Genomic DNA, 61,276 nt, shown 5'->3' with positions numbered 1-61,276 from the left:
CACGACCAACATGACCACGCCAACGGCGGCGCCGCCATGTGCTCGTGGTGGCGGTCGACGCCGAGGCTGGCCTGGCGGCGCGGCGGCCGGTGGCGGCTGGCTGACCTCCGCGGCCGCCCCGAGCGCGCCACGACGCCGCCACGACGCCGCCCGCCCGCCACGCCGCCGACGCCCTCAACCCTGTACCACTTTAGTCCGACTCGGCATCTCCTCGCGGCCTAAACGCCGCGGCCGCGCCGCAGGCAGCCCAAGGCAGCCGCAGGCACCGCGAAACACCGACGACTCGGACGGCGCGCCGCCCGCGCGCAAGGAGAAGTGCGTGTGTGTGAACCGCTCCCCTCGAGGGACGCCGCTGGGTCGTTCTGCGCCGTGTTCCTGGAGTGTGTGTGCGTCTGTGTGTGTGTTAGTGCGCGCCGCTACGCGCCGCTCCACAGGTTGGCTCGTCGCGGACCCCTCGCTGCGGAGCGCTCTGATTGGCGCGTTGCTATCGCGTTAGTGCAGCCATGGGAGGCGGTGTACGCCCTGCCCGGCGTGCCGGCCTGCCCTGCGGCGCCGTGTTCCCCACACCGTACTGCCGTACACCGCCGTACGCTGCCGTGCTTCGCCGTGCACTGCGCACGCGGACGCGGTAATCTTCCCATGTACTCCGGCCACGCCACCGTTACGCCAGAGTGTCTCCATACTAGGGGGAAATCGAAGCTCTGCGTGCGCGCGCGCTTGTGTGTGTGTGTGTGTGTGTGTGTGTGTGTGTGTGTGTGTGTGTGTGTGTGTGTGTGTGTGTGTGTGAAGGGGAAGGGAGAAGGGGATGGAGCGCCCGCCCGCCACACAAAAAAAAACAACAAAATAAATACAAGAGTCGGGGTGGTTCAATTTGAATCTGAATGAGAACGTGAATGCGATTTAATTCTGCCACCACCGCTGGCGGGGCGGGGCGGGGCGTGGTGGCGGACGAATTACGCGGTCAATGCAGGATGTCTATTTCTGAATCGGAAGCTCGCGCAGAACAAGAAAAAAAGAGAGAGCAGTGTGTCGGTTGGAACGGGGAAAGCGGCAGGGAATTTTTCTTGTTCGAAGCCTTTCTTTTTTCTCTCTCCTCCGCTCGTGACCGCAGGAGCCACAGCTACACTGCTACAGCACCGGCAGCGCGGCAGCGCGTCGCCGAGCCCAGCCGAGCCCCCGGCACCGTGTGTCAACCCCGGCGAGTGTAAACACACCAGAAATACCCCACGCCCCGCCACGCCCCGCCCCATCCCCCTGTCACCGCCCGCCTCAGTAGCCACTGCTTGCTCGTGGACGTCGTGGACGTCGTGGTCCCGGTGGTCGCGGTGGTCGTGCAGACTGATTCCGAGAGTCGTTTTCGTCGCTGCGTCTCTCTCGCACCTACGCGGGTCGCCCTGTGAGTGTGAGAGAGACAGAGCGACGAAAACGGCTCTCGGAATCAGTCTGCTCGAGGCACGGGGACGGCACTGCATTGTAGTCGCCATCAACCACCGCGCCGTTCATTAAGATTTTAAGAAAATTTAAACAAGTGCTTCGGCCATTAATTGACTGGATCGATGAGGGTGCCTGCTTCCAAAACACTCCGGTTATTAAATTCATCATCCGCTCGGTTTAATCGGTTTCCAAAGCAAAGTCCCTTTACATTTCCGGGATTCTTCTTTGTTGTGACCTGGCTTCGGCTCGAGACGAGACTGGGACGCCACCACGTCGCCGCCCGTGCGGTCCAAATGAGTGTTGGGAGAGTGGCTCCTCCAGGGAAGGCGCTCTGGCCGCCCGTGGCGCTCGCAGGGCACGCCAGGCCAGGGGAAACGGGCGGTCATTTAGGACCCCAAGGTTTCACCCGGCCAAAACAAAACAAAACAAAAAGATAGTGGCGAAGATAGTGGCAGGACAAACGGGTGAAACGAAAAGAAAGGCGTGGTTTGTTTTGTGGACATCGCGAGCGAAGTGTTGCGCAGTGTCGTTACGAAGGCGTTGCTCCGCACCGCGGCGAATAAGGGCCCGCTCCTGCTTCCCCGAGTGAGGCTAACTGTGGCCGTCCCAACTCCCCAGGTCAAGGTCGCGAGGGGTCGCACAGTGGGCCAGAAGACCGGTGGAGGCGGACACAATTCTGGACGCGTTTTGAGGTCCAGAGTCGCTAAACAGGACTCGAACCGAACGTGTGACCCCACCAATGGATTTGCTCTCCGAACGAGGAATCCTTTGGTGGGGTCACACGTTCGGTTCGAGTCCTGTTTAGCGACTCCGAAGCTCAAAACGCGTCCAGAATTGTGTCCGCCTCCGCCGGTATTCTGACCCACTGCGGTTCGCTGCCTCTCGACCATCAAGACTTCGGGGTTGTTGTTGCCGCCGATGAGTACGCAGCAGCAGCTTGATATCAGAATCCAATTTCCGACTTTTGGTAATCCATGCATGAGGCTCGCTGTAACCCCGTTCAGGGATGCGGCCGGAATTCCGTTACTGAGGTCCGTCTTGAACTGCCAAGCGGGGCGGGGCGGGGCGGCGGTATAGCCTCTCTGGCCTCGTTATTGGAAATGTTTCCAACTCGCTGGAAATGTTGTTATTATTCCGATGTGTTGTTGTGGCAGCGCCCCCGGCGTGGCGAGGTGGAGCGTGGCAGGGCGGTGCAGGGCGTGCTGGTCGGCTGATTTAACTTGTTGGCGTTTTGCGCGACTGTTCGCCATATGGGCGACCCTGACGCAACCGTCTAAAAGTAGCAGGCGGTGCCCTGGCGGTGCCTGCTAGCCTGCTTGGTGCATCTCGACGCAAGAATGGCGGTCGGCTGCTACACTGCCACAGGCTGGCCACAAGGCTTCCCCTGACCTGCATGATGGCGTGCGTGTTGTATCCCAGGAGCGCGGGCGCAGAACGGACAAAAAGGAGGAGGAGGGGGTTGTTGTGTATGAGAGAGACTGAATGAAAAAAAAAAAAAAAAGGAGAGACGGAGGGAGACGAGGAAGATAAATGATGTTGTGTCTTCAGGAATATGCCCGTGGCAGGGCCTGTTGCCCCAACGTTCAAGGCTTCTGCCCCCAAACCAGGTAAAACAGACTAACAGCAAGGACCGCCAAGGTCGACGCAGCGCGCTGCTGTGCGGGTCACTTGTTTCGAATTTCCCGCTCTGCGTGTGTTTTGTTGTTGTTGTTGTTGTTGTTGTTATTGTTGCTGCTTTCCCCCAACGGGACGAGCGCCTTTCCCTGCGCCCCTCGCACAGTGGGCCAGCAACCGGCGCAGGCGGCCAAAATTCGAGACGCGTTTTGAGCTCCAGAGTCGCTAAATGAGACTCGAATCGAACGTGTGACCCCACCAATGGATTGCTCTCCGAACGAGGAATCCATTGGTGGGGTCACACGCTCGGTTTGAGCCCCATTTAGCGACTCTGGAGCTCAAAACGCGTCTCGAATTTTGGGCGCCTGCGCCGGTTTCTGGCCCACTGTGCCTCGGCGCGGGCCGCTGCGTCGGACCGACACAATCCCTTTGTCAAAAATAAACTGGAAATCCTTTGGAAAATCCTTTGGAAAATCCTTCAGAAAATCCCTTGTAAAATCCCGCCAAGCGCGTTCCGAAGGTCCGTCGGGACTTTCCGAAGGCTTCGCCTGTCAAAGAGATTTTCCTCTGTGCTCTATATCTGCTGCGGAAACTCATCACAGAGGCATTGATGGCGTTGACGAATTTTCCGAAGGCCGGAGGCAACATTCTCCCGCAACGAGATCGAGTTTTCCGGGTGTTCCCAAGATTTTCCTTTTAACGGTGCCCCATTTCGGAGCTCGTTCCCATGCAGCCGAATATTTTGTGATTTCACGGAGGATCGAGTTCCAGGCACGGCCAGAGGGGACTCTGCATGTTGTGTGCGCGTGTGTGTGTCTGACAGAGGGAGAGAGAGGCGTTGTGTGTGTGTATGTGTGTGTGTGTGTGTGTGTGTGTGTGCGTGTGTGTGTGAGTTGTGTGTCGAGCGTAGCGACGTCCCTATGGAAGCGCGGAAGAAAAATGCGCGTAGTGACACGTGCTGTTGGGTATCGATCTAAAGAAACAACAACAAAATGTCATTATTTTTTAGATTTTTTTTTGTATTTTCGTCGCATGTGAGCCTTAGGCGGAAAGCCTATACTCTGCAAAGTAAAACACTTCCTATTGGGCAGTGTCCGTGCGGTGGACCTGCTTGACATGCGGCGTGGCCCCCAGGGCAGAAAGGCAAAAAAAAAAAAAAAAAAAAAATGCTGGCTCTACCGAACCAATCATTGTCACGCTGCCACACATGGAGTCAAAAAGTCGAAAAAGGCCGTCACGTCAGAAATAAGGAGGCTTTCTGTCGATTTGGTTATTTTGCGGTGTAGCGACACGCCACGTGCGGCCCGGCAAATAACCGGCTAATTTTAGGGAAAGGGCGAGAGTCTGTGGGCAAGCAGCGCGAAGGGGATAGAGGATGGGAAACGCAGAAAGAGGGAGAGAGAAACAGATAGCGGAATAGAAGAAGAGACTCACAAATACACGCACCTCTCCGCGCGTAATACACAGCCAGCAATCCTTTTTTTTTCTTCATAATATTAATGATAGATTTTTATTTTTAATGGGCCATGTTTGTAGGCCTTGGTAGTGTGCGCGCGCCATGGCGCCATCACGCTGTCGGGACTGGCCGGCAAATAATATTTCAGTGGTCTTCTTTATAAGCCGCCTGGGGGAGGGGGGAGTTTAATCAAGCGGACTGTGTTCCCTGGCGTTAATTGCTGGTGTTGCATTGCTGAGCTTGTGCGTCAATTTGTGTTTTTCGGTTCCGAGCTACAGTGCAGTGGTTTCCCCATAGTGATCCTTCACTTAAACACGGAATTTAACGCAAAAGCGACACGCTACACCTTGGAATTCGTTCGCCAAGCGCCAGCAGCATGCAACATGCAAAACTTACAACTTTATTTTTTTAAACTTGTCTTTTGTTACGTCATCGACCATCCTCGTGTTAGGTTAAGTGTGTGACCCCTTTGGATTTCCCTGCTGATTTTCGTTTTGTTCTGTTGCTTACTAATGCTGGAGGAGTCTGAATAATGTACCTGGTTCCCGTGCTTCTGCGCATGATACAACACATCGTGTGGATCACCGCGGGCTGTTGTCTGTTGCTGTTGTTTCTGTGTTTGTGGGGAAGGGGAGCAAAGCGAGCAGGGCGAACGGGGCCCTCGGCAGCCCTGCACAGTGGGCCAGCAACCGGCGCAGGCGGCCAAAATTCGAGACGCGTTTTGAGCTCCAGAGTCGCTAAATGGGACTCGAATCGAACGTGTGACCCCACCAATGGATTGCTCTCCGAACGAGGAATCCATTGGTGGGGTCACACGCTCGGTTTGAGCCCCATTTAGCGACTCTGGAGCTCAAAACGCGTCCAGAGTTTTGGCCGCTTCCACCGGCCTTCTGGCCCACTGTGCTGGGCCCCGCAGTGCGGTGGGGTGTTTGACGTCGCCTCCGCGAGGCTGCCGTCGCGCTCCCCTGGGAAGCATGAACCAGCAGACTGATTCCGAGAGTCGTTTCCGTCGCTCTGCCTCCCTCGCACTCAGGGCGCGTCTCGTAAGGGTGCGGGAGAGACAGAGCGACGAAAGCGACTCTCGGAACCAGTCTGCAGGCGTCCGCCTACACGGCAAGCCTGTGTTCTCCGTGAGGGCTGTCGGTGTCCAAAGAATTCGCCCGCACAGTGGGCCAGAAAACCGGTGGGGCGGCCAAAACTCTAGACGCGTTTTAAGCTCCAGAGTCGCTAGATGGGACTCGAACCGAACGTGTGACCCCACCAATGGATCGCTCTCCGAACGAGGAATCCATTGGTGGGGTCACACGTGCGGTCCAAGTCCTGTTTAGTGACTCTGGAGCTCAAAACGCGTCTAGAGTTTTGGCCGCCTCACTGGCCATCTGGCCCACTGTGGCCTGTGGAAGAGTGAGAGGACAAATTGTGTGGCGGTGTTGCAGGAGTGTGGTCGCCGGGCGGGCCCGAGGACCATGACGGTGACCTCCAGGACCTCCAGGACGTCCAGGACCGGTCCTCGCCGACGCCGTCCGCGCCCAGCCCCGTGGCCGCCGTGTGGACGCCGCGGTCGGCCGGCGCCTCGCCCCTCGTGGAGCGGAAGGCCTTCAGGCCCGTCAACTTCACGTCGCCCCAGCTCGCTAGAAAGGCGAGGCCCCCTGTGAGTGCCGCGTCACGCCCGGGCCCGGGTTCGATCCCCGGCAAAGCCCCCGCCTCACCCTCCACGTCGCGTAGTCAAATTCACTCCGTTCTCGGCACGACTCCTCCAATGCGAATCCGTTTAAAATCACATCATGCAACCCATCAGCAAGGTGCAGCTGAATTTCTTGAAATTCCTGCAATGCCTGCGTCATTTTCTCCAGAAAATGGTAAAACTCCTCGGTAAAGCGTGTCTCGGAGTGCCGCGTGCCGCGGGGGTTCGAAACAATACAACGCGGGGAACGGCAAGAAAATATCCTCCCCCCCCCCTTTTCCCTAAAGGCCCCAGGATGTACCGAGCGTCGTCCTGCCCGACAAATCCCTTGTTTGCTTTCCTGTGTGGGTCGATACGGGAAATGAATCCGAACGCGGATGACAGTGCCGGCGCTGCAGAGCGCTGCCGAGACGCGAACCCGCGACGGGTTGGAGGCGCCCAGGTCGCAGGCGGCCTCGCTGGGGCCGGCGCTCTGGATATCCAAATCAAATCTGGCGTGCCACTCACGTGTCGCAGACTCCCTGCACGCGCAGCGCCTTTCCCTTATCCGGGCGGAACGGCACTTTATCCAGTTTTTTTCCCTGTCCACAGTAGTGGGCCAGAAGACCGGCGCTGGCGGCTAAAAGTCTAGACGCGTTTTGAGCTCCTGAGTCGCCAAGCAGGACTCGAACCGAACGTGTGACCCCACCAACGGATTCCCCGTTCGGAGAGCAATCCATTGGTGGGGTCACACGTTGGGATCGAGTCCCATTCAGTGAATCTGCACTCCCAATTTTCTACTGAGAAATGCCGTGCTGTCATAATACTAAGCTAATTCTCAGTACTCTACGACACAAATCTATCATAATACAAAGAAATTTGTTTGTAATACTAAGAAACTGGTCATAAGTTACTGAGAACCCCTCACCATACGTTACTACCTTCGCTGTGCTGTCATAATACTAAGCTTTTTGTTCGTATTACGAAGAAAAAGCTCAGTAGGATCTTGGGAGTGTGGAGCTCAAAACGCGTCTAGACTTTTGGCCGCCTCCACCGGTCTGCTGGCCCACTGTGTTCTGACCGACGACGCGGTGCTGCAGGTCGACGCGGACGACGGTGGCCCCAACGGCGTGGCCGCGATCGGCCGGGACGGCTCGGCGCCCCACCTGCCCAGGGCGCCCAACCCCACCGTGACGCTGCTGCAGAAGGCGCGAGGTACAAAAAGACGTCGTCACGTTCTCCGTTTTAATTATGTCTTGGTGGGCGTGCTTGCTGGAACCCTTGTTCTTTTTCATTTCGCTCCAGAGGGGCAGATACCTCGGGGGGCGCAGTACCTCGACGCCGAGGCGGAGCAGCGGCAGAGCGCCCATGGACGTGAGTATGCAGCGGACGGACGGACAGACAGACAGACAGACAGACAGACAGGCAGACAGACAGGCACAGACAGACAGACAGACAGACAGACAGACAGACAGACAGACAGACAGACAGACAGACGGACAGACGGACAGACGCGCACATGGGCTGGACATAATCCCGCCACTGTCATTTGCTCAAAGGGATGGGGTATGCCGACGAAGCCGCCACGCCACAGCGCTTTCGTCGCTCCGTCTCTCTCGCACTCGTTGGGCGTCGCACAGGGCCGCGAGAGAGACGGAGCATCCTGCAGATTGTGCCTCGCGAAGCTACAACAACGTCGTCTTGTCGGTGGCGTCTCCTCGCCCCGCGGTTTTGATCCTCCTCTTTCTGTTTCCGGTGCCCAGTGGACCGGACGGACTACGCCGCGCACCGGGCCGAGCACCGGGCCGAGCACCGGGCCGCACCGGAACCGGAGCAGGACGGCATCCGCCTGCTGAGCGTCAGCCCGAGCGGGCCGAGCGGGCCGAGCGGCAGGAAGGTGCAGGGGGTGGGCCCCACCACCAGGGAGGGGCTGCCCACCGCACTGCGATCGGTGAGTCGCGCATTTTCAATCTACCAAAGACCAGACAGGCTAACCTGAAAATGAGTCAGTGTTTGTTGGGCATGTGAGTGCGTGTTCCGAAAAGATGAAACCATTTGTTTTCGCGTGGCCGAGCTGGCCTGAATCCCAAAAAGATAAAACTACTGTTTTTGGCATGCAACTTGCGGCATTAACCTATCGCAGTCTCACTTCTTAAAATGAATGAAAAAAATTGTGAGTCGCCACTTTGTTTGCTTATACGCATAGTTTCCAACGGACAAACCATAACGAGATGAAATAATTAAACGAGTGCCTTGAATGTGTGTCTTCTCTTTGTCTCTGCTTCAATCTGCGACGCAACGCACAGTGGGCCAGACGACCTGTGGAGGCGGCCAAAATCCCAGACGCGTTCTGAGCTCAAGAGGCGCTAAATGGGACTCGAACCGAACGTGTGACCCCACCAATGGATTGCTCTCCGAACGAGGAATCCATTGGTGGTGTCACACGTTTGGTTCGAGTCCTGTTTAGCGACTCTAGAGCTCAAAACGCGTCTAGAGTTTCGGCCGCCTCCACCGGTCTTCTGGCCCACTGTTCGACGCCACCGTCAACCCGGAGGCCTCCCCGGAGGCCAGGCGGATGTGCGGCTTGTGCAGTAATGACTTTCCGAATGCGTCCCCGGGGCCCGGTGGGGCCGCGCTGGCCGGGTCCGCCGGGTCCGCTCCAGTCGGCCTCGTTAACAAGTGTTTTATATAAGGCGACCCTGTTTTCCTCTCGGCTGCCGCTTGCCGCCGAAATGAGCTGTGTGCTGTTTTAGTTGCTGTTGTTGTTGTTGTTGTTATTCGTCTTGTTTCCCCGCACGCGGCACAAGGACGAGGACGAGGATGATGGGGATGACGACGAGGTGAGGGAGGCGGAAGTTTGATTGAATTAAGGCTGCCTTGGCCTAAACCGCGCTGATGGTGACGATGATGAGCAGAGGGAAGGAAAGGGAGGGGGGAGGCACGTGGACTTCTGAATCTATTATAATAATAATAATAATAATAATTATTATTATTATTATTATTATTATTACCCGTCGTGGGTGTCGTTGTGACGAGACGGCCCTTTTTAATTGGACTGCGAAGGAGGCTTAGCGTTGCTCTTTGCAGCGAAACGGCGGGAAACCGGAAAACGTGCATCGCGGAGCCTCGGGGCGGGGGTTCGAATACCGACGGCGCCAGCTGTTGGCTATCTTTTCCTGGTTTGCTTCTCCTCATTTTACTCTGCGGAAACTTATCGTTGTGTGTGTTTTGTTTCCCCCATCCGCAGGAGCTGCGCGACGAGAACAAGGACAGGTGGTACAAGAGAATGTACGACCAGCTCCACAAGATCAAGCAAGACGGTGAGTGTTGCAGGGGCGGATGGCTCCGTAGTTGGTAAGAAGGGTGCAAGGACGCAGCGCACAGTGGGCCAGAAGACCGGTGCAGGCGGCATAAACTCAAGACGCGTTTTGAGCGCCAGAGTCGCTTAATGGGACTCGAACCGAATCTTTGAACCCACCAATGGATTGCTCTCCGAACGAGGATTCCATTGGTGGGGTCACACGTTCGGTTCGAGTTCCATGTAGTGACTCGGGAGCTGAGAGTTTTGGCCGCCTCAACCGGTCTTCTGGCCCACTGTGCGGCGATCGTTTCACTTTCGAATCAACCGCCCGCGAACGGGTTCGGAGTCGTTCCCATTTCGAGCCAAACTCGGGTCCGGGAACGCTCGCTGGTCAATCCAATCCGCCCCCTTGGCGTGCTGGAGGGAAACAAAAAGCGCGTTCGCCACTTTTCAAAAAATTTGTTTACTCCACGTAACTTTCCCAGGTTAATTCATTCCCCCCCCCCCCCCCCCCCCCGCTCTATCCACGTTCGCTCCCGAGGGACGCCTCCGATTGGCTGGACTGGCGCGCTTTCAAGGCCGCTTCCGCCCGGCTCCCCGGGCGCCATTCGCTACACTGAGAATCCAAACGCTATGAGTATAGCGTCAATTGGTGCAATGCAAAATCATTGCACATGAAGTGCAATGCCTCCCCTTTCCCATGCAAAAGCATAGGGCATTTTCGGAAAGCATTGCACCTATGGTGCGATATGGCTCTGGCATTGCACGTGTGGTGCGATATCTCAGCGCATTGCACCATACGTGCTATACTCATAGCGTTTGGATTCTCAGTGTATTCACGTTCGGATTGGAGGCGAGTGATGCGCACAGTGGAGTTGCCGGAAGACCGGTGGAGGCGGTCAAAATCCCGGACGCGTTTTGAGCTCCGGAGTCGCTAAATGGGCTCTGACCGTACGTGTGACCCCACCAATGGATTCCTCGTTCTGAGAGCAATCCGTTGGTGGGGTCACACGTTTGGTTCGAGTCCCATTTAGCGACTCTGGAGCTCAAAACGCGTCTGGAGTTTTGGCCGCCACGCCACCACCGGTCTTCTGGCCCACTGTGCGTCGACCTGCCTGCGGCTGCCTGCTTCTCCAACTTGCCGAACAAAAACGAGCCGCAAAACGAGTGCGGAAGCGGAATTGCCGTCAGGCAAAAACGACGCGTCGGTGTCAAAAAAGTTGCTAACCTCAGCCCTCCTCCTTGAAAACCGGGCTTTTGCCTAATAGGCAGGCTGAGGTTGGCAGCCCTTGCGACGCCCAGGAGCTCGGTGGGAATTTTGGCCTGCTCCGAGGCAACACTGCGCACTGCCCTGTGGGTCAGCGGCTTCCTGAACTCCGTTTCCCCCCCCCTTTTCGGCGACACTCTGCCGAAACTCCTTGATTGGTCCGTAAAGTGGCTTTCAGGCGAATTGCAAATCCGCTCGCCGGCTCGTCTCGCCCAGCAAATATGCGGGGATGTGGTTATTGACATTGCCGAGCTGCTGAATAACCATCCCGCGGGTCACTCTCCGCCTCTCTCGCACTCGTGGGGCGTTCCGCGGGGGTGCGAGAGAGACAGAGCGACGACTCGACCTTCCGAACCGCTCGGCCGCGTTTGTGTCACGGAGTGTCGCACTCGTGTAGGGATGAAAATGCCCGGAAAGTTTCCGGAAACATTGGAAAAAAACAGTGTTTTTTTCCGTTTTTTTCCCTGGCCTCGGAAAAATTGGAAAGATTCAGCCTGAAAAGTAGGCAAAAAGTCGGGCATTTCGCCTGAAAGTAGGCTAAAAGCATACCTTTAACCCTACTGTGAACACGATTCTGAGTGCACTCAAACTACTTATACCCTGTTATGACTCCTTCTCGTGCGTTTTTTGAGCTTGCTGTTGTTAATCTCGGGTTGTCAGTATAGGTAAAGTTGTAAAAAAGCACAAAAGTGGTAGGTTTCATGTTCATAGTGCTTAAAAACTAATTTTTCCTATTTTTCCTTTTTTTCCAAATTTTCTGGGTTTTTTTCCAACTTTTCCGGTTTTTTTCCGACCCTTTGAAAGTTTCCGGAAAATTTGCATCTCTACACTCGTGTCGCGCGGCGGGGCGGCGGAGCCACCTGGTTCTGCTGGCCCTGTCCAACACACTGGCGTGCACTTCGAGCAGCAAGGAGGACAGGGAGCAACAGAGTGCCTCAGAGACTCGGCCACTGAATGCGCTCGGCCCTCCCGGCTTACGTCCGACCGCCTTGAGCTCTGCAGGCAGAGGACGGCCGGACTGCTAGGTAGTCTGAACGTCGATAGCTTCCACCCAGCAGACTGATTCCGAGGGTTCGTCGCTCTGTCTCTCTCGCACTCGTGGGGCGTTCCACGCAAGCGCGAGAGAGACAGAGCGACAGTCTGCAGTCATTAGGGACCGGCTGCAGGAAGCCACCCTCCCACAGTGGGCCAGAAGACCGGTGGAGGCGGCCAAAACTCTAGACGCGTTTTGAGCTCCAGAGTCGCTAAATGGGACTCGAACCGAGCGTGTGACCCCACCAATGGATTCCTCGTTCGGAGAGCAATCCATTGGTGGGGTCACACGCTCGGTTCGAGTCCAATTTAGCGACTCTGGAGCTCAAAACGCGGCCACATCCACCGGTCTTCTGGCCCACTGTGCCTTCCCCTTTCCGAGCCCTTTGCCCTTGGGGCAGCCGTTGGGTCAGGCAGCCGTTGGGTCAGCCCTTGGGGCAGCCTTGCGAGAACAAGCCCTCGACCATCGACCCCGAGACAAAAATGTTGACAGCAGTTTGTGATTTGCCTGATGTGTTTCCAGACGACTGTGTGACGGTGCGGTACAGACCGAGCCACAGAGGTGATTCATCAACTTGACTTGCTTTCAGTAGACAAATAAATTACTCACCACTAGTTGTTGTTTGACTGCTCTAGGCCGTAGCGTAGCTTTCTACTAATGCAGCCACAGCCATAGACTAGACGCACTAGTTACTGCCTCCTCTAATTCGCACTTAACACAAGTAGATATGCAATCCAACTCTGGCCACTCAGCTGGTCGCACTGCCGAGAACGGAGGGGTGCCTCTTCCCAGCTGGAGGACCTGCTGACTGATTCCGAGAGTCGTTTCCGTCGCTCTGTCTCTCTCGCACGCATGGGCCGTCCCCTATAGGTGTGAGAGAGACAGAGCGGCGAAATTGACTCTCGGAATCCGTCTGCTGGTGAACGGAACCAAGTGGACATAACTTTGGACACGATCTAACTCTGTAGATCTCTATGAGAGGACTCGATCCAGCCCATGATAGTACAAACCCAAGAAGTACTCGTTATAGACCAATCGTATCGTCTTTATGTGCTTGGTACCGGTCTTTAAAAAAAAATAGTCGTAAGTTATGTCCGCTTAAATTGGTTCATCGTTCCATAACGCACAGAATAACGCTGCCTCGTTTTCTTTTCACCACACGGCGAAAACAGTGTCCGGGTGTCTCAAGCTCATCCTACAAAGAGAGGTCCATTTTCCAGGGTGAGCTTGGGAACCTCAGTCACTTTTTTCCGTCGTGCACTTGCTGTTCATCATGCTGCTCATCTGTTAATTGCTTCCACGACGATGCCTTAGTGGACCGATTTTCGGTGCAGTGGCGGTCCGCTTCGGTCCGCTCCTCGCTGCCTTTGTGTCCCAGTGTGCCAGTCTCACAGCAGCCCCTTGGTGTTGGTGGTGTTCCAGACCAGCGCATCGCGACGTCGGGGCGCCGGCGGGAGGGAGTGTCCACCCAGTTCAAATGGCCCGGAGGTACGGGGTGTCTGCGCTGTGAGCGCGGCCGGCGCACAGTGGGCCAGAAGACCGGTGGAGGCGGCCAAAGGTCTACATGCGTTTTGAGCTCCAGAGTCGCTAAGTGGCACTCGAATCGAACGTGTGACCCCACCAACGGATTGCTCTCCGATCGAGGAGTCCATTGGTGGGGTCACACGTTTGGTTCGGGTCCCATTCGGCGACTCTGGAGCTCAAAACCCGTCTAGGAGTTTTGGCCGCCTCTACCGGTTTTGGCCGCCTCTACCGGTCCTCTGGCCCACTGTACGGCGTGCCGGCGTGCTGTGAGCGCAGCGCACATTGTTTGTGCCGAGTTTCAGTGATGTGCCTGAAAGCTTTGATGAGTTTCTTTCGAGTTGGCCGCCGCCGCCGCCGTCTTTCCGCTCTTCTTGCGCGGGACTTTAAGTCGCATGGGCGCGCCGAGGGGTGGTGTGCTGCTTCGGGGGGTTCTTTGTGTGCTCGGCGCGCGCTGCGTTGCTGCAGCAGGACGGTCGCCTCCGTCCAGGACCACAACAGCAGCAAAACCAAACTCACGCTTTTTCTATCTTCTATTTTTTTTTTCTCTTGTTTTCTCTAATCCGCGTGACTTGCCGAGTGTTTGATTCTTAATCCTCGCTGCGTCGCTAGTCTCTCGACGGGGTCCTGGCCGTCCTGGCTGCGGACCGTGGACCAGGCGGACGGGGCGCAAACAGGAGCCAGGGTGTTGTGAGCGCAGGGAGGCTGGGCGGCGCGGGGCGGGGTGCACCAGACGCGGGCATAGCCTCGCCCGCCGCTCTGCTAAGTCAATACAATTCTGTTCATTAATCTGCACCCGCCCGTCTGCGCGCGCTCACAGGCTCACCGACGCGCACACACACTAACAGTGCAGTTACGCCCGAATCAACAGCATCGCGCGTCTAAAACCTCCCATTTGTTTCAAAAACAAAATCGCGCGTGAGTGTTTTTGTTTCTTTTTCTAACAATTGGTTGTCCTGATGACGCGTTGGCTGGGAGCCTTATTGAAACGCACAGTGCGTATACGACCGCCAGGGCCTGATTCCAGAGGATCGTCCCGTCGCTCGGTCTCTCTCGCACTCGTGGGGATGGTGCACGTCGCGCAGGGGTGCGAGAGAGACGGGAGATAGCTGCCGACGGCGGGGCGCTGATTGGCAACTCGAGCTGCAGACTCGATTACATCGGAAGCACGGCCCGCGGCCCGGTCCGGTCGCCGGGGTGGCGTCCAGTGGGTCCACTGTAGCGTCCATCCGCGTTGCGAGTGTGGCTGCGCGGGGCAGCAGGGCTGCGCCTCGGGCGTGGCGGGGAAGGGGAGGGGGATGTTGGTTAGGTCATGACAGTCATGTGACGGGCGGGGCGGAGCGGGGCGGGGTGGGTGTGGCCGCGGGCCGAAAGCGGTCGGAAACGCGTCGCGTGGTTCGTCAAGAACCCCCTCCTCGACCCTCACACGACTCGCTTTTCGCATCACTGCGCTGTCTCTCTCGCACTCGCGGGGCGCGGCGCGGGGGGTGCGAGAGAGACAGTGCGAGCCAGCAGCCCGCGGGGGCCACGTTGACGTGCTCCGCGACGTGCTCGGCGTGCCGATGGCGCGGCGCGTGCTGTGGCGAGCGCACAGTGGAGCGAAACGCCAAAAAATGCGACATCGTGCGACATAGAATCATTTTCCGATCTGTCAGCTTTTTTCACGGCATATGGTCATTTCATGATGTTATTGGCTGAGCGATAGCGAAGCCCGTTACTCAGGTGGGGTTGAAAAGTTTTGTCTGTCTGTCTGTGTGTGTGTGTGTGTGTGTGTCTGTCTGTCAGCACTACTCCTCCTGAACGGCTCGGCCGATCTGGCTGAGATTTTGCACACTTTTTAGGTATGTCCTTGGCTCGGCACACGCGAAATTTCACTATCCTAGCTCAACTGGTTCAGTTTTTATAGCCGAAAAACACCTAAAAAACGGCGAAAAATCGAGTTTTCTGCAGGCAGATCACTTCTGCCTTGAAGGAGGGGGGTCTGGGGGGCGGAGCCCCCCAGCCCCGACAAGTTAAAATGTTACAAGGGATCTAGAATGAAGGGGGGTCTGGGGGGCGGAGCCCCTCAGAATGCACCAAGTTAGGAGTAACCGACGATGGACAAGCCATTGCCTGCCGAAGGCAGGCTAGCGCCGCACAGTGATGCAAAACGGTAAAAAGTCGCGCAAAAAGCACTTTTCGTTGATTTAGTCCATCCCTAAAGGGACTGACGTTTTTGAGCGCAGAAAAGATCGAACTACATGGTGGCGGAACTCTTTTCTGCCACAAAATGGGTAGGCCTATCTTTTTATGGCGCTGAAATAGAGCAATTTGATGCAAAAACCAAATAGAGCGACATGCGGTGCAAAAACTGTTCGTTGTGGCGGCATTTGCAGAACAAAGTGTAACATGTTGTATGTTTTTGGAAAGCTGAGGGTTCAAGAAATCCGCTACAATTGCTACAATTAACGGCAAAGCTCTCAGTCACTAAATATTCGCCGTAAAATAATAGCCAAATTTGCCATTTTTGTTGATTTTGAAGTGGAATAAGTCGAGTTGCGAACACTTGCGAACCGGTCAGTCACAGCCACATGGTAGTACCTGGGGCCAACTTTAAGGTCTGTATGGTGTCAGGTTGCGAAAAGTTGCGCTTTTCGAAAGAATCGACTCCGAAGTCGCGGCTTTGTCACAAATGACTGGTCAACTTCCATTTCCCGAACTTAACCATAATCGTTTCTCCTTAAGTTCCAGCTTTAGTTCCGACCCTGTGGTGGTTGTACACGTTCAATCTCTTCAGAAAAGAAGTCAGCGACCCTAAACACTTCTTTCCACAAAATTTGGCAGTGATAAAGCACAGCGTAACAGTGTTACCCCCTAAACTACTAAAGCTCCGCCCCTGCTGTGGTAGTCGCACATGTCCATCCTTTCAGAAATAATGTCGGCGACCCTTAAAACATCTTTGCACAAAATTTGGCAGTGATCAAGCGCAGCGTTACAGTGTTACCCCCTTCAACATTCCTAGATCCGCCCCTGTAGTGGTCGCATACGTTGAATTTCTTCAGGAATGAGGTCAGCGACCCTCAAAACCCCACAGCCTGAAAATTGGCAGTGATCATGGCACTCTATAATTTTGCGCGACTTTTTTCGGTTTTGCATCACTGTGCGCCGCAGGCCAAGGTAGGTACGCCAGGCGCGGATTGGAGGAACAGGCAGCGAGACATCGCGAAGCCTGTTACGACGAGACGCGGTCTGGCGTAAACCTACCTGGTCTAGTAAAAGAAATGATTTCCCAGTATTGGCTACGCTTGTAGAGCTAAAAATCGCGAAAAACATGAAAATTTTGTACCAAAATCTGCCATTTTTTACACGTTTTTTGCCCGTAAAACTGACATTTTTTCGATTCTGCAACTTTTCTCAACAGATTCTGAAAGCTAAGGACAAGGCCTACAACTTTTGTTATGGTCGCAACGCTGTAGCGAGGTCGGCCATTCGACTTTTTAGGCCTCAAAGGTTTTTCCTTTAGTAAATTTCATTGGAAATTTATTCCTATTTTGACAAATTTAGGTATTTTTGTGCCCTTGAGGTCTGTGTTGCCTCGTAACATCTATTTCTGGTTCTTATAAACTCGATTGGATGAATTGAAACTGGTTGGGATGTAAAGCGGACTGCAGGGGCACAAAAATACCTAAATTTGTCAAAATCGGAATAAATTTCAAATGAAATTTATTCAAGGAAAAACCTTTGAGGCCAAAAAGTCGAATGGCCGACCTCGCTACAGCGTTGCGACCATAACAAAAGTTGTAGGCCTTGTCCTTAGCTTTCAGAATCTGTTGAGAAAAGTTGCAGAATCGAAAAAATGTCAGTTTTACGGGCAAAAAACGTGTAAAAAATGGCAGATTTTGGTACAAAATTTTCATGTTTTTCGCGATTTTTAGCTCTACAAGCCTAGCCAATACTAGGAAATTATTTTTTTTACTAGATAACATCATGAAATGACCATATGCCGTGAAAAAAGCTGACAGATCGGAAAATGATTCTATGTCGCACGATGTCGCATTTCTTGGCGTTTCGCTCCACTGTGGAGCGGCGCGCTGATTGGCGGAGGCATCAAGACGCGCAGTGGGCCGGAAGACCGGTGGAAACGGCCAAAACCCTAGACGCGTTTTGAGCTCCAGAGTCGCTAAACAGGACTCGAACCAAACGTGTGACCCCACCAATGGATTCCTCGTTCGGAGAGCAATCCATTGGTGGGGTCACTCGCTCTTTTCTGATCCCATTCAGCGATTCTGGAGCTCAAAACGCGTCCACCGCCTCCACCGGTCTTCCGGCCCGCTGTGCGTCCCGCAGGCAGGTTGCTGTCCCCCTCGCACGCGTGGGGCGTTCCGCAGGGGGGCGAGAGAGAGAGAGAGAGAGAGAGAGAGAGAGAGAGAGAGAGAGAGAGAGAGAGAGAGAGAGAGAGAGAGAGAGAGTTTAGTTTAAAAATGGGTTTTATTGGGGGGATTGAAAAGTACAGTAGGGCCAGGGGGGTGTGAATTTTGTCACAATGAGAGAGAGAGAGAGAGAGGGGGGGGGAGTGCTTTCCGCGGATTTCCCCGCGACTTGTTGACCTGAAAGGCGGCGCAGAGTGGTCAGGTGCACGGAGCCACGGTGCCCCGCGACGGTACGGCGCGGTCTCGGCGGTCATGGCGTCAAGGCGGCGCGGCGCGGCGCGGCGGGCCTAGTGGCCTGGGCCGTCCCGCGCAACTTTGCTCCGGGGCCGCCGTTGGGCGCCGTGCCGCCCCGTCCCGACTGGACAACTTCGCCCGGGGGAAAGTTAGCCCGCCTGGCCATTCGTTAGGGCCGCGGCACCACGCGGCACGGCGCCGCACGGCCGCGCTGTTTCAAGGCAGTGGCGGCGCAAGGCGCTCTTGGCGGACGGCAAAATAAAATCTGAGAAGCGGCCGCCGGCGAAGCGGGAGCCAAGCGCAGCGGGCGAAAAAGGTACTGCTGGGCTGCGCGAGGGAGTAGGGGTGTTCAGTGAGTACCAGAAGTCGCAGCAAGTCACGGGGGCTGTTCAGTTAGTCTCAGTAAGTCATTGGCTGTGCTGTTCCGAGTGCTGTTCAGAGAGGATCAGATATTCATGGGGCTGTTCAGTTCCCAGTTTGTCGTGGGTCTGTTCAGTTAGTCTCAGTAAGCCATTGGCTGCTGTCCAGTTAGAGTCGCATCGGGTTAGAGAGTCATGGGGCCGTTCAGTTAATCCTTGTTACGTAGTCCAGCTGGTCATCGGGCTTCCGTTCCCAGTTTGTCCCACGTTGTCATGGGGCTGTCCAGTTACAGTTGCTTCCTCGACTTGTTCAGTCAGTCCCAGCCAGGAGTGCGTTGAGCGCGCGTGCCTCAGCCGATAAGCCGAACCCCCAATCTGCAAAATGCGGCAAAAAGTGGCTTCCGGGATTGTCATTATACGCAGCGATTCGGAGCGATACGCAGCGCTGGTCCAGTCCGTCCGCTTTTGTGCAGCCTTTGTGCAGCCTTTGTGTGGCGGGTTCCGGGTCGGGCGCCGTCCAGTTTCATTCCCTAAAAAGGGGGAAGGGGACCGGACTACGCCGCGGTGCCGTGCCTTCGGGTCGCCTTCGGGTCGCCTTCGGGTCGCCTTCGGGTGACATCATCGGCCCGGGCGTCGGGGGGACGAGGCCCTGGTCGTGATTCGGACCCCGCGCCCCTAATGGGATTGACAGCGTGGATGCTTTTGAAGCCGCCCGCCCCGCCCCGCCACGCCCCGCCACGCCCCGCCACGCCCCGCCCCGCCACGCCCCGCCCCGCCCCTCCACGCCCTGCCCCGCCACGCCCCGCCACGCCACGCCACGCCCCGCCCCGGACGGGGGAAGTCCACCAAAGTCACGTCGCCGTCGACGACTGGAGGATTAAATATTGACAGCAGCATCTCGTCTCGTCCTTTGCCTCAGAGTTCATGAATGGTGACGTTAGGCGACGGAAAGTGAGACAAAGGGTTCTCTCTCAAAAACTTGTTTCAATATTTTGAGGCCGGCGGGAGTATTTTCTTAGCCCGAAGAACTTGACGGAGGACGCCAAAGACGGCGTCTTGATTAATCTTCGACGGCTCGACAAAAATTGGATCAGGCATCTTTGTTCCCTTACCCTTTTTCGGCGGTACCAGTGGTTTTCGAAGTTAAACCCGCAGGAACTTTTCCCGGCTCTGTCGGCGTGCCAGCCTGCTATCCGCGATGCTGCATTCCCTCTCTCTCTTTCTCTACACACACAAACACACACACACACACACACACACACACCTACACACGCACACACCTACACACACACACACACACACACACACACCTACACACACACACACCTACACACACACCTACACACACACACCTACACACACACACACCTACACACACACACACACACACACACACACAATCATTCTCTCTCCCTCTCTCTTCCACACACACGCACACATCCTTTCCTCGCACACAGCTTTTCGGAAACGACGAGAACCAGATCGCGCGTCAACTCTGTGCGTGCGTGTGTGTGTGTGTGCACGCGCTTGCGTCTGTGTACATATATGTATGTGTGAGCGAGAGATTCGAGACTGTGTGTGTATGTGTGCATTGGTCGTTATTGGTCGAGTGCCTATGGCAGATCCCTGCTGGGCCTCATAGCGTATCAGCGCAGCGCGCGCGCGCACACACACACACACACACACACACACACTCACACTCACACACGGAGAATCAGTGAACCGCGCCGGCGGCCCCGCCCCGCACGGCGCTACATCGCACGCCTTGTGTGACGCGGCAAAGCTCCCTCCAGCAAGCTATGCATACATCCATAAATACATGGGAGAGCCTGGTCTGGCGGGGGCGGGGCAGGGCGGGGCGGGGCGGGGCGGGGCGGGGCGGGGCGGGGCGGGGCGGGGTGAGGTGGGGCGGAGTGGAGTGCGGCGTGTCGATTCGAAACGTTTGTCGGATTGGATTTGCGCCGGCGAAAATGCGCGCGAAAACGCTTGGTGGCGCGATTCCGGCGCGCGGCGCAGACAGGAGGGGCCCGAGGCGTCCCAGGGGAGGGGTAAAGGGGGGGGGGGCTTCCCTTGTCATTAACGGCACGCTAATCCCATCCACCGGCCCGCCGCCCTGCCGCCCTACAGCGCGTCGACGGGCAGCACCGCGAGCTTCTCCTGCGTCGACCGACCGTGTTCCACTCAGCTCCACGCCGCCATGCCGCCGCCTTGGGGTTTCCTTCCGAGTTTTGAGGCGTGTGTCGCTTTCGGCTGCGTCCACGCTGCCGATCTTTCCCGATGTTTGCATGCACACAGGCAGAGGGAGATTGGCACGCTGCCGTTGGCTGTTGCAGGGAGGACGTCGGGCTACCAGTCGGAGCCGGAACTGGGCCACTCGGACGCGTCCAAGTACTACACGCTGGACCGACGGCGCGGGCCGCCGCGGCAGCAGCAGCAGTACGAGACGACGCCGCGGCCGCCGCAGCAGCGCCAGCATGAGGCCACGCCGCCGCCCCCTCCGCCGCCGGCATCCGTGGACGCGGCCGTCCCAACCGTCACCACGCCCAGAAGCAGGTAAGCGCCGCGTCCGGCCCCGCGCCCCCCTGGCCGTCCTGGCCGCCCTGGCCAGCCTGCTGGCCGTCCAGGACACCCTGGCCCCCCTGGCCGCGTGCATGGACACCACTCAGTCCACGGCGCGCCGCACGGTGGGCAGCACGGTGGGCAGCACGGTGGGCAGCACGGTGGGCAGCACGCGTGTCGCCGTCGCGAAGCCCCTCGCGAGCACGCCGTCGTCGCCCCCCAGCAGCCCGGCGCGGAGCATGGCCGCCGTGGCGGTCAAGGAGTCCGTCGTCGTGGTGTCCGCGTCGCGCGTCGCGCGCGCCCCCCGCCGCCGCGGCTTCACGCTCTCCGTGTCGTGCTGTTGCTGCTGCTCGTGAGGTGCGCGTCCAGACCCTCGTGTTCATGTCGGAGCCCCGCAGCCCCGGCCGGACGGTTGTGTGTGAAGCCAGCAGACTGCGGTGCAGTTAGACGTCAGGGCGCGCCCTGGAGGCGGCGGCCTTGGCGACGGCGAGCACGGCGAGCACGACGAGCGGCCCTCGCGGCCACGCCCCACCCGTAAGTGCCTCGGGACGCCGCCCCGCCCCGCCCCGCAGTTACGTGGTTCCTGGACTAAGTATTTAAGAGTGGAGCGCGGCAGGAATCCGACTCGCCGGCTTTCGCGCTTAGCGGCTGGAATGCGAGGGTCCGCAGGGCCAACGCCGCCAACGCAGGACCGCGGCGTCTCCCTCGCACTCGGAGCCTTCGCCGCGCGGGCGCGAGAGAGACGGAGCGAGGCGCCCCGACGGCAGGCCCTCTGGGCAGCCCCGCCAGCGGCTCGGAATCGGCCTGCAACAGGGCGATGGCGATGCGAGGGGCGATGCGATTCGTCGCAATATAAAGGCGGAGGAATTCGGAACGCCGCGAGCCGCGAGGACGGCGCCGAGCCCAGCGCAGCCTTTTGTAGCGTCTGCGTTTTGTTGTTTTGTTTCTCGGCGCGTGCTCCCTCCGTCTCTGTCTCTCTCTCTGTCTGTCTCTGTCTCTCTCTCTCTCTGTATCTCTCTCTCTCTCTCTCTCTCTCTCTCTCTCTCTCTCTCCTCTCTCTCTCTCTCTCTCTCTCTCTCTCTCTCTCTCTCTCTCTCTCTCTCTCTCTCTCTCTCTCGACGGAGGTGAAAGGGAGGTAGGCGGTTCGCCCAAAGGGTTGGGACGCGCGGGGCGTAGTACTAAGTGAGCCCGCCAAGGACGGCCAGGACGGCGGCGAGGCGCAGGGTTTGCTGACCAAGACGCAGTCCTTCCCCGTCCCGCCGTCACTGCGAAATCCCGCCGTTTACCATGATGGCCCTGCCGCGCGGCCCGGGTTCGATTCCCCGCGCCGGCGGACAGCTGTCCTCGTTTTGATGGGAAGCATTTGGCTTACTGACTCGGAGAGGAGGTGTAAGGTCACTTTTCCGTCGCCTCCCTGGTCCAGCGGGGGAAGTGCCAGTGGTACTGCCATCGAGGGAAATCCCGACGATGTTTTAGCGGTGTGGGTGCGCGGTGTGGGCCGCGGGGCGGATGGACGAACGGTGGGGTAGTTCTCTCCCCGCGCGGATCCGAGCACCGCCACACCGCTCGCGAGGCACTGCCGTGGGGTCGGCCGGCCGGGCTCCGGGGTCGGTTCGGGCTGTGGGAACGCAGGTCGCGGCTGCAGAACAGGCGAACTTGGCGCTCGTCGCCTTGAAGCTCGAAAGTATTCTGGCTTTCGGGATTTTCGGCTCAGAGCTTTATGAACTCACAAGGCTCACTGAATATCCGATTAGACTCCCCCCTCCCCCTCCCTCTTTTCTCCTCAGCCAAGGTTTGCTCGAAATCACATGGCAGAGAGTGACTCGGACCGGTCCTTTCACTTCCGCCACACTGCGAGGATGGCAGGGCGCTATTGGCAGTGTACACCCCGCACACAATGTGGTCACACGCAGACCAGCAGCTAACTTCGCTAACTTTGCGGCAAAACCCCGTCTGTGTGCGGGGGCGCGACTTCGTGTGTGCGTGTGTGTGTCTGTGTGTGTGTGTGTGCGTGTGAGTGTCTGTGTGTGTGTGTGTGTGTGTGTGTGTGTGTGCGCGCGTGTGTGCGCGTGTGAGTGTCTGTGAGTGTGTGTGTGTGTGTGTCTGTGTGAGTGAGTGAGTGTGTGAGAAGCGCACGTCCGACCCCGTACATCATCAGGGCCTCTCTGCTCCTCGTGCCCCGCGACTCCGAGAGGGATGGCGCGACCCTTAGGGCGGGCAGCCTTCCCCAAAGCCTCCCCCATTGATTTCTCCATTGTGTGCGTCCGCGCGTCGCCCGCGTCGCCCGACGCAGCTCGGCCGGCCCATTGGCCACACTCCTGTTGGGGTGTTGTCTCCGTCCCACTCGAGGAGAAGGCGGCAGGATCTTGATGCCTCCTTTTAGGACTGTTTTTTGGCGAATGTCACTCGCTGTTGGGATCCGTCCAAACGCCCGCCGCACAGTGGGCCAGAAGACCGGCGTCGTCGGTGGCCGAAAACTACTCTATATACGCGTTTTGAGCTCCACAGTCGTTAAACAGGACTCGAACAGAACGTGTGACCCCACCAATGGATTCCTCGTTCGGAGAGCAATCCATTGGTGGGGTCACACGTTGGGTTCGAGTCCCATTTAGCGACTCTGGAGCTCAACTCGCGTCTACAGTTTTGGCCGCCGGTCTTCTGGCAAATCCACTGGGCGCTGCGAACCCGCTGCACTCCGCCCAAAGCGCAAACATTTTTTTCGTATTTTTACTGTGCGCTGGAAAAGAGACACAACTGCTCGCACAACTGTCGAACCTTTTGATATTTTCGCCCTTTTTTTAAGGGTCGCGTCCCTTTTGGGCCCGTCCTCCGCGAGCGCTCAATCAAAAGAACTCGGTAGCCGTGCCGGCGGGGCCGGGGCAGTGCCGGGGCAGTGCCGGGGCTTAGCCTACAGTCCGGGCGACACGCAGCACATCCAGAGTAATCCTTCGCTCGAACATTCATATCAATGAAGGAAGCCCACGCATATATACATTTCCGCTTTAATTTGATTGAGTGACGAGGTTCGTTTCTTTCTTCTTCCCCCTTATTTTCCCATGAAAAAATTGCGGCACGGCGAATAATTTGCTCGAAAAAGATAGTCTATTCGACTTTGTTTTAAAGTGAGAACGTATAGTAAACATTAAAGACATTTTTCGGAATGTGCAATATAAATACGTTTAAAAGTTAGAGTAAAATTATTACATGCGTTATGTTATAGTTGATTGATTAGTTCGCTTAAAAATGACGCATGTGCCACGCACCACAGAGCACAATGGTAGACCGGTCGGTGGAGGCGGCCATAATTCCAGACGCGTTTTGAGCTCCAGAGTCGCTAAACAGGACTCGAACCGAGCGTGTGACCCCACCAATGGAAACCTCGATCGGAGAGCAATCCATTGGTGGGGTCACACGTGCGGTTCGAGTCCCATTTAGCGACCTGGAGCTCAACACGCGTTTAGAGTTTCGGCCGCCTCCACCGGTCTTCTGGCAAATCCACTGTGCTCGGTGGCTCTGGCTCGCATTTGCCTCGATGCCGCCCCGCATTTGCCGGCCTCTAGCCTAGCCTCTAGCGCACATGGCCCTCCGAGCCGAGTGGAGCCGAGTGGAGCCGAGCGGAGCGGTGCCCGGGGACCGAGCCGAGCCGCGGCCGGTGCGGCGGGGCCGAGCCGAGCCGGCCTCTGCGGCGCCACGGTTCGCCGAGCAGCACTGCAAGGCTATGGAGGGCGTGCCCACCTTCCGGGCGGATTCACCCCCCCCCCCTTCCCCCTCCCCTCCCCCTCCCCGTCGACGCCTGCCGCCGCCTGCTGCCCTAGGATCCCACCGGGATGATGATATTGTAAATCTAATAATAGCGCCGGCCTCTGCGCCCGTGTATTTCACGTCTGCTTGCCTCGCCGGACTGCCGACGCCGCTCCCGCCGCTCCGTCTCTCTCGCTCTGGCGGGGCGTACCGCGGGGCGTACCGCGGGGCGTACCGCGGGGCGTACCGCGGGGCGTACCGCGGGGGTGCGACGGAGACGGAGCGCCGCCCGGTGCAAGCTGTGCATGCGGCAGGCGCGGACGGCCGACGAGGCCAGCGCCGCCAGGCCGCCAACAAAGATGCAGTAAAAACGGACTCGCCGAAAACAGGGCGGCAACTTTTCGGAATAAATTTGCCTGCGGAAACTAGAGCCGCTCCTCCCGCTCGGCCGCGTCGCCGCTCCGCCGCGCCCCAGCCAGTTGGTACTATTTCAGCGGGATTCCTCATTCCGTCTTCTTCTTGCCGGGACGCGAATCGATTCCGTCTGTTTGAAAAGACCGCCAAATAGCGCGCAAGAGAGAGAGAGAGAGAGAGAGAGACCGAGAGAGAGAGAGAGAGAGAGAGAGAGAGAGAGAGAGAGAGAGAGAGAGAGAGAGAGAGAGGGAGGGAGGGAGTAAGCGAGAGGAAGATGGGCCGCGTAATTTCGCAGCTCGCGGCAACATGATGATCCAGATTCCGCGCTGCACCAAAGCAGCGCCGCTCGGATTGATGTTTGTCTACCCGGAAGGGGGAGGAGGGGGTGGAGAATAAGCCGCGAAGGAGGCCCGCCACCACGGAGACACGGAGTGCCGCCGCACAGTGGGCCCGAAGACCGGTGGAGGCGGCCAAAACTCTAGACGCGTTTTGAGCTCCAGAGTCGTTGAATGGGACTCGAATTGAACGAGTGACCCCACCCGTGGGTTGGTCTCCGAACGAGGAATCCATTGGTAGGGTCACGCGTTCGGTTCCAGTCCAATTTAGCGACTCTGGAGCTCAAAACGTGACCTTGATTTTGAAACCGATAGGCAACCGTAAGGCAACCGGAAGGCAATCGAAATTAGGCAATCGAAAGGCAATCGAAATTTAGACAGTCGAAAGGCAACCGAAAGGCAACTAAAAGGCAAACGAAAGGCAATCAAAATTTAGACAATCGAAAGGCAATCGAAAGGCAACCGAAAGGCAACCGTAAGGCGATCGAAAGGTGATCGAAAGGCGATCGAAAGGCAACCGAAAGGCAATGCAAAAGGTGCGGGCATTGGCATTAGTGCGGTCGCGCGTCCGCCCACCTTCGCCGCGCGCCTCGTGATAAGATAAAAGGCGTATCTCTCGTCCTTCCCCCCCCCCCTCCTCCTTCCTCACCGCCACCGCCACGGGGACGGCCCTGGCGGCCCCGGCGGTGCGGCCATGGCCCTGCCGGCGACGCCCATGCGGCGCGGCGATCGAGCGCTTCGCCGAGCTTCTCCGAGCTTGGCGGCGTCGCGAAGCCCTTGGCGGCGCTATTCGCCAAGTCGCGCCAAGTAGTGTCAGGGCGAGCCGAGCAGCCGCACTGCCCCGCCACTGTAGAGTGCCACAGTGTAGTGCCAGCCTGACAGCGACCGCGCCGCGCGGCAAACGGTGAGTCTGCGCGGGTACCCGCGGGTCGCGCCCTGGGAAAAGAGAGACTTTAGGTATTCGGGCCACTTGGCTCAAAATGTTATAAGAGTGCAGACACCCTGGGAATGTGACAACTGTGACGGTCTCATTTCGTTCCGGTTAAAATCTAGAGCAAAACAAAGTACTTGCACGAGGAAGAAAAAGTTCGATTTCAAAAAATGACCGCGTTTCTCGCGTATTGTGTAACCCCCCCCCCCCTGCGTTCCCGAAATAGTGCAATCAATCCCCTCGGCACTTCCGGGACGCTCGTCATGACGGAGGACGGAGTTCCGACGGAGTTCCGCATGGCGAGGCCGTCGGCGCCATCGGGCTCTCTGGGCGGCCGGCACACTGCATCACATCACACTGCACTGGGAGTGGCTGCACCGTGTCTGAACGGTGTGACAATGCGCGACGTCCCCCCTGCCCGACGTGTGTGTGTGTGTGTGTGTGTGTGTGCGTGTGTGTGTGTGTGTGTGTCCTCCCCCTTCCCTTCCTGCCTTGCTGGTGCCTGAGAGAGTAATCAACACTGATGGAGTGGAAACGGTTGGAGTGGTGGTCAAAGAACATCGGATGTGATTACTCTATGGTCCAGGCTGGGATGTTGGTCCCCCGTCCCGGCCCTCCCCCTAGGTGCGCGGCCGGATGCCTGAGGCGGGGACCGGGGGGGGGGGGGGGGAGGAGGAGGAGGAGGAACTTCGCCGGTGTGATAATTAAATGGACACCGCGGAACGCGCGATCCCCGCCGGCTGTTAACCAACTGTCAACTCCGGTTACAGCCGGCCGGGCCTGCCCGCGCCGCCTCGTCGCTCTGTCTCTCTCGCGCCCCTACGGGACGCCCCATGAGTGCGAGGGAGAGGGAGTCAGGGCGACGACGGGACGGACTTTCCACCGCACGCGCGTGTGTGTGTGTGTCGGTGTGTGTGAACAGCACCGATTTCCGCGACCTTTGTAAGCCGGTTCAATCGCGTGTTGCAGAGCGGTGTCCGAGTCGCTCAAGTATGCTGCCGAGGTGTACAAGAACCAGCCGGGCCGCATCGAGAACTACGAGCCCGGCAAGTCGTCCATCGCCGAGAAAGAAGCCAAGCAGGTGGGTTTTTCCCTCAGATTTCCCAAAGCCCCAAGCTTTCCCGCGTTCCTCGCGCGCGGCTTGTTCCGCTTCCTTCCTTTTCACGGCGGTAAAATATAAATGGAAAGGCTGCCAAATGGAAGGGAAATATTGTTGTACTGCGCGCGTCTGCCGTGCGCTGCGGTTTGTGTTGGCAGCGCCAGCAGCGCCAAGGTGAGGAGGCCTTTCTCCATGTTTGCGTTATAGTCGGTGTTCTACCCGCGCCGTGGTCCTTGCCTCGGTTCTTGGAGTCGATTCTTCAAATTTTATCCAAGTTTGATCCAAATTTTATCAAATTTTGATCCAGATTTTATCAAATTTTGATCCAAATTTTATCAAAGTTTGATCCAAATTTTAACATAGTTTGACCTAAATTTCAACATAGCTTAATCCAAATTTGACCCAAAATAATTTGGCCCAAATTTCATCATAATTTGGCCCAAATTTCATTAAAAGATAAACCCGAATTTCATTAAAATTTGGCTCAAATTTCCCAATGTCCCCTTGACAGTAGAAAGTTAATCAGTCAGTATCAGTGTGAGCATGACTGTTATCCGAACTTCACGCGTCGTGCCGTGCCCGGTAGTCGCTGTTTAGATGTCCCCCTCAGCGGGTTGCAGCTGAGAGATTGTAAACCTGTGCTTTACGTGTATAAGCGTGTGTCAACCGCATGCACCAAATGTATCGATATGTATGCATACACGTCGTGCCGCATGTTTATCGCAGAGCTCATGTTGTATCTGTGTCGTCTGCTTCTCTGTTGTAGTGGTGGGACGAGGTGCTGGACATCTTCGATGGGGTAGGTTGGAGTGTGTGCTGCCGTGGTTGTTGTGTGGTCTCACCCTCCACGTCGGCCCCGAACGGTGTTCTCATTCCCGAAGCCTTTTCTCTTTGTTTGTTTTGCTCAAGAGGGCCCCCAAACATTTGGCAACTATGTATAAATATTTTTTAAATCAAAAACTTCGAAATTTTCAAATTTTTTTTTTAAATAAAAGCTTAAAAAATCAAAAGAAAGATTTTTAATTAATCTAAATCTTTTAAAAATTTGAAAACGTTTTCAAATTTTGAATTTTAAATTTCAATTTTTAATGTCCAATTTTTTAATTTTCGGTTTGCGAAAAAAATTTAAAACACGAACTGTAACGAGTGTGACGGGGTCCCTCTCGAGCCCTCCCCCTCTAATGACTGGTTTGTGTCTTGGCCGTGTGTGCTTGTGTGTGCCGTTGCGCCGCGCCGTGCCTCGCGTCGTAGTGGTTGGACGACCAGTGGTCACCTCCGCGCTGTCGCCGCAGGCTCGCCTTCCTACAAAGTGTAAGCAGCAGCAGCATGCCGCTCTGGAACCCTTTGTGGGCCTTCCTCTGGACCCCTCCCCCCCCCTCCCCCTTCCCCTGGCGTAGTCCTCTGGAATCCCCGCTGCGGGCAACAGGCAGACGCTGCCGCCGCTGCCGCCAATGTGACTAATGCTGATATTAACGGCCCGCTGCTGTTGGCGGAGGCCGGCTGGGGCACGGCAGCTAGGGCAGAGCGAGGTGCCACGCCGTCCCAAATCTAATATTGCCAGGCGGCCTCTGCCAGCCTCTAGCCCGGTCTCTGCCCCGGCTTCTGTCTGGCCTCTGCCCGGCCTCTGCCCGGCCTCTGCCCGGCCTCTGCCCGGCCTGTGCCTCCTCTGGCCTGTCGGCGAGTCACGCGGTCGGGGGGAATAATTAATAATTGGGGTCCGGGGAATCTGCATGCTGGCCCCGACTGCAGTTGTTGTTGCTGCTTCTGCTGTTGTTGTTTTTGTTGTTGTTGTTGGGAATGGCGCACGAAGCTGCTGCCGCCGGTCGATTCCCAAATGAGCGGGCCGAATCTCCGGAAAATCGGCACGGAAAACGAAAACAACAACAACTGTTCTGTATGGGACTGCTCCATTTTCCCGCTCTTTTATCTCTACCTCTCTTTCTTGAAACAGCTAAATTCTCTGTTGTTCTGTGAAGCATGCGTGAACTGCCTGAAACTTTTTTGCACGAAGCCGCAAGCGCGCGCCCTGGAGCTCCAGGCTAGCCGTCTGGTCTGCGCGGTCCAGGCGGGGCTCGGCGGGGCGGGGCCGAGCTAGAGAGACTGGAACGTCTCTCCAGCGGGTCCAACCTCTCGAGCGGTCCCCGCAAGTGCCGTGGGCATTACGGCATTATTCAAATTAATCGCTGCACTGTAAGTGGCCTATTAAAACTTGTCGCTCGAACCACGGCCCGCCGCGGCGGGGTTTCGAATCGTCAACCCCCCGGCGGTCGGTCGTGGTCGTGGGTCTCGTTAAGATGCTTCACTCTTTCGAACAGCTTAAGGGATCTTTTAAACGCGGCACGGAAAGAAAAGGTTGGCGTGCTCTGCTGAATCGCGCCGCCACGCGAAGCGCGAAGCGGCCTTGAGTTACGCTCTGGATTTGTTTTGTGCGCACGGTTTCTGCTTGGTCACGTTGTGTTGCCCTGTACTGGCTTGCTGTCAAGTTCCAGCAAGCGGCCGAAAAGAGAGAGAGTGCGAGAGAGAAACAACTCACCCCGGTCTTCTTCCTGCCGACAGATGGAGAAACGAAACAAGGAAAACCTGCAAGCTTTCAAGCCAACTTTTATGACCTAGTGAGTTTCTTTATTTTTTATTTACTCTGACCTCTTGCAACTTGGGATTTTTGGAAAGAGGGGAAACTTGCCGCGAAATAAGAATTTACAAAATAAACCGAGGTTATGTCGCTGTGTTGCGCAGTGCGCCAACGTCCCCCCACTTTTTCATCAAGCTAATTTATTTACGCGCGAATCCTTATGAAAATTTGTCGCATTGAAGCGGACTTGTTTGACGTTGACCTTGCCCCCGCAGCGCGCTCAAGGAGTCCGGCTACGAGAGTGACACCCAGCTTGTGGTGCGGCGGCGCGAGGACGGCCCCGGCACCGAGCCCCTGTCCCCGGCGCAGCAGCGCACCGCCTACAAGGAGATCCAGAAGGGGGGCGACGTCCCCCTGCACGGCCTGCGAAAGACGGCGCCCGAGAAGCCCAAAGGTGAGTCCCGGACACCGAGGCGGCGTTGTCCGAGGCGACGCCGGGGCCGTCTTTGACGGCGTCCTCGGAGGACGTCTTTGACGGCATCCTCGGGGGCGTCTTTGACGGCGTCCTCGGAGGACGTCTTTGACGGCGTCCTCGGGGGCGTCTTTGACGGCGTCCTCGGAGGACGTCTTTGACGGCGTCCTCGGAGGACGTCTTTGACGGCGTCCTCGGAGGACGTCTTTGACGGCGTCCTCGGAGGACGTCTTTGACGGCGTCCTCGTGGGCGTCTTCGACGGCGTTCTCGGGGGCGTCTTTGACGGCGTCCTGGCGGCCGTTCTCGGTGCTGTCATTACCGCGAAGGCTGTCGTCTCGACGACGCGGCCACGCGGCCTGCAAACAGGCGAAGTTTTCTCATCATTTTAGCCGTCCGTCTGGTCCAGCGCAGCGCACGCTCCAAGGGACGCACCCTGGCGCCACCAGCCGCCAGCCGCGGTGTCGGCGCACGGGGCACGTCACAGAGACTCGCATGGAACTGGGTTTTGGTGGTTTTGGTGGAGGTGTTGCCTGTCAAAGCTTTTATTTCGCCCCCTCGAAACTTGCCGCGTCGCGGCGCACCGCTCTCTCTCGCTCCTTCTGGGACCCGCGACTAACGCCGCCGCCGCACGGGGCCCCGTCGCACGCTCGGCTCGGCAGCCAGACTTCACTCAGCCAACAACTTCAACTTTTAGCCCTTCTGCGAGCCCTCCGCCGCGGCGGCCAAGCGCACAGCGCGCACAGCCCCTTTCGCTTTGCGCTCTGCGCTTTGCCCCGGGCTGGCGGGGCTGGCGGGGCTGGCGGGGCTGGCGGCGGTCCCGGGCAAATGCATGCCGACCTCGTGCATGACAAGCCACGCGGGGCGGCCGCCGCTCAGCCGCCGCTCAGCCGCCCCTTGGCGCCCTCCCCCACCCCCACCCCTCCGCACCGTCACCGCACAGCCCCTTTCACTTCCCATATCCCTGAGGCTGAATGGGCCGGGGACCGCACGGGTCGCACGGCGCACAGGACGAGGATGCTGGTACACCAGCTGAGTGCACTCTGCTGCGTCTGTCCGCCTGTTCATCTGTCTGTTCGCCTCTCTAACGACCTACGCATACGTGACACATTTATGTCTGCGTATGTTTTCTTTTGTCTGTCCCTCTCTGCTGAACCAATCGCGGCGGCATTCTGTTGCGTAAGTCAAAGCCGAAATGAATCATTACTCGTGAATTTAACCTTCAAATCGATTAACACCTTCGCGCCGAAGCCAAGTTTGGTGGAAAAGCCTAGATGCCGAGGGTGCTAACTTCCGAACCTTACGTCGCAACCACATGGCACATGGATATTCGGACTTGGTATGACCACCCAAACACCATGCGCCAAAAATCTCCTATACGAGAACCATGTTCTCGTGTCGGCGTCTGAGCCTTTGCCGTACGAGAACCATGTTCTCGTACCGGCTGAAAAGCCACAATTGGTGGTAAAGGGATGATACAATTAGAACTCAACCAAAAAAAAAAGACTCAGCCTCTTTACGAGAACATGGTTCTCGCACGATAAAAGCCCAAACGCCGATACGAGAACATGGTTCTCGTCACGAGCTGTTTTCGTTCAAAACCTCTAGAAAAGATGGGGTAACTCGGATCGAAAAAGCGATGCCATATTTGGCACGAGAACCATGTTCTCGTGCCATATTACATGCTTGAGACTTAGATTTTTAGCCGAAATGTTGGAAATTTTACGCAGATTCCGAATATGGCATCGCTTTTTCGATCCGAGTTACCCCATCTTTTCTAGAGGTTTTGAACGAAAACAGCTCGTGACGAGAACCATGTTCTCGTATCGGCGTTTGGGCTTTCAGCGTGCGAGAACCATGTTCTCGCACCGGCGCGAAGGTGTTAATCAAAGCCATGCTTCTAATTTAAAATTCATCCTAGCTCATATACTTATTGTTTTTTTTCCGCTCGTGCTTGCCAATGCCTCTGGGCGTGCATAGAGGACGCCGACGTCCCCTCGCCCCGTCCCCGCCTGTCCCGTCGTCGCCCTGCCGGCCCCGCCAGCCCCGCCAGCCCCGCCAGCCCGTCCCCTACCTTCTCCCAGCTGAAGCGCAGCGCGCCGTCCCTGGTGCCGCTGCTCGGCTCCCCGCCGCCCCCGTTGACGCCGCGACGCCGGTCGTCGTCGCGCGGCTCCACGCTCCGCCTCTGGTCCAGGATGAGCCTGGCCAGCTCGACGCCGTCGTCGTCGACGCCGCGCAGGTCCGTGTCCGCCTCGGCCGCCGACTCGCACGTGCGCTACCTGCGCGACCGCCTGTCCGCCAAGCTGGGCGTGGAGGCCGAGCCCGCCGCCGCCAAGAAGAGCAAGGGCGAGGCCAAGCGCCGGAAGCAGGTGGCGGCCAGCCCCGCCAGCCCGGCCACCAGCAGCACCGCGGCGCCGCCCAAGCCGCGCACGCGGTCGCCGCGCAAGGAAGGCCGCGCCAGCAAGGACCCGCTGCGGCTGTCTCCGCCGCTGGCCGCGCCCTCCGCAGTGCGCCGCGTCCTGCGCACCTCCACGACGGTCAGCAAGGACGAGAAGGACCGCGCCGTCAAGGTGACGGTCAACATCTCGGCGCGCGGGAACAACAACAAGCCCTCGCCGCAGCCCGGCAGCAGCCGCAGCAGCCGGCCGTCCAGGCCGCCGTCGTCGACCTCGACGCTCCGCGACGCGGTGCTCAGTGAGGCCAGACGGCCCGGGTCGCGAGCCAGCCGCCGCGGCGCGGAGTCCACCGAGCCGCCGGAACCCATCACCATCTTCAAGTCCCCCGCGCGGAGGACGCCGTCGGAGGATCCGACCGCCCGGAGGAAGGTCCGGCGCCCGCGGCCGGAGTCCGTGGTGTACCCAGTGCCCCCGCCCGCGCCCAGGGTCATCGCGGCCAGGAAGGTGGCCAGCTCGTCTGCCAGCCCGCGACCGCGGCGCGCCGACGACGCCCCACCGTCGTGCTCTTACAGAGGCACTACCGTCAGGACAGAGACACCGCCTCGGCCGGAGCGCCCCACAGGCCACGTGTCGCTAGTGGACACCAAGCCCGTCGTCCGCTACTGGCCCGCGTCCGGCCCGCCCGGCTCGCAGCACTTCTTCGAGCACCTCTTCTGTCGCGACCTGTCCCCCACGCCCTCGCAGCTCAGCATGTCGCGGTTGTCCGTGGCGGAGCGCGCGAGGCTGTTCTGCGGCGGTGCGCCGCCGCCGGCCCGGCCCGCCTTCAAGTCGGAGCCGTCGCTGGGCTCGCTCAACGTGTACCTGCAGCAGAAGAAGCCCGTGTCCGAGTCCCGGTTCCGCAGCCTGGACCGCGCGTCCAGGCTGTCCAGGTCCTCCAGCCCGCCGCGGCGCCGCGCGCTGTGCCCGGACCGCGACCACGACTTCTTCTCCATGGTGCAGCGCTTCGAGGCCGAGGAGAGCGTGCACGTGTCCGTGACGCACCGCAGCGCCAGCGAGCCGCCCCCGAGCGCGCCGCCCCCGCCGCCCCCGCCCCTGCAGCCCTGCAGCGCACGCACCGCGACGGTCAGCAGGTCGCCCTCACACCGCCGCATCCAGGGCGCGCGCAGCTCGCGGCGCTCCGTGGAGGGCGTGGAGGGCGTGCGCGTGGAGAGCGTCCGCGCGGCCCGAGGCGCGGACGCGGAGCACCACGACGGCGGCGGCAAGCGGCGCAGCCTGAGCCTCAGCTCCAGCACGGTGGACGAGCAGCACCAGGACTACCAGGCCTACGTGCTGGAGCTGGTGCACGCCACCAAGAAGTCGGAGCGCTTCCGGGAGCTCAACGAGTTCTACACCAAGCTGGAGCGCATGGGGCAGCTGGAGCGCACGGCGTCCACGGGGGACCTGCGTCCGCGCGGCCGCCACGAGGAGATCATCGACTACGACCGGTGGCGCAGCGTGCGTACCAAGGAGCGCGCCGAGGAGGAGCTGCAGCGCCTGTACCGCCGCCTCAAGGAGGACCAGCGCAGCAAGGACCTGCTGTTCTCCACCAAGGACGTGAACGCCGTGCGCTGGAAGGGCGACCGCGGGCTGCGCGTCAAGGACCGCTCCGTCGAGGACCTGCGCACTCACTTCCGCCGCCTGAGCACGGAGGACGCGTCGCGGTCGTCGTCGTGCACGCGGCACCAGGACGTGTACAAGCCGCTGTGGCGGGGCAACTCGGTGGCCAACCTGGCCAACAGCTTGAAGCGGACCTCCGCCTCGCACCGCGGCCGCCCCGTCACGCGCACCGAGCTCACCTCGCGGTCCCTGGACCGCAAGCACCTCACCAGGCACGAGGTGGGCGCCATCGGCAACCGCCTGTGGAGCAGCCTGTCGCTGGAGCAGGTCAACGCCCTCAAGTGCCAGCTCAACGAGATCTACAGCAGCGGCGGCTCGCTGCGGCGCGGCGCCTCGTCCGACGCGGCCGGTCGGTGCGTCGTGACGGTGGGCGAGGACGCCAGCTGCGACGCCGGCTCGCAGGGGCAGCTGTTCGTACGCAGCAACTCGCTCGTCAGCAGCGAGGACCTGTACGCCGAGATCCTGATGCGGCGGCAGCTGCGGCGCGCCGAGAGCCTCAAGGCGGACTCGATCGGCTCGCTGGCGGCGTGGCGGGACGAGGACGAGCACCACCACCACCAGCACCACCACCAGCAGCAGCAGCCCAGGCCGGCGCCAGCGCCCTGCCACAACCTGACCGAGGCCGACAAGCGGCGGCTGTCGCGAACGCTCGGCCAGGAGGTCCTGCACCGCCGACGCGCGCGCAGCGTCGTGTCCCCCAGGGAGACGATGGGCGCCGTGGCCGCCAAGGAGGCCAACGTGGTGGCCTGCAAGTGGACGCCGTCGTCGCCGCGGACGTGCTACTCGCTGGAGACGTCCGACGGCCAACGCGAGGACCTTCTCATCGTCCTCGACGAGCCGCCACCGCCACCACCGCCACTGCCGGCGCCGCCCGAGACGAAGAGGGTGAAGGCCTCCAAGAAGCAGGCCAAGGAGCACGTGGAGCAGCCGCGCGCCGTGTCCGCCAGCGAGACGGAGAGCGCGAGCTCGGCCACGTCCACCAGGACCGTGATCCGGGTGGAGCCGCACGTGCAGAGCAAGGTGGACTACTTCGAGAGCATGGAGAGCAGCTCCGGGCCCGCGTCGCTCGCCGCCACTGCAGTGCCTTGCCCAGCGTCGCCGGCCTTGAGCACCGCGGCGATGGCGGCGATGGCGGAGCAGCCCGACGCCGAGGCCATCGATCGGCGGCCTGCATCGGCCGCGTCCGCCGCGTCCGCCGCGTCTGCTGCATCGGTGTCCCCCGGTACCAACGGCGCGACTACCACTACCAGCGCTACAGGCGCTACAGGCGGCGGCCTCTCGAGCTCGCAGTCGCACGCCGACCTGAGGGAGCTCTTCGGCGAGAGCCACGCGGGCCGCCACTACGCCGCCAGCACTGCGGCGCACGCCCCGCGGCAGCCGCCGCCGCGCCGGCCGCGCTCCGCCAGCCTGGAGAGCCTGCTGCAGCACTCGCCCGCCGCCTCGCCCGACCCCACCAAGTACTACCGCGCCTACATCCGCATGGTGAAGGGCGGCGACGTGCGCCGCCTCGCCGACCGCTTCGAGAGCCTCGACGACCTCACGTACATGTGCGTGCGCGACCCGCGCGACGCCCCCGGCGCCAGGGCGCGCCTGGCCAGGGCGTGCCGCAGCGACCCCGACCTGGCGCGGCCTGGCGCCGAGGACAGGCGCGTCGTGGTCCGGGGCCACGAGGCCGGCGACGTGGACTGGCTGCGGCGCCGGTACGAGGCCAACAAGGGCGTGCGCAAGCAGGCGTCGCCCGTGCCGCGCAAGCCGCTGGACGACCGCTTCATGCCCCACATCAACGTCATCAGCAAGACGGCCAGCTTGCAGCGCCGCAGCGCCACCGCCAGCAGCACCTCGTCGTGCTCCAGGGGCAGGCCGACGGGCAGGCCGACGGGCAGGCCGACGGGCAGGCCGACCCCCAGGCCGCGGTCCGACCCCAGCCCCGAGGAGCGCTTCCGCACCGGGACCGTGGACCGCCTGCGATCCAAGTTCGAGTCGGAACTGTCCTTGCTGGGCCAGATGTTCACGTCGACGCCGGACGTGCACGAGCTGAGAGACATCGCGCCCTTCTTGGGGTGCCGCTGGGTGGCGCACCAGTACCCGGAGCCCGAGCCCATGTCCCCGCTCAGCCGCTCGCTGTCCGCCCTCGACGTGGAGCGCGCCCGGTCCCCCGGCAGGCCGCCCGCGCGCCCGCGCCCCGCGTCCGCGTCCCCGACCCGCCGGCAGCCCGCCTCCATCCTCAAGCAGGCCAGGTACGACAACGCGGGGGGCTCACGTCAGCGCAGTGCGTGCAGTGACTTGCACCAAACAAAACCAAACACGATGACAAGGACACTGCGCCGGGATTCGAACCCGGCGGCTTTACAGCCCCGCCCTTGCCCTCCTTGCGGTAAGGGCAACCTTGACGAGACGAGCACGATGCGCTGACGTGGGCATGCCGATATCCCCCTCCCTCGGCCTGCCTCGGCCTGCCTCGGCCCCGAGGCCGCGCCACCGCAGCGCAACAGCGGTTCGGCGCGGCCGGGCGTGGCGGGGGGTGGCCGTCGCCGTCGTCGTGTCTCTAGGAGCTGTTCCCCCAGGCACCGCGCCGCCGCCGTCAACGTCCCCGTCACCTACGACCGCTTCGCCAACCAGCCCTTCGACCCGAGCATCCACCGGCCCGTGTGCCGCTACCAGCCCGTGCCGCCCCCGCTGCCGGAGCCCTGCCGCCCCCTGCGGCCGCTGCGGCCCGTGCTGCCCCGCCGGCCCTGGACGGCCATGGACTACTGGTGGCGGCACTGCGTCGCCCCGCGGCCCAGCGTCCACTTCAAAGGTGTCCACGCCCTCCTTGACGGCCACCTCGAGCACCTCGGCACGCACCGACATCGGCACCGCCTCTCCAACGCACCCACGTCGCCGCACCGTCCGCGACCACTGTCCCCCACCCCCACCCCACCCGTCGCACCAAGCCCCCTAACCAAAAAGCAATAAGCCCCGCCGCTGCGGGGATTCGAACCCGAGCCGGGCGGGACACGCTCCACCAAAACCTTGTTCCTTGTTGAGTTGAGAGGCAGACAAAGCCCCGCTGCGGCTGGCCAGCGCTGCCAGCGCGGGGTGGCTGCCGATCGGACGCGCAGTCTGCGGCGAAGAAAGAGAGGGGAGGGGGGCTCCGCCGCTACACCGTAGTGGGCCTCTCACACGAGGCCCACTACTACACCGTCTAGGGGGGTGATTGTCTACGCTGCACTGTGTTCGCCGGTGGCGTCGCCATCCCCTTCAGAAGGGCCAGAGGTCCGTGCGTGTTCACGTCTTCCATGTTGTCCTTCAGATCCCGAGCCAGAGCTCGACTTTACTCACGGCGTGGCCCCCGTGTCGGCCGCGTCCGCCGCGTCCAGGGCGTACGAGTCGGAGCCAGGTAACGTGCTGCCTGCTGTGCGGTCGTGTGTTCCAAGCTGAATAACCCTGTTGCTTTGTGTGGACAGACTAAAAAAAAAAGCACGGAGCGGCGGACTTGGGCGCTCGATCGTCTGGAAGCATTTAATGGTCTGCGGTCTTGGAGTAATTCTGCAAGCGGGCGGGGAAGCGAGCTCTTTTTCGTGCGCTGGATTAACGAATTGTGTGGTGCAGTGAAAAATTAACCAGACGCGAGAAAAAAAAAGAACGAAAGAGAATGAAAGAAACGCACCAGAGTGTTTTTACTGCTCGACTAAAACGGCGTTTTTCAAATAATTTTGTTTCGGGGCAGTTGTTTTCTCTTTGTTTTCAGTGCCTTCTTTAAAAAAACGCAATCTTTTAATCTTTATTTCAGTGTTGTTGTGACTTGAGAAACTAACAGGGCGTTGCCTTCTTCTCTTCAAAGCGGCTGCAATGGTGCATCGTGTAGCGACCTTGTCTTGATGGTTCTTGTTCGCCCCTCCACCCCCCCCCTCCCACAGCCTCCTCGTCGTCTGCTTCCTCGTCCTCGAGCGCGGCTCGCTTGATCTCCGGGACCCTCCGAGGTAATCATCGTGTCCCGCGTGGCGGCAAAAACGACACAACAGGTCTGCAGGTCTGGCGCATGCTTCATGGTCCGCGCCCCACGCTCGGGCTGCTCGGCCGGGCCGAGGCGCCGAGGGCCTCGACGAGCAGGAAAGAGAGAGACGGCGAGGGCGCTGCCGCGGGCTGTCGTCGCTCTGTCTCTGTCGCACCCTCACGGAACGCCCCACGAGTGCGAGAGAGGCAGATAGCGACGAAAACGCCGCCCGGAACCGCCCTGCCGCTTTCTAGGGAACTAACTAAGCCTACGGCCTACGGGGGCGCCGAAACGTCAGCGCGAAAGGAGAAAGGAAAGGGGGAGGGGGTGGGGGGAGGGGAATCGTCGGAACGCCGAGACGAACAATTGGCTCGATGGGCCCCTAAACTAATTAGTGCGGAAAGCCGCGTGCCGACGCAAGCAGTCGAAGCGCGGGCGGATTAGCCGCGAAGCACGACGCGAAGCACGACGCGAAGCACGACGCGAAGCACGACGCGAAGCACGACGCGAAGCACGACGCGAAGCACGACGCGAAGCACGACGCGAAGCACGACGCGAAGCACGACGCGAAGCACGACGCGAAGCACGACGCGAAGCACGACGCGAAGCACGACGCGAAGCACGACGCGAAGCACGACGCGAAGCTCGCGACTCCCGAAGCAGGATAATGGCGGGACTCGACGTGTGTTGTCACGTGAAGATGAGTCGGGGAGGGGGGGGGGAAGACCGGCCCGGGCCGCCTGTCGCGTCCGCCGGCCGTCGCATCGACGGTGAAGACCTATGGAAATGTCAGGGTGGGGTGGAGGGCCGGTGGGCGGGGAGGCCTGCACGAGGACGAGGGCTGCAAAGGCTGCAAAGGGTGCCGCCGGCTCGCCAGGTGCGCCGGCCGAGTGGCACGTCCACGTCGCGTCGCGGTGGTTCGGCCCGTCGTCGCGGTGCTCGCGGACGTCCTCCGCGTCGTGGTGGCGTCGCCGTTGCGGGAGGCCGTCATCAAGGGGGCGCGGCGGCCGGCGGGGGCGGACCATCCGGACGACCAGGATGCGCCGCCCCCGCCCGCCCCGCGCGCCGCGCCGCGCACCGTGTCCGCGGCCTCGACGGCCACGCCGATGCCCGCGCCGCGACTCCGCCAAGGGCCCCGTCAAGGACCCCGCCAAGGGCCCCGCCCCGCCCTGTGCTGCCCCGCGGGCTGCGGCCTGGCCCGCGGCGGGGCCATGGTCGCCGTCAGAGGTACGAAAGACTGACTAGTGCGCCGCCGTGCCGCCATCCGCAGGCGGCTGCAGGCTGATTCCGATCAGTGCCCCGTCTCTCGCACCCTCGCGCCTGCGCCCAGTGAGCGCGAGAGAGACGGAGCGACCGGTGTCGCTTCGCTCGGCGCGGCCGGGGAAAGGTCAGCATCTATTCCCGCAATGCACGTGTCGCCGTGCCGCCGCGCCGCCCGGATGGTCGCAAGGGGCCGCGGTGGGACGACAAGAAGGACGAGACCCACCTGCTTCTCCCCACCTGCCGCCTCCCACTCACCCGCCCTGGTTGTGGTTGTGGTCCTTACCGTGTACCAGCCCCTGACGCCGCCGTCTGCCCGCAGAGTCTCCACACCGCTACACTGACTCCGAGGTGACGATCCGCTACCGGTCCCCGGTGTCCGCCCTGGACGCCGGCGGCCGGCCGCTCAGCGAGCAGGAGCTGAGCCGGCGCCAGGCCGAGGCCATGCGCAGGCTGTACCAGGAGGAGCGCCGGCGCAAGTACCTCTACGAGCTGCAGGACATCAACTCCCGCAGGCACACCGACAACTTCACGTGAGTGCTCCCAGCGACCGTGTCCCTTCCCGTAAACCGAGAGTCGTTTTCGTCGCCCTGTCTCTCTCGCACCGGCACAGAACGCCCCACGAGTGCGAGAGAGACAGAGGGACGGAACCGACTCTCGGAATCAGTCTGCTGGCACAAGCGAACGCCAATCCGTTCCCGCGAATGTGCGTACCGCGTGGTAATGCGTGTTTACGGACGTGTGTCTGTGTACGCGTGCGTGTGTGCGAGGGACTAAGGAGCTCTGCGGGGGGGGGGGGCTTTCTCGCGGCGACGCGGCGTGCCGTCGCGCGGCGTAGCTCGGCGCTGCCACCCCTGAAAGCCACTCCACTCCTCTCCAATTTCTTCGTTGCCACGGTTAATCTTGTTGGCCAGGCGGCACGCCAAGTCCCCGCTCCGAGCCGCCGAGCCTGGCCGAGCCTCGCTCCCTCCCCGCATTACGTGGGGCCACGCGCATTAGGGTGCCGCAGACGACGAAACAACAACAACAAAAACACTGATTCCTATTCAGTTGGTTATTGTAATTTGGTTGGTTGGTGCTTGCAGGCCGTCGCAGAAATCGCCCATCCCGCTGAACCGCTACGACGACCTGCTGGACGAGTACTGGACGTCGGGCCGGAGTACGACCCCGGTGGCCCGGCTGGCCGCCAAGGCGCTCTACAACTTCGTGGGCCAAACGCCGAGGTGAGTTCACACTTTCCTTTCTTCTCCATTTTCCAGTCCATTTTCTCGCTTTCGCCACGCGGCTCTCTTTACCTCTCCGTCTGCGTCGTCGTTCGAAATTCGGCGGCGAACCCTGACATATCACAGTGGGCCAGAAGACCGGTGGAGGCCACCAAAACTCCAGACGCGTTTTGAGCTCCAGAGTCGCTAATAGGGACTCGAACCGAACGTGTGACCCCACCAATAGATTCCTCGTTCGAAGAGCAATCCATTAGTGGGGTCACACGTTCGGTTCGAGTCCCATTTAGCGACTATGGAGCTCAAAACTCGTCTAGAATTTTGGCCGCCTCCACCGGTCTTCTGGCCCACTGTGCATATATCTCCCTTCGGCCCGCTCGGGCCCGCTGTGGCTGAGGATTCCCAGGGCGGGGTAAAAGGGGAGGGGGAGGGGGCTCTTTCCACCACCGGCGGAGGAAGATCCTGGAGCGCGCGCGAGAGAGAGATTGGTGAACTTGAATTGAGCCCTCTTCCAGGAGAGAGACGCGCCCGCCGCCCGCCGCCGCCGCCTCTCTCGCACAGGCCTTGCCGAAGCGTGCGCTCCCTCTCTCTCTCTCTCTCTCTCTCTCTCTCTCTCTCTCTCTCTCTCTCTCTCTCTCTCTCTTGCGCGCTCACTCAACCCCCCGCTCGCTCCTCGCTGCACGACGGCGGTGGGGCGCTGGCATGCTGGGTCCTGGAAGTCCTGGAAGTGGGTCACGATGCTGACGGTTGTTTATTTCCTCCAGGGAGCTGAGCTTCCGACGCGGCGACGTGATCCTGGTCAAGCGGCAGGTGGACCGCAACTGGTACGAGGGCGAGCACAACGGCACCATGGGCCTGTTCCCGGCCAACTACGTGGAGGTGCTGCCCTACGACCACCTCCGCGCCACGCCCACCAAGCGCGTGCAGGAGGGCCAGGCGCGCGCCCGCTTCAACTTCATCGCGCAGACCCGGCTCGAGCTGTCCCTCGCCAAGGGTAAGCTCACAGTGCACTCGTAACAAACACGTTCGATATGTCTTTTGTCCGAAGAAAAAGCGGTCCTTTTGACTGTAACTTTGTTTCCCAGGCGAGCTGGTGAACCTGATCCGTCGCGTGGATGAGAACTGGTTCGAGGGCCGCGTCGGCAACCAGAAGGGCATCTTCCCCGTGTCCTACGTCGAGGTCCTGCTCGAGCCCAGCGAGAGGCCAGGTAAGCCCGCTGGAGACTGGAGCGCCTGCGAACGTCAGGGTAGGCCATCCGCCGCACGGCTGTGCGTTGCAGCACCGCGATGCGTGCCAGGCGCTCGCTCTCCTCAGGCGGCCAAAATGCAAGACGCGTTTTGAGCTCCAGAGTCGCTAAATGGGACGCGAACCGAGCGTGTGACCCCACCAATGGATTCCTCGTCCAGAGAGCAATCCATTGGTGGGGTCACACGTTCGGTTCGAGTCCCATTTAGCGACTCTGGAGCTCAAAACGCGTCCGGGATTTCGGCCGCCTCCACCGGCCTTCTGGCCCACTGTGGACACTGAGACGTTGCTGCTCGCAGCGACGACGCCGATCCCGACGGGCAAGCCGGTGGCGGCCCCGGCGGCGCACAGCCTCATCCTCAACGGCACCACCAACGGGCCGTCCAGCATGGCGCACCACTCGTACCAGCCGCCCACCAGCCGCTCGCCCGCCAACTACTCGGGCGTCACCGCCTACAGTGCCGTGCCAGCGGCAGCCATCGCGCCCACCCAGGTACACTACAAATTTAAAAAAAAAAAGAAACGGGCGTTTTTCTTTTTTAACTCAGTGTTTCTGAAGTCCTGGAAAATGTTGAATCTGCGGATTCTGAGCAGGTGTGTCTAAGGATACTCTGCGCGGTTGACAACAAAAAAGAAAAAGTCTAGAAAATACCCGTACTTGAACCCGCGACTCACCACGGCGCGCTTTCTTGGCAGGCCAAGCCGCAGCAGACCCTGACGCAGACCCTGCACGTGGATACGCACTCCGACCCGGTGCCGTAAGTAGCGACTAGTTAGTTAGCGCGCCATTTGGCTGCGAAGCGCGGCGAAGCCCAGCCTCGCTCAACTTTACTTCGTCAAAGAAGTTTCAAAAAAAAGGGGAAAATAATAACCGGGGCTGCCGCAGGTACCGCGCGCTCTACAACTACCGGCCGCAGAACGACGACGAGCTGGAGCTGCTGGAGGGCGACCTGGTCCTCGTCATGGAGAAGTGCGACGACGGCTGGTACGTCGGCTCGTCGCAGCGCACCGGCTTCTTCGGCACCTTCCCTGGAAACTACGTGGAGAGGCTATGACCGACGTAAGCAGTCACTGTCACTGTGCTGTTTACCCATTTTTTTTGGTGTCGGATTTTCAGCGTTTTTTGTTGTTTTTTTTGTTTTTAGATACCGGAAAAGTGCCGCCAGCATCCCGCTTCGGTGACGTCACCGCACACCGAGACGAGGCAGTGGAGTGAGCCTATGAAGCCAGGCGAGTGCCGAGGGCTGTGACCTGCTGAAGGATCTAAAGCCAAAGGGAAACGTACTAATCATTAATGCTGGAGGATTTCCTCCCCGGCGGGGAACAACGGTCCTCCATCATTGCCATACAGTTTATATATTTTCTCGAACTTGTCTGGGAGGACATTCGCACAGGGAATCTTTAGTCGATAATGAGGGTATTGTGTGCTCGTCATAGTCATGTACTCCACCAGCTGTTCACTAGATAATGTAATTAGTTGATTATGATTGGGCTTTTTCTTTTTTTTCGAATCCACAGGGACAGAAACACAACACATGTCCTGTGCTATGAGTTTTTCTCATCTTTGAAGTTCATTGAAATCAAGTGATTCATGTGCTGGTAGTTATCTAGTCAAGCTTTTGCACGCACATATTAATTTACTCATTCTTTAGAATCTATTTTTATAACGAAAGCATTATTACTAAAGAACTGATCGCTTTTCACGTTCGCATATAAAAGACAGGCCCAAAGAAGTTGGGGTGAAAATGACACAAGAATTGTTATTACGTTAATGGCGTAAGTTATTACTTTTATTTTATGACAGAGTAGAAATTTAAGGTTTTTCATCCAACAGTGTCACTGTCCTGAAGTTGAAAATGGCAAACCATGCACGGGCCCATCCGTGCAGCGATCTTACCCACTTTTCCTTTGTTGAGAAAGTGAGCTTTCAAGAGAGCGGAGTCCATCTAGGATAGGTCTGAATTGTCTCTCAGTTGGTGCAGACAAAAGCAGACGAACCCTTTCTCAGATTTGCGGTGAGCATGTTGCATCCCTGGTATCTGTGTGTTATCCAATGCACTAACTGTTTATCAAATAAACTGTGTTTCTATTGTAAATTGTGGAGACTTTTCACAAAAGATGAGAAAACTGATTTATTGGATAATTTATTTTTAACTAAACTTGTTTTAAGTAAGCAGCCCTTCCTTGAGGACCAGGTTGCAGATTTCCCGATTGGGAGAGCTTCCGAACTTCATCGATTCGTAAACTGAAAACAACCTCCTTCCATTCAATGGAGTTCTGAAGCTCTCCTCTGACAAAACGTCTGTGTTTCATTCGTTTAAACGTAACAAAGTTAGTTGTATGATGTGAAAGAAACCTGTACGTGTTCATTGTAACCATTAAAAAAAACATGTAACACAACATTTAGTAAAGCACTAATGCAGTCCATTGTATATGTTGTTTTTTGTCCGCATTTGTTTTTGTGAATAGTTTCTCGTCACGTGAAACAGAATAAACCTAAATATAGCCTGTGACACAATCAAGTTTTTGCCTCGTTTTGTCCCCCTCCAACCCAGCAGCCTGGCCGTCTCACTTCCCCTCACCGCTCCTACAATTTATCAGCAGGGTGCGTACCAAGTCCATCACGTCTATCGGAGCGTAGCTGTCCGAGAGTCACTTTTGTCGCTCTCTCTCTCTCGCACTCACGGGGCGTCCCGTATAGGTGCGAGAGAGACGAGCGACGAAAACGACTCTCGGAATCAGTCTGCAGCGGTGCCAGTGGACGCCACCCAAGGTCACTCGGATATTTTTAACTCATCCCTCACGTCCTGCGGACAGGGCAGCGCCCGCGGCAAGCCGGCGGCAGGACCAGGGCCGCACAACTTTATCATTTTGGCGCTCTGAATGCAGGAGCGTGCGCGGTCCGCCATGTGCTCCGCCCGTACTCCCCCACAGCCATAAACCGTTGGGCCTCTATCCGCCGGGGCTGTCTGGACATCGACAAACACCGGCCGCCCTCCTTTGAAGTCTCGGCGGCCAGCAAGGCCAGCAGCACTCTGTCTCCCCCGCACTCGTGCACAGTGGGCCGGAAGACCGGTGGAGGCGGCCAAAACTCCAGACGCGTTTTGAGCTCTAGCGTTCCCCTACACTTTTTGGATCCAGTTCAAGACGAGCCTGTCACCACTCGCGCTGAGATTCGGACGTGAAAACGCCAGGTTGGCAAACATTCTGTAACACGTTTTCAAAAACCAACTGACAAAAAAACTTTGGTGTCGGAGGTTTCGAACCCGCAAACTGTGGCTTGCCGTTGCACGCCTCGAGGCGCGCGGCCACCCGTTCCTCAGCCAGCGCGGCCGCTGGTTGAGATTGATGCGTGGCAACGAGGTTAAATCATCACGCTGAACGCGGAAAAGCTTTCCAGTCCGTAAACTAAGCGAGTTAGGCTGGTTAGGCGTTCCTCTGAGGCGAGCGGAGCGGGGCCAGCCCAGCAACAACTCCAACTGGAATGCTTTGACGCGCTGCCGACTCGCGGTTTTCGCTCTGCGGGAAGTGGCGGCGCAGAGCGCGCGCCCCACAGCGGGCCAGAAGACCGGCGGAGGCGGCCAAAACTCTAGACGCGTTTTGAGCTCCAGAGTCGCTAAATGGGACTCGAACCGAACGTGTGACCACACCAATGGATTGCTCTCCGAACGAGGAATCGATTGGTGGAGTCACACGTTCGGTTCGAGTCCCATTTAGCGACTCTGGAGCTCAAAACGCGTCTAGAGTTTTGGCCGCCTCCACCGGTCTTCTGGCCCACTGTGCGCCCTGCGCCACGCCCTCTTTTGCTTTCTCACGCACCGGACTACCCAAACCAGGTCGCTGGTTTCGAGACCAGCTCGCCACCGGCCGCAGAGGAGGTCACAGGTTTCGAAGCCCGTCGCAGTGGCGAAGGCAGACTGAGCTGCGGGAGGACGCCGCGTGTGCTTCACGTGCAGTGGGGTCGGGGCCGATGGGGACACCCTTCAATCTGCTCCCCCACAGCAGGCTGATTCCGGACACTGCTTCGTCGCTCCGTCTCTCTCGCACCTCCACGGCACGCGGCACGAGTGCGGCAGAGAGGCAGTGCGGGGCGACGCCGCACAGTGGGCCAGAAGCCGGTGGAGGTGGCCAAAACCCTAGACGCGTTTTGAGCTCCAGAGTCGCTAAATGGGACTCGAACCGAACGTGTGACCCCACCAATGGATTGCTCTCCGAACGAGGAATCCATTGGTGGGGTCACACGTTCGGTTCGAGTTCCATTTAGTGACTCTGGAGCTCAAAACGCGTCCAGAGTTTTGGCCGCCTCCACCGGCTTCTGGCCCACTGTGCGCCGGGCTGCGCCATGGTGACGAGGACGAGGCGCCATTAGGACATGACAAGCCGACCAGAGATTCGGCACGACCGAAGGGACCGAAGGCCGGAGTGACAGGGAGCGCGTCCCGCCGCCAATCGCCAGCAGGCTCATTCCGAGAGTCGTTTTCGTCGCTCTGTCTCTCTCGCACTCATGGGGCGTCCCGGAAAGGTGCGAGAGAGACAGAGCGACGGAAACGACTATCGGAGTCAGTCTGCAGCGTCCTCGGCCGGCCAGTGACAGCCGTGCGCCTGGACAGCCTGGACAGCGGTCCGGTGGCTGTCAGGGATGACCAGTAACGGGGAAGGGGAGGGGGAAGGGGGGTCGCGCCACGCGCTCGCATCAAAACAGCGCCATTACGTCATCATCCTGGCGGTAGCCGCGTCTGGAATGGGCCTGGCCGTGCTGGGGGGTAGGCCACGCCAGGCTACGCAGGGCAGCCGTCTACGCCGCGCCCCGCGACGGCCCGCGACGCCCCACGACGCCATCCATGCCACGCCCCACTACGCGGGCTACGCGGGCTACGCGGCGCCGCGACCCGCCCCGCCCCGGCTCAGCAGCCCTGGTCGCGATCAGCTTGGCCATGGCACGGCCACGGCACGGCCATGGCACGGCCAACCCAGGCTCGGAGCAGCCGAGCCGGGGCCGAGGCGCGCCCGGGATGCTCCGCGGCGGGGCGGCTGGGCTCCGGGGGTGGCGGCGGCGGGAGCGGGGCGCGGCGGCGCACCGGAGGGGATATAGGGGGGTGCGGGGGCCTCCAGCGCGCAGTCTGTCCAGCGCCGCCGACCCCTGCGAATGGCCCTGGCACCGTGGCCACGTGGGCCCCTCGTGCTGCACGGCCTGCACGGGCGACGTCGCCACCGCTAGTGCCGCCATGAAGGCCACCAAGGCCGCCGTCAAGGCCAGGACGCGCGAGCCGCGCGAGCCACGCCAGCCAACCGCGCCGGGAGTGTGAAGGTCGCCGTCCACGCCGCCGCCATGGAGCCGGAGGGAGGGGGCAGCTCGGAGGGGTCGCCGTCGACCAGCGGCCGCGGTGAGTACGCCGCCGCGAGGCCGCGAGGCCGCGAGGCCGCGCCCGCGCCCGGGGTGACCGCGAGGCTGCCGCGAGGCGAGGCGGAGTTACAGGTGGCTGTCTCGCTGGCGCGGCCTGGGGCAGGGCACAGCGGGGCAAAGGCCAGCGTCTGGAGCGCTGTCGCCAAATCACAGCAAACGCGACGTTGTCGACAAGTTCTCTTCGCCGTGCTTCCCTGCCTCGCCTTGCCCTCGCCTCCTGTTCCCTGTTTCCCGTTTCCCTGCCGCCGCGCCGCCCTGCGATCCGCTTTCGGCCCCCTTGGCCCCCTTGGCCCTCTCCCTTTACGAGCGCTCTCGACGACATGGACCCGGTGGGCTGGCTGGCTGGCGGGCTGGCTGGCCGGAGTGAGCTCGGCTGGAATGGCGGGTCGTGATGGCGGCGTAGGGCCACGGCTCGGCACGGCACGGCGCGGCACGCACAGTGGGCCAGAAGACCGGTGGAGGCGGCCAAAACTCGAGACGCGTTTTGAGCTCCAGAGTCGCTAAACGGGACTCGAATCGAGCATGTGACCCCACCAATGGATTCCTCGTTCGGAGAGCAATCCATTGGTGGGGTCACACGTTCGGTTCGAGTCCCATTTAGCGACTCTGGAGCTCAAAACGCGTCTAGAGTTTTGGCCGCCTCCACTGGTCTTCTGGCCCACTGTGGCACGGCTCGGCACGGCGCGGCGCGGCACGGCACGGGTGGTTTGGGGAATCGAACGGCCGGAAACTTGAGAGGAAAAGGGGAGGAGTGCACGCTGCCGCTGCCCGTGGGCCGAGGTCTGTCGCTTCCAGAGCTTCCGCCGATCGCCGCCAGGAGAGGACACTTGGCGCTAGGGTCGCGCCGAGCCGGTCGTCTGCGGGCTCGAGTCTGCAGGCGCGGAACCACATTTTGGTGCATGCAACTATGTGAGAACTAAACGCGTGAGACCCAAACAGAGTATTGCCGTGGGTTCTTCAGAGCTTTAAGTGGTGGATGATTACACAAATAAGTAGAATCTTTTCAAATACAACGGAAAATAAATGAAAACTGTCAGTAAGGTAGCCGCCGAGAGCGCCCTCCGTGGCCAACGGCGGGTGGTGGAAGCTCTGGAAGCGACAGACATCGGCCCACGTATCCGAACGGCAGTTTACGGTGAATTATTTATATTTAGGATTTTTTCTCTCAAAATTTAAGTTGATCTTCCACTAGTTCAAGAATTTCTGTATTCAAAAAAAATTGCCTGTTACCCTTTTGAAATCAGTCGTAGCCTAGCGAACCTGAACCAATTAGGTCTGCATTTTCGACCTACTTCTCCTCCCCTGTTCCTCCAAGCCGGAAATGAAGCCGCTGCCCCGCGAGCGGTCCACTCCGGATGGAAAAAATAAAACAGAAATCTCTCATAAAATTGAATAAAACTTTCAGGATAAGACTGCGCCACACCGATGAAAACCTAATGAAGTATTTTGAGTAGGAGCCAAACTATTTAGTTTCTTTTTAATATGAAAAGTTGGTTGGGAAATAACGAAGTATTTTTCTAAGCTTATGAGTGTTCTACATACATACATTGGAAAAACATGCGATTTTCAAGGCCTACAAAAGTTCGTAAAGTTTTAAGAGTAGAGTAGTATAGGTAACCCCCGTGTCACACAGTAGTATAGGTACCCCAAAATGAATGACGCAGTAGTATAAGTACCCCACAGTGACACAGTGGTATAGGTGCCCCACAGTAACACGTTGGTAGAGGTACCCCACAATGACGCAGTAGTAAGGGAGTATGGGGCGATTTGTAACAGATTTCGGAATTCTCAATACAAAATTAAGAACATTCTGCATATCAGTGTCAAACTTGTGCCAGTTGAGCAGTCTGGCCCTTCATCTAGACTATGCAGCTCCATTGGATCAATCTTGAGTCCGTAATTTTTGAAATCTAAGACGCTTTCCAAACCCTTGCATGCTGTTACGAATCGCCCCAGCATGGGGTGATTTGTAACAGCCATGGGGCTTTTCATAACATCCCACACATTAAATGGAACATCATCGGGGATGTTATCTCCTCCAGCAGTTGTTCTTCGGGTGTCTTGCAGACGCCTTAAAATCTACATTACAAGCTGCCGTTGACCGCCTCAGCATTAACTGATCGGCTATGTCAATCCTAACCTCACTTTTATCAATTTTAGAGGAAAGTATAGAATAACTCGCTCTAAAATTCATTTCGAGCTGTGTAAATGTATTGGAATAAGGCAGCAGATGATTCGAGAAATAATTCAAGCATTTAATTGCAAAACTACTTAAATTCTTGTTTTAATACGGGTCTGTTACGAATCACCCCAAATGCCTGTTACGCAAGAAATCCGTCCCTTACTATCACTGGACAAAGTAAAAGCAACTTATGCCACGTGGTTACATTGTAAAGGGGCCACGCTTCAAGGCCCCAACGGTACTTCGATGGTGATTCATAGCTGGGGAGCCTCAGACAGAAACTTCCTAGAACTCAAAATAAAAGATTAGCCTGTTTTCGGTGTACCCTATATTTCAGACGCCCTTCAAAACTATACCTGAGCACCGATCACATCCGCTTCTATTGTTCAAGGACCCTGTACTTGAAGCGAAAGAGGGGCCATACTCAGATTTTCCTCTGCTCCCTCCACTCAAATTAATAACCGCATTTGTTACGAATCGCCCCTGTTACAAATCGCCCCATACTCCCTTATATGTAATCCACAGTGACACAGTAGTATAGGTACCCCACAGTGACGGGTCTATATCATTTGACCGACCTAAAAAATAAGACCGACAAAAAATAGACCTACCTATTTTTGACCGACTTAAATAAATAAATATTGATTTGCTGCGCACTTGTTGCGTTTCTGTTGCTCGGCGTATTCAAGGGATTCAAGGTTGTTCAAGGGGTTCAAGGGATTCAAGGGACGTCCGCATCGTTAGCCAGGAGCGCGGCAGTCCCACAGCCCGGCGTCCTCGTCCTGCCAAACTGAATCTCAAATGCGAGTAACCCCCAGGCCGCCGTCGCCGTGGCGTGGGGTGGCGTCGCCCCGCGCGGTAACGCGGCGGTAACGCTGCGAGACGGGGAACTTCGTTACGCTCCGGGGCTGCGACGTCGGCTGCTGGTGGGGCAGGCCCGGGCGAGCCCCGCCAGCGCCTCGCCGCCAACGCCGCCGCCAACGCCGCCGCCAACGCCGCCGCCAACGCCGCCGCCAACGCCGCCGCCAACGCCGCCGCCAACGCCGCCGCCAACGCCGCCGCCAACGCCGCCGCCAACCGCACGCCGCCGCCAACGCCGCCGCCAACGCCGCCGCCAACGCCGCCGCCAACGCCGCCGCCAACGCCGCCGCCAACGCCGCCGCCAACGCCGCCGCCAACGCCGCCGCCAACGCCGCCGCCACGCCGCCAACGCCGCCGCCAACGCCGCCGCCAACGCCGCCGCCAACGCCGCCGCCAACGCCGCCGCCAACGCCGCCGCCAACGCCGCCGCCAACGCCGCCGCCAACGCCGCCGCCAACGCCGCCGCCAACGCCGCCGCCAACGCCGCCGCCAACGCCGCCGCCAACGCCGCCGCCAACGCCGCCGCCAACGCCGCCGCCAACGCCGCGCACGCCGCCAACGCCGCCGCCAACGCCGCCGCCAACGCCGCCGCCAACGCCGCCGCCAACGCCGCCGCCAACGCCGCCGCCGCACCGCCTGACGAGTGCCGATTGTTCACGGCGAGGAGCAACACTTCACCTGTCAGTCGAGCCGCGCCGCCGCGCCTCTGGACTCCGCAGGCTCCGCCGGCCCGCCGGTCTGGCTGCGGGATGAAATGGGGTGGTATTGTTGGGCTAAAGTGCTAAGCCCCAACCGCCCCCCGACACCCCTTGAGCCACTTCGGACGGACCTGGCCCGCCCCCTCCGCCACCTCTACCTCCACAAGCCACAGCCCGACGCGCGGCGCGGCGCGGCCCGGCACCCATCCCATTATGCAGATGACTTGGCTAAACTGAATCCGCTGCGGTCCTTCCCATCCGTCCTCATCAAGCCGGGGGGGCTGGCCATGGCTGGCGTGACGCCCTGCACGCCCTGCGAGGCCGAGAGGGTGGATGGAGTCATGAGCTAGCCGTCGAGGCCTCAGTGTGTGAGGGTCAGTTTTTTGTGTAGGTGTGTATATGTGTGCTGTGTGTGTGAGAGAGAGAGGGGGGCGTGTGCGTGCGAGTGTGTGTGTGGGGGGGGGTATGATGACAGTGGGATAGACCGTCGGCTCTCACGGTTTTGGAGGCTCTTTGCCAGAGAGCCACGCACGAGGCCACCAGGTTGTGGCCACGCACAAGGCCACGCACACAAAGAACCCGGTTCCCTTTGGGTTTTGGGTGTGTGAGATTGGTGAGTGTGAGTGCGTGCCTGGAGCATTGACTCCCGCGCGACGACTGCAGCGTAACTCAGCGAGCGACGCGAGACGGCATGCCTTCCAAGTGGAGCGCAAATTGAGGCGTGTGTGAATGGCAAGCGTGGAAAGCATCGTCTCCTTGGAGCGCGCTGCCGCCTGCTGCCGCCTTGCCGCCACGCCCCATTTGCATTTCCAGCAGTCGAAAGCCGAAAGCAGACGCGACACGAGCCGCGGGGACTAAAACGGCGAGAGCAATTGCAGCGAGTCGCTGAGCGAGCGAGCGAGAGAGAGAGAGAGAGAGAGAGAGAGAGAGAGAGAGAGAGAGAGAGAGAGAGAGAGAGAGAGTGAGAGAGAGAGTCCACGCGTGTGGACCGGTGATGATTTCGCTCGCCAAAACGACAGGCTTGTCAATTAGCGTGTGGAAATTTGGCACCACAGCCCTGGGACGGGGCGGGGCGGGCTTCTAACGGGCGCGCGGGGTCGGGTTCATTAAGTGAGAGAGAACTAACTCAAGGCGGCCCTCCTGGCACTTACAAATTCCCCCACGGGGACGACGGGGACGTCCCGGTCCCTCAGTCCCACCGCCTGAGGTGGAGGCGACGGTGTAAGTTGTTGGGGGTGTGGGTGAGGGGCGGCAGGGGGCGGCAGGGGGCGGCAGGGGGCGGCTGGCGGGTGGCGCGCCCGCTCAGGCCGCCCCCAGTCCGCCTCTAGCTTGCCTCCAGCCCGCCTGACCCGACGGAGATAGCCGAGCCACGAGCAACAGACTCAACAGCCTCCCAGGACCAGGGGCGGACTGGCTCCTAAAGGGCCCGGCGGGGAAATAGGCCAGAGGGGCTCGAATTTGCCTATCTTTCAGGGGTTTTTCATGAACAATAACAGATTTTTAAGCTTCCCAGGTGATTTTATTTTTTATTAAATTTTATAAAGGTCCTTATAAAAATTTATTGGAGTTTTATATGATAAAGTAAGCTTTTATAAGGGCATTCGTATAAAATTTCATAACATTTTATAAAGATCTTTATAAAATTTTATAAACACCTTTATTAAATCTTATACATGACTGTATATAATTATATACAGCGGTATGCAATCTGTATATGGTTGAATGAAGCGATTGGTCATGTATTAAGTTTTATACAGGTGTGTATAAAGTTTTATAAAGGGTTTTATAAAAGTTTATACAGGGTTTTATAAAGGTTTATACAGGGTCCCTTATAAATTTTAATACAAGTTTGTACATTTTAGTTAAAAGTTAATAAACATTTATAAATGTTTATAAGAACCTTTATAAAATTTTATAAAAAATAAAATCACCTGGGTTTTTACATTAATATCGATACTTTTGATCTATTTTGAAGCAATTCCGAGTCAGAAGTATGCTCTGGAGTTACTTAACTGGACAATACTTTGTGTTTTTTGGTCAAAAGGGGGCCCGTATACCGGGGGGCCCGGGGGGGATTTCCCCGCCACCAACCCCGGGCCAGTCCGCCCCTGCCCAGGACCCTGAGGGCCGCGGCCCGGCAGGCAATAGGCAGGCTGAACGTCGCTCCGGCTCTCTCGCACTCGCAGGGCCGTGGGCCGTCCCGTCAGGCGCGCGGGAGAGACTCTCATGGAGAGACAGAGCGACCGGAATCAGCCTTCAGGGCACGAGATTAGCTAGGCAACGTGGTAGGGCCCTCGGCCTCCTCCACGGCCTCGTCAAGGGGGCCTCGAACACGGCCACCTCGACGTGCTTTACGGGGCGGAGACCGCACAGTGGGCCAGAAGACGGGTGGAGGCGGCCAAAACTCTAGACGCGTTTTGAGCTCCAGAGTCACTGAACAGGACTCGAACCGAACGTGTGAACCAATGGATTGCTCTTCGAACGAGGAATCCATTGGTGGGGTCACACGTTCGGTTCGAGTCCCATTTAGCGACTTTAGAGCTCAAAACGCGTCTAGAGTTTTGGCCGCCTTCACCCGTCTTCTGGCCCACTGTGGACCGGCGGAGACGCCCAGGCCGGCGACTTTAGAGACCATGCCGTTGTAAACGGGTTATCTTGCTGCCCCGGGTGGGTATACCAGCCCCACAGCACACCACGAGGGGGCCACCACCCCCGTAATCCTGTGTACAAATTGGCTGGTAATCTCTGGTAATCCATGGCGTAATCACGTAATCCTTGACAAAATTCTGTCATTTTTCAACGTTTTTAGTCATTTTTCAACGTTTTTGAGCTATTTTTCAACGTTTTCGAACCAATTTTCGAAAATTTCACGCGTAATCCCTAGTAAATTTCCCGTAATCCCGTAATCTTGTGTACGCCTGAAATGAGAGTGGTAGCCCCCTCGGCACACCATGTTCATTATTTTGCCGCCGGAGGAATGAAAATGAAACCCCCCTTTAACGTGATCCAACCTTTATAATAAGTCGTTAGATTTTCAAGCCATTACATGTGCCAACAAAATCTTTTCGAGGTCCGCTCCACAGGATTCTTGCAGGAGACTCCGGCGTTGTCCGTCCTCATCATCGTTGCCAACACCGAGGGCAACCGCGACGCTGCCGCCGCCTGCTGTCGCCGGCGATGGAGACGCGCCAGTCGACCAAGGAGCACTCCGCCCGCGCCCAGCGTCGCCCAGCTTTGTCGGCGAAGTTGCAGATGTCTGCAAGTTTGCCATCAAAGCTCGGTGAAGCTGGGCGAAGCCAGCGAAGCCAGCAGGCGAGAATCATGTCGCGTGCGTTGTTCCTCGGTGTGCGCCAACGCGCAACTTGTTGCCGCGTTTGTTGTTGTTGTTGTTGTTTGTTGTTGTTGTTGTTGTTGCCGCCGCCGCTGCTATGCCGTCGATGGATTTTGTTTGTCGAGGGCAATTTGAACCGCGGACTTTCCGCGCGGAGCCTTGCGGGCCTTGCCTCGAACAAAGCCGAGCTCGCTAACGAGGCGAAGCGAGGCGAGGCGCAGGCCAGGGAAAAGAGAAAGCAGAGAGAAAGAAAGAGAGAGAGAGAGAGAGAGAGAGAGAGAGAGAGAGAGAGAGAGAGAGAGAGAGAGAGAGAGAGAGAAGGTATGCCGCCCAGAAATGTGTAGCCAAGCGTCTTTACGACTTTGTACATAGTTCGCAAAGGAACAAAGTTTTGTTCAGCAGAGTGTGGTGGATGAGCGCAGGCGGGGGCAAGCCCTGCTGGCTTGGGGTTGCGGGGCGCAGCCTCGGCGCAGCCCCCCACTTTTAGACGCGGGGCGCTGCGTTTTTGCATCGCCGTTGAGTCGCAGCGTTTACGCACAGTGGGCCAGAAGACCGGGGGAGGCGGCCAAATTCCGAACGCGTTTTGAGCTCCAGAGTCACTAAATTTGACCCGAACCGAACGTGTGACCCCACCAATGGATGGCTCTCCGAACGAGGAATTCATTGGTGGAGTCAAACATTCGATGCGAGTCCCATTTAGCGACTCTGGAGCTAACACGCGTCTGGATTTTCGGCCGCCTCCACCGGTCTTCTGGCCCACTGTGTAGACGGTGCGACACTGCTCGCCCTCTCGTTTGCGGTGTAGGGGCCGCCGTGCGCCCTTGCCGCTCTTACTTCGTTTCGGTTCGCTGTTCGGCCCGTTCGACCATGACAGGACCCCGATTTCCTAACAACGTTGGTCAGCTCCGAGGGCGCCCCTAATACGACGAGCGCTTCTCTCTCATCCGCTTTTCCCTTCCTTTTCTTTCTCTCTCTCTCTCTCTCTCTCTCTCTCTCTCTCTCTCTCTCTCCTTCGCCGTCCGACGCGCCGACCATTTGCCCCACCCCTTTTATGAAACAGCCTGGACGGCGCCCAAAGGCACCACCTGTTGGATTCACTTGAAGTAACATAAGTTTGATGTTTCCTTCCCGGGGGGAGAGAGAGAGAGAGAGAGAGAGAGAGAGAGAGAGAGAGAGAGAGAGAGAGAGAGAGAGGAAATACCTACCCGTGATGGGCAACTTTAGCGCGCCCGGTTCACGGAGAGAAGTCTTCTTCCGTGTCGCGACAAAGCGGCCTGCACACAACTTGCCTTTATCTTCCAGCCTCCCTTCCAGGAAGTCCCTTCCAGGAATCCCGGAGGGCAAGAAGGACGCCCACCGCCTGGTCCCGAGGCTCTTGGTCCCCTTCAACCAGCTGTTGGCGTTGGAAACCAGCTGGTTGAGAGAGGCCTTGAGGCCCGGGATCGCCCCGACGATGGACCGCACCGACGCACCGGCGAGCCGCCCGAGACAAACCTCAAAATCAGCTCAAAGTCAGGTCCACGTTTCGCTCAATTTGATATCAAATGGACGTGAGTTTGAGATCCTTTTGATGGCCGTTTACCTGCGGACTCGATCTTTTCGCTGTTCTCGACGTACTCGTTTTTGACTCTACTGTGTGTTTCACCCCCCGCCGTCTCACAGTGGGCCAGAAGACCGGTGGAGGCGGCCAACATCCCGGACGCGTTTTGGGCTCCAGAGTCGCTAAATGGGACTCGAACCGAACGTGTGACCCCACCAATGGATTGCTCTCCGGAAGAGGAATCCTTTGGTGGGGTCACACACTCGGTTCGAGTCCTGCGTTAAACGCGTCGTCTAGAATTTTGGCCGCTTCCACCGGTCTTCTGGCCCACTGTGCGCCCCTTTTCTTCCTCTTTCCTCTTCGGGCCGGCGGCCGAGCCATTCAGAGGATCGGTTTGTCGCTCTGTCTCTCTCGCAATCTTCCGAATCGCTCGGCAGGAGCGCAGCTGGCGAGGGTCACCCGAGGGGAAATTAATATTAAACACCGAAATGCGTCAAATTTCTTGAATTCTTTCCGTTCTTCCACGACTCAAAAGGCCTCGCCTGTCTCTCCCTTGCGCCGGGCGGAGAGAGAAAGAGAGAGAGAGAGAGAGAGAGAGAGAGAGAGAGAGAGAGAGAGAGAGAGTAGAGGGGGGAGGGAGGGAGAGGAGGAGAGAGAGGGGGGGAGGGAGGGAGGACACACTGGGGCCGCTGAGACGTGGAAACGACGTCGAGGACGGTTCATCCCAAAGGACCCTCCCCCCCCCTCCCCTCCGCGACCGCAGTCTCGATGTCGCTGTGTACCAACCAGCCAGCCAGCAACAGCGTGGCGCTTCTCGCCGTGTTCGCTCCCCTGTCGGGCTTGAAGTTGGAGGGGGAGCGTTTGTGTTCACGCAATGTCAGGTTGGGGTGGAGCCAAGCGCAGCTAGCGGTCCGGATGGAAATTGATTTAATGTACCTGTCACTTCGCAGAGAACTCGCGAGTTTGCCGCAGCCAGTTCGGAAAAGGAGCGGTGAGTGCAGCAGTGGCGTCGAATCCGGGAGAGTGAGACATTGCTGTTGACGCCAAAGGGTAGAGGGGTTCGTTTTGCACGAAGGTTCGAAATGTCATTCACGGAAAAAAAGAATTTGTTGTGACAACGAAAATGTATGTTGATTTTGGGATAGCAAAAAAAAAGTTGTTAGACGTACTATAAATTTGTTGTGAGAACGAACACTTTGCTCTCACGACAAATTATTCGTCAGGAGCACAAACATTCATTTTTATTATGTTTAGTACTCCTGACGATATAGTTCGTTGTCAGAACGAAATGTGCGTTCTGACAACAAATTGATAGTACGCCCAACAACTTTTTTTAGCTATCCCAAAATCAACATACATTTTCGTTGTCACAACAAATTCTTTTTTTACGTGTTGGGCCCGCTCGGATTCCGGTTCTACGTCCAATTATAAGATTTTTGACACCTTGGTCGACTCGATCAGACCACCGGAAGGGGTCGCACCAGGCCTCGGAAGTTCTTGTCTTCGGAAACGCCGGTTGCCGACTTTCTAGGGGCTAAACACGCGTAACGCTTCGTTTCTCAGAAAATGTCACGAAATGAAAGTTGCTGGAAATGCAAAAGTACGTTGAACTCAAGTTTTTAATTTACAAAAACTCAAAAAAGTCGAACTTTTGTTGCCTACTTACAGGGGGCAAAAGGTCGGAAATCGACTGTAAAACACGTTACACATAGGAACTGTTCCACAAATGTATGAAGGGTTAGTAAAGAACAATTATATTTAAGTATACGTTGACTTCATATATTGTAAATAATATTTTAGTACCATTATGCAGATTATAGTTACAGTTCACGAACGCTACCAAAAGAATTCGCTAAGTTTATCACATTTGCACCGAATCCACACCTAAAACGAAGAGGAGACGCTGCATTTCTTCTTCGTCGGTGGTAATCTCGTTTCCCTCGATGAGCCTGCAACCCCACGTCATCTGATTTATTTAGATTGTTAAAATTTGAGACCATCTCTGTGCTGTCCTGAAAGTTTATGTCAGTATTCAAGACTGGTGCTCATCTACCAAGCTTGTTATGTTTCTCTTTGTCATCGAAGTGATCTTCGAGGAAAATAGAGACTAAGAAACTACATTTGACGTAGGCTGCTACGATGAGCCACCTGTTTTGGCCTCGCAGTCACCCTTGCTGACACTGTGAATGCAAGCGATTCTTGAGGTTTCTTAAAGCTGCGAGGTTAGCAACTAGCTTTCCGAGAAAAGATTTCTCAGTGTTTAATACTGAAATAAACTTTCAGGAGAGCACAGAGATGGTCTCAAATTTTAACAATCTAAATAAATCAGATGACGTGGGGTTGCAGGCTCATCGAGGGAAACGAGATTATCACCGACGAAGAAGAAATGCAGCGTCTCCTCTTCGTTTTAAGTGTGGATTCGGTGCAAATGTGATAAACTTAGCGAATTCTTTTGGTAGCGTTCGTGAACTGTGACCATAATCTGCATAATGGTACAAAAACATTATTTACAATATATGAAGTCAAAGTGTTCTTAAATATAATTGTTCTTTACTAACCTACATACATTTGTGGAACAGTTCCTAAGTGTAACGTGTTTTATGTCGATTTCCGACCTTTTGCCCCCTGTAAGTAGGCAACAAAAGTTCGACTTTTTTGAGTTTTTGTAAATGTAAAACTTGAGTCCAACGTACTTTTGCATTTCCAGCAACTTTCATTTTATGACATTTTCTGAGAAACGAAGCGTTACGCGTGTTTAGCCCCTGGAAAGTCGGCAACCGGCGTTTCCGGAGACAAGAACTTCCGAGGCCTGGTGCGACCCCTTCCGGTGGTCTGATCGAGTCGACCAAGGTGTCAAAAATCTTATAATTGGACGTAGAACCGGAATCCGAGCGGGCCCAATGACATTTCGAACCTTCGTGCAAAACGAACCCCTCTAGCCAAAGGGGCAGTGGGCCAGAAGACCGGCGCAGGCGTCCAAAACTCTGGGCACGCTTTGAGCTCCATAGTCGCTTGACAGGACTCGAACCTAGCATGTGACCTCACCAATGGATTCCTCGTTCGGAGAGCCATCCATTGGCGGGGTCACGTTCGGTTCGCGTCCCATTTAGCGACTCTGGAGCTCAAAAAGCTCAAAACGCTCCAAAAAATGATTTTTAACCGCCTCCACCGGTCTTCTGGCCCACACCGTGAGGGGTTCCGGCTTCCCTCCGCTTCTAAAGCACCGCCATTCAAACTTGGCCTCGCCGCCCGGCCGCCTGGCCGCGGCCTGGGGGCCACGGGGCGCCACAGGGCCAGAGGGAGCACCGCGAGATGCCCGGCGAGTGGCGCGGCATGAAATTAAATTAATTATCTTGCCAACAAAGTGAGCCGCCGCCGTCCCGTTCACGCGTTCGCATCGCACTACCGACGCTAAAAAGCGTCATGGTTTCTTTTTTTGGCATCTTTGGTTTGCTCTTTGTTTTGTGGTTTTGATCGCTACTGTGGTTGATGGTGGCTGCCCTCCCCTTCCATGCATACGGCTTGACGGTTGTCACTCTGACGACACCAACGACAACAACATCTACCACGACGATGACAACAACAACACAACAACAACAACAACAACAACAACAACAACAACCAGGTCGATTGTCATGCCAGCTCAAATGGGCCGAAAGCAGCCGTGAATTATGTCAGAATGTGGTCACGTCACTGGCAGCAGGATGATTCCGAAAACGGGGCTCCCTTCATCTCTGTCGGACCCCCACGGAATGACGTGAGTGCGAGAGAAACACCGACCGCACTGTTCGGAATCCGGGTGCCATGACTCGCCCCCTGACCCCCCTGGCCCCCCTGGTCGGCGGTCGTGCTCCTGTGGCCCTGTATGGCTGCCACGGCTGGCTGCGGTCGCCGTTCCGAAGCGGAAGCGGTACCCATCTCGACAAACCAGCAGACTGACTCCGAGAGTCGTTTTCGTGGCTCCAACCCCTCGTCCACCCCTCACACGCACATGGAAGTGACCCGTACAGGTGCGAGTGCGATCGCCGAGGGGGAAATCACTCGCGTAATAGTCGGGTCACCAATTCTTACGCGTAATAGTAATAGCGTAATAGCCAAATTTTTTAAAATTTTCCCTTTTGGGGGTCCAATTTTAGCCTAAATCTGGATATTTTCGAGCGTAATAAGCCTTCTGTAATAGCGTAATAGAACGTAATAGGGAGTAGTCGGGTCACAGTTTTTAAGAGTGATTTCCCCCTCGGCGATCGCGTTTAGTTTCACTTATCGAACGCCAAACCGACGCTCCCTTCCCGGAATTCGGACCAGAAACAGTCACACAAGCTGCCGCGCCTCGTTGAGTTTGGCGGGCTCCTCGGGTGGCTTTGCTTGGCTTTGCAACGCTTTGTTTTGATGGCCGAAATGTCACCGAGTTCTCAATCTACTTTCCGACGCGGTCCGCTATGATGACGTCTTGAACCGAGTCTGGAACAGCGGAAGCGAGCGGAACCGAAACACCTCGGAGAGTTCTCAGCGAGTCCCGCGTTCGGTCAGCTTCACGCTGCTGGCCGTGCTGGCTGAACCCGGACTCGGCTTACCGCTCGATTCGTTACCGTCGATGTATTATCTATCGCTGCTGACCAGCGGACCGGTGGACCAGTGCCAGGCCGACGGCAGGCCCACCAGTCGCCGACTCGCTCGCAAAGAAAGGCCCTGCCCCGCCCCGCCCCGCCCAGCCGCCGGACCGCGCTGCTGGGACGGCCGGGCACGCAAAGGGATTTTGGTATTCGCAGCCGCGGCCCCAGCAGGCTGCGTGTGACAGGCGCGCCGCATACAGTACGCCCCCGCAGTGGTGCGCCCGGAGAACGCCCTGAGGAACACCCAGAGGAACGCCCAGAGGAACGCCCAGAGGAACACCCAGAAGAACGCCCAGAAGAACGCCCAGAGGAACGCCCAGAGGAACGCCCAGAGGAACGCCCAGAGGAACGCCCAGAGGAACGCCCAGAGGAACGCCCAGAGGAACGCCCAGAGGAGCGCCCAGAGGAACGCCCAGAGGAACGCCCAGAGGGACGCCCGGAGGAACGCCCGGAGGAACGCCTGGAGGAACGCCCAGAGGAA

The 61,276-nt window shown here is 58.3% G+C and overlaps 1 protein-coding gene across 8 annotated transcripts; it reads left to right on the top strand.

The window, feature by feature from the left end:
- Window positions 1-6,034: 6,034 nt before the first annotated feature.
- On the top strand, window positions 6,035-44,688 carry LOC117647515 (sorbin and SH3 domain-containing protein 1). 8 transcript variants are annotated; one of them, XM_034389271.1, is made up of 22 exons: window positions 6,035-6,155; window positions 7,268-7,382; window positions 7,473-7,541; window positions 7,931-8,118; window positions 9,415-9,487; window positions 12,291-12,329; window positions 13,191-13,256; window positions 20,625-20,844; window positions 27,241-27,352; window positions 28,137-28,169; window positions 28,622-28,681; window positions 29,927-29,982; window positions 30,218-30,396; window positions 37,757-37,843; window positions 40,023-40,233; window positions 40,786-40,923; window positions 41,685-41,914; window positions 42,006-42,128; window positions 42,466-42,659; window positions 42,863-42,924; window positions 43,053-43,226; window positions 43,312-44,688. In XM_034389271.1, the coding sequence occupies exons 5-21, from the start codon at window positions 9,454-9,456 to the stop codon at window positions 43,219-43,221; spliced, it is 2,013 nt and encodes a 670-aa protein (XP_034245162.1). In that variant the 5' UTR covers window positions 6,035-6,155; window positions 7,268-7,382; window positions 7,473-7,541; window positions 7,931-8,118; window positions 9,415-9,453; the 3' UTR covers window positions 43,222-43,226; window positions 43,312-44,688. The 8 variants fall into 8 exon arrangements, with proteins under 8 accessions (XP_034245162.1, XP_034245163.1, XP_034245166.1 ...); XM_034389272.1 differs by lacking the exon at window positions 12,291-12,329; XM_034389275.1 differs by lacking the exon at window positions 13,191-13,256.
- Window positions 44,689-61,276: the final 16,588 nt, after the last annotated feature.

Source organism: Thrips palmi, unplaced genomic scaffold (assembly GCF_012932325.1).
Source record: "Thrips palmi isolate BJ-2018 unplaced genomic scaffold, TpBJ-2018v1 HiC_scaffold_2, whole genome shotgun sequence".
Lineage (NCBI taxonomy): Eukaryota > Metazoa > Arthropoda > Insecta > Thysanoptera > Thripidae > Thrips > Thrips palmi.
Note: the sequence above shows the minus strand (reverse complement) of the source record. Positions and strands in the feature narration are given on the sequence as shown.

What these genes read in the sequence shown, in the direction of transcription:
- LOC117647515 (XM_034389271.1), top strand. Translation starts at nt 9,454, where the DNA reads ATGTACGACCAGCTCCACAAGATCAAGCAAGACG. An exon ending in GGCTCGCCTTCCTACAAAGT is followed by an intron (nt 28,682 to 29,926) that starts GTAAGCAGCAGC and finishes TCCTGCCGACAG; the next exon opens with ATGGAGAAACGAAACAAGGA. An exon ending in AGGCACACCGACAACTTCAC is followed by an intron (nt 40,234 to 40,785) that starts GTGAGTGCTCCC and finishes TGGTGCTTGCAG; the next exon opens with GCCGTCGCAGAAATCGCCCA.